Below are 72,089 nucleotides of genomic sequence, written 5' to 3'. Positions count from 1 at the left end.
AATTTTTGACCTCAAAATGTCATAAAAAACGTCATAGTATAGTATGGCGTTTTTTTCGGGCGAAAAAAGTCCAAATTTTTTTTGACCTCAAAATGTCATAAAAAACGTCATAGTATAGTAAGGTGTCAAAATCGGACAAAAAAGTCAATTTTTTTTTGACCTCAATATGTCATAAAAAACGTCATAGTATAGTATGGCGTTTTTTTCGGGCGAAAAAAGTCAAAAACTTTTTAGACCTCAAAATGTCATAAAAAACGTCATAGTATAGTAAGGCGTCAAAATGGGACAAAAAAAGTCAATTTTTTTTTACCTCAAAATGTCATAAAAAACGTCATAGTATAGTAAGGTGTCAAAATCGGACAAAAAAAGTCAAAATTTTTTTTGACCTCAAAATGTCATAAAAAACATCATAGTATAGTAAGGCGTCAAAATCGGACAAAAAAAATCAAAAAAAAATTTGACCTCAAAATGTCATAAAAAACGTCATAGTATAGTAAGGCGTCAAAATCTGACAAAAAAAGTCAAAATTTTTTTTGACCTCAAAATGTCATAAAAAACGTCATAGTATGGCGTTTTTTTCGGACGAAAAAAGTCAAAAAAATTTTTGACCTCAAAATGTCATAAAAAACATCATAGTATAGTATGGCGTTTTTTTCGGGCGAAAAAAGTCAAAAATTTTTTAGACCTCAAAATGTCATAAAAACGTCATAGTATAGTATGGCGTTTTTTTCGGACGAAAAAAGTCAAAAAAATTTTTGACCTCAAAATGTCATAAAAAACGTCATAGTATAGTATGGCGTTTTTTCGGGCGAAAAAAGTCAAAATTTTTTTTGACCTCAAAATGTCATAAAAAACATCATAGTGTTGTATGGCGTTTTTTCGGGCGAAAAAAGTCAAAAATTTTTTAGACCTCAAAATGTCATAAAAAACGTCATAGTATAGTATGGCGTTTTTTTCGGACGAAAAAAGTCAAAAAAATTTTTGACCTCAAAATGTCATAAAAAACGTCATAGTATAGTATGGCGTTTTTTCGGGCGAAAAAAGTCAAAATTTTTTTTGACCTCAAAATGTCATAAAAAACATCATAGTGTTGTATGGCGTTTTTTCGGGCGAAAAAAGTCAAAAAATTTTTAGACCTCAAAATGTCATAAAAAACGTCATAGTATAGTAAGGCGTCAAAATCGGACAAAAAAAGTCAAAATTATTTTGACCTCAAAATGTCAAAATGGGACAAAAAAGTCAAAAATTTTTTAGACCTCAAAATGTCATAAAAAACGTCATAGTATAGTAAGGCGTCAAAATCGGACGAAAAAAATCAAAATTTTTTTTGACCTCAAAATGTCATAAAAAACGTCATAGTATAGTAAGGCGTCAAAATCGGACGAAAAAAATCAAAATTTTTTTTGACCTCAAAATGTCATAAAAAACGTCAAAGTATAGTATGGCGTTTTTTTCGGACGAAAAAAGTCAAAAAAATTTTTGACCTCAAAATGTCATAAAAAACGTCATAGTATAATATGGCGTTTTTTTCGGGCGAAAAAAGTCAAAAACTTTTTAGACCTCAAAATGTCATAAAAAACGTCATAGTATAGTAAGGCGTCAAAATGGGAAAAAAAAGTCAATTTTTTTTTACCTCAAAATGTCATAAAAAACGTCATAGTATAGTAAGGCGTCAAAATCGGACAAAAAAAGTCAAAATTTTTTTTGACCTCAAAATGTCATAAAAAACATCATAGTATAGTAAGGCGTCAAAATCGGACAAAAAAAATCAAAAAAAAATTTGACCTCAAAATGTCATAAAAAACGTCATAGTATAGTAAGGCGTCAAAATCGGACAAAAAAAGTCAAAATTATTTTGACCTCAAAATGTCAAAATGGGACAAAAAAGTCAAAAATTTTTTAGACCTCAAAATGTCATAAAAAACGTCATAGTATAGTAAGGCGTCAAAATCGGACAAAAAAAGTCAAAAAAATTTTTGACCTCAAAATGTCATAAAAAACGTCATAGTATAGTAAGGCGTCAAAATCGGACAAAAAAAATCAAAATTTTTTTTGACCTCAAAATGTCATAAAAAACGTCAAAGTATAGTATGGCGTTTTTTTCGGACGAAAAAAGTCAAAAAAATTTTTGACCTCAAAATGTCATAAAAAACGTCATAGTATAGTATGGCGTTTTTTTCGGGCGAAAAAAGTCAAAAACTTTTTAGACCTCAAAATGTCATAAAAAACGTCATAGTATAGTAAGGCGTCAAAATGGGACAAAAAAGTCAATTTTTTTTTACCTCAAAATGTCATAAAAAACGTCATAGTATAGTAAGGCGTCAAAATCGGACAAAAAAAGTCAAAATTTTTTTTGACCTCAAAATGTCATAAAAAACATCATAGTATAGTAAGGCGTCAAAATCGGACAAAAAAAATCAAAAAAAAATTTGACCTCAAAATGTCATAAAAAACGTCATAGTATAGTAAGGCGTCAAAATCTGACAAAAAAAGTCAAAATTTTTTTTGACCTCAAAATGTCATAAAAAACGTCATAGTATGGCGTTTTTTTTCGGACGAAAAAAGTCAAAAAAATTTTTGACCTCAAAATGTCATAAAAACGTCATAGTATAGTATGGTGTTTTTTTCGGACGAAAAAAGTCAAAAAAATTTTTGACCTCAAAATGTCATAAAAAACGTCATAGTATAGTATGGCGTTTTTTCGGGCGAAAAAAGTCAAAATTTTTTTTGACCTCAAAATGTCATAAAAAACATCATAGTGTTGTATGGCGTTTTTTCGGGCGAAAAAAGTCAAAAATTTTTTAGACCTCAAAATGTCATAAAAAACGTCATAGTATAGTATGGCGTTTTTTTCGGACGAAAAAAGTCAAAAAAATTTTTGACCTCAAAATGTCATAAAAAACGTCATAGTATAGTATGGCGTTTTTTCGGGCGAAAAAAGTCAAAATTTTTTTTGACCTCAAAATGTCATAAAAAACATCATAGTGTTGTATGGCGTTTTTTCGGGCGAAAAAAGTCAAAAATTTTTTTGACCTCAAAATGTCATAAAAAACGTCATAGTATAGTAAGGCGTCAAAATTGGACAAAAAAAGTCAAAAAAATTTTTGACCTCAAAATGTCATAAAAAACGTCATAGTATAGTATGGCGTTTTTTTCGGCCAAAAAAAGTCAAAAAATTTTTTGACCTCAAAATGTCATAAAAAACGTCATAGTATAGTATGGCGTTTTTTTCGGGCGAAAAAAGTCAAAAAATTTTTAGACCTCAAAATGTCATAAAAAACGTCATAGTATATTATGGCGTTTTTTTCGGGCGAAAAAAGTCAAAAAAAATTTTTGACCTCAAAATGTCATAAAAAACGTCATAGTATAGTATGGCGTTTTTTTCGGGCGAAAAAAGTCCAAATTTTTTTTGACCTCAAAATGTCATAAAAAACGTCATAGTATAGTAAGGTGTCAAAATCGGACAAAAAAGTCAATTTTTTTTTGACCTCAAAATGTCATAAAAAACGTCATAGTGTAGTAAGGCGTCAAAATCGGACAAAAAAAATCAAAATTTTTTTTGACCTCAAAATGTCATAAAAAACGTCATAGTATAGTAAGGTGTCAAAATCGGACAAAAAAGTCAATTTTTTTTTGACCTCAAAATGTCATAAAAAACGTCATAGTATAGTAAGGCGTCAAAATCGGACAAAAAAAATCAAAATTTTTTTTGACCTCAAAATGTCATAAAAAACGTCATAGTATAGTAAGGCGTCAAAATCGGACAAAAAAAGTCAAAAAAATTTTTGACCTCAAAATGTCATAAAAAACGTCATAGTATAGTAAGGCGTCAAAATCGGACAAAAAAGTCAAAAAAATTTTTGACCTCAAAATGTCATAAAAAACGTCATAGTATAGTATGGCGTTTTTTTCTGACGAAAAAAGTCAAAAAAATTTTTGACCTCAAAATGTCATAAAAAACATCATAGTATAGTATGGCGTTTTTTTCGGCCAAAAAAAGTCAAAAAAAATTTTGACCTCAAAATGTCATAAAAAACGTCCAAGTATAGTAAGGCGTTTTTTTCGGGCGAAAAAAGTCAAAAAAAATTTTGACCTCAAAATGTAATAAAAAACGTCACAGTATAGTATGGCGTTTTTTTCGGGCGAAAAAAGTCAAAATTGTTTTTTGACCTCAAAATGTAATAAAAAACGTCATAGTATAGTATGGCGTTTTTTTCGGGCAAAAAAAGTCAAAAAATTTTTTGACCTCAAAATGTCATAAAAACGTCATAGTATAGTATGGCGTTTTTTTTCGGGCGAAAAAAGTCAAAAAAATTTTTAGACCTCAAAATGTCATAAAAAACGTCATAGTATATTATGGCGTTTTTTTTTGGGCGAAAAAAGTCAAAAAAATTTTTGACCTCAAAATGTCATAAAAAACGTCATAGTATAGTAAGGCGTCAAAATCGAACAAAAAAAATCAAAATTTTTTTTGACCTCAAAATGTCATAAAAAACGTCATAGTATAGTAAGGCGTCAAAATCGGACAAAAAAAGTCAAAAAAATTTTTGACCTCAAAATGTCATAAAAAACGTCATAGCATAGTATGGCGTTTTTTTCGGACGAAAAAAGTCAAACATTTTTTTGACCTCAAAATGTCATAAAAAACGTCATAGTATAGTATGGCGTTTTTTTCGGGCAAAAAAAGTCAAAAATTTTTTAGACCTCAAAATGTCATAAAAAACATCATAGTATAGTATGGCGTTTTTTTTTTCGGGCGAAAAAAGTCAAAAATTTTTTAGACCTCAAAATGTCATAAAAAACGTCATAGTATAGTAAGGCGTCAGAATCGGACAAAAAAAATCAAAAAAAATTTTGACCTCAAAATGTCATAAAAAACGACATAGTATAGTAAGGCGTCAAAATCGGACAAAAAAAGTCAACATTTTTTTTGACCTCAAAATGTCATAAAAAACGTCATAGTATAGTATGGCGTTTTTTTCGGACAAAAAAAGTCAAAAAATTTTTTCACCTCAAAATGTCATAAAAAACGTCATACTATAGTAAGGTGTCAAAATGGGACAAAAAAGTCAATTTTTTTTTTACCTCAAAATGTCATAAAAAACGTCATAGTATAGTAAGGCGTCAAAATCGGACAAAAAAAGTCAAAAAAATTTTTGACCTCAAAATGTCATAAAAAACGTCATAGTATAGTATGGCGTTTTTTTCGGGCGAAAAAAGTCAAAAAATTTTTTGACCTCAAAATGTCATAAAAAAACGTCATAGTATAGTAAGGTGTCAAAATTGGACAAAAAAGTCAGTTTTTTTTTACCTCAAAATGTCATAAAAAACGTCATAGTATAGTAAGGTGTCAAAATGGGACAACAAAGTAAATTTTTTTTTTACCTCAAAATGTCATAAAAAACGTCATAGTATAGTAAGGCGTCAAAATCGGACAACAAATGTCAAAAAATTTTTCGACCTCAAAATGTCTTAAAAAACGTCATAGTATAGTATGGCGTTTTTTTCGTGCGAAAAAAGTCAAAATTTTTTTTGACCTCAAAATGTCATAAAAAACGTCATAGTATAGTAAGGCGTCAAAATCGGACAAAAAAAGTCAACATTTTTTTTGACCTCAAAATGTCATAAAAAAGGTCATAGTATAGTATGGCGTTTTTTTCGGGCGAAAAAAGTCAAAATTTTTTTTGACCTCAAAATGTCATAAAAAACGTCATAGTATAGGAAGGCGTCAAAATCGGACAAAAAAAATCAAAATTTTTTTTGACCTCAAAATGTCATAAAAAACGTCATAGTATAGTAAGGCGTCAAAATCGGACAAAAAAAGTCAAAAAAAATTTTGACCTCAAAATGTCATAAAAAACGTCATAGTATAGTAAGGCGTCAAAATCGGACAAAAAAGTCAAAAAAATTTTTGACCTCAAAATGTCATAAAAAACGTCATAGTATAGTATGGCGTTTTTTTCGGACGAAAAAAGTCAAAAAAATTTTTGACCTCAAAATGTCATAAAAAACATCATAGTATAGTATGGCGTTTTTTTCGGGCGAAAAAAGTCAAAATTTTTTTTGACCTCAAAATGTCATAAAAAACGTCATAGTATAGTAAGGTGTCAAAATCGGACAAAAAAGTCAATTTTTTTTTTTACCTAAAAATGTCATAAAAAACGTCATAGTATAGTAAGGCGTCAAAATCGGACAAAAAAAATCAAAATTTTTTTTGACCTCAAAATGTCATAAAAAACGTCATAGTATAGTAAGGCGTCAAAATTGGACAAAAAAAGTCAAAAAAATTTTTGACCTCAAAATGTCATAAAAAACGTCATAGTATAGTATGGCGTTTTTTTCGGGCGAAAAAAGTCAAAAAATTTTTAGACCTCAAAATGTCATAAAAAACGTCATAGTATAGTATGCCGTTTTTTTCGGACGAAAAAAGTCAAAAAAAATTCTGACCTCAAAATGTCATAAAAAACGTCATAGTATAGTACGGCGTTTTTTTCGGGCAAAAAAAGTCAACATTTTTTTTTACCTCAAAATGTCGTAAAAAACGTCATAGTATAGTATGGCGTTTTTTTCGGCCAAAAAAAGTCAAAAAATTTTTTGACCTCAAAATGTCATAAAAAACATCATAGTATAGTAAGGTGTCAAAATGGGACAAAAAAGTCAATTTTTTTTTTTACCTCAAAATGTCATAAAAAACGTCATAGTATAGTAAGGCGTCAAAATCGGACAAAAAAAGTCAAAAAAATTTTTGACCTCAAAATGTCATAAAAAACGTCATAGTATAGTATGGCGTTTTTTTCGGGCGAAAAAAGTCAAAAATTTTTTAGACCTCAAAATGTCATAAAAAACGTCATAGTATAGTAAGGCGTCAAAATCGGACAAAAAAAGTCAAAATTTTTTTTGACCTCAAAATGTCATAAAAAACGTCATAGCATAGTATGGCGTTTTTTTCGGGCGAAAAAAGTCAAAAATTTTTTAGACCTCAAAATGTCAGAAAAAACGTCATAGTATAGTATGGCTTTTTTTTTCGGACGAAAAAAGTCAAAAAAATTTTTGACCTCAAAATGTCATAAAAAACGTAAGGCGTCAAAATTGGACAAAAAAAGTCAAAAAAATTTTTGACCTCAAAATGTCATAAAAAACGTCATAGCATAGTATGGCGTTTTTTTCGGGCAAAAAAAGTCAAAAATTTTTTAGACCTCAAAATGTCATAAAAAAACATCATAGTATAGTATGGCGTTTTTTTTCGGGCGAAAAAAGTCAAAAATTTTTTGACCTCAAAATGTCATAAAAAACATCATAGTATAGTAAGGTGTCAAAATGGGACAAAAAAGTCAATTTTTTTTTTTACCTCAAAATGTCATAAAAAACGTCATAGTATAGTAAGACGTCAAAATCGGACAAAAAAAGTCAAAAATTTTTTTGACCTCAAAATGTCATAAAAAACGTCATAGTATAGTAAGGCGTCAAAATCGGACAAAAAAAATCAAAAAAAATTTTGACCTCAAAATGTCATAAAAAACGTCATAGTATAGTAAGGCGTCAAAATCGGACAAAAAAAGTCAAAAATTTTTTTGACCTCAAAATGTCATAAAAAACGTCATAGTATAGTATGGCGTTTTTTTCGGGCGAAAAAAGTCAAAAAATTTTTTGACCTCAAAATGTCATAAAAAAACGTCATAGTATAGTAAGGTGTCAAAATTGGACAAAAAAGTCATTTTTTTTAACCTCAAAATGTCATAAAAAACGTCATAGTATAGTATGGCGTTTTTTTCGGGCGAAAAAAGTCAAAAATTTTTTAGACCTCAAAATGTCATAAAAAACGTCATAGTATAGTAAGGCGTCAAAATGGGACAAAAAAGTCAATTTTTTTTTGACCTCAAAATGTCATAAAAAACGTCATAGTATAGTAAGGCGTCAAAATCGGACAAAAAAAATCAAAAAAAATTTTGACCTCAAAATGTCATAAAAAACGTCATAGTATAGTAAGGTGTCAAAATGGGACAAAAAAAGTCAACATTTTTTTTTACCTCAAAATGTCATAAAAAACGTCATAGTATAGTATGGCGTTTTTTTCGGACAAAAAAAGTCAAAAATTTTTTAGACCTCAAAATGTCATAAAAAACGTCATAGTATAGTATGGCTTTTTTTTCGGACGAAAAAAGTCAAAAAAATTTTTGACCTCAAAATGTCATAAAAAACGTAAGGTGTCAAAATTGGACAAAAAAAGTCAAAAAAATTTTTGACCTCAAAATGTCATAAAAAACGTCATAGTATAGTATGGCGTTTTTTTCGGGCGAAAAAAGTCAAAAATTTTTTAGACCTCAAAATGTCATAAAAAACGTCATAGTATATTATGGCGTTTTTTTCGGGCGAAAAAAGTCAAAAAAAATTTTGACCTCAAAATGTCATAAAAAACGTCATAGTATAGTAAGGCGTCAAAATCGGACAAAAAAAGTCAACATTTTTTTTGACCTCAAAATGTCATCAAAAACGTCATAGTATAGTATGGCGTTTTTTTCGGGCGAAAAAAGCCAAAATTTTTTTTGACCTCAAAATGTCATAAAAAACGTCATAGTATAGTAAGGCGTCAAAATCGGACAAAAAAAATCAAAAAAATTTTTGACCTCAAAATGTCATAAAAAACGTCATAGTATAGTAAGGTGTCAAAATGGGACAAAAAAGTCAATTTTTTTTTTACCTCAAAATGTCATAAAAAACGTCATAGTATAGTAAGGCGTCAAAATCGGACAAAAAAAGTCAAAAAATTTTTTGACCTCAAAATGTCATAAAAAACGTCATAGTATAGTATGGCGTTTTTTTCGGGCAAAAAAAGTCAAAATTTTTTTTGACCTCAAAATGTCATAAAAAACGTCATAGTATAGTATGGCGTTTTTTTTTTCGGGCAAAAAAAGTCAAAATTTTTTTTTAACTCAAAATGTCATAAAAAACGTCATAGTATAGTAAGGCGTAAAAATCGGACAAAAAAAGTCAAAATTTTTTTTGACCTCAAAATGTCATAAAAAACGTCATAGTATAGTAAAGCGTCAAAATCGGACAAAAAAAGTCAAAAAAATTTTTGAACTCAAAATGTCATAAAAAACGTCATAGTATAGTATGGCGTTTTTTTCGGCCAAAAAAAGTCAAAAAATTTTTTGACCTCAAAATGTCATAAAAAACGTCATAGTATAGTAAGGCGTCAAAATCGGACAAAAAAAGTCAAAAAAATTTTTGAACTCAAAATGTCATAAAAAACGTCATAGTATAGTATGCCGTTTTTTTCGGCCAAAAAAAGTCAAAAAAAATTTTGACCTCAGAATGTCATAAAAAACGTCATAGTATAGTATGGCGTTTTTTTCAGGCAAAAAAAGTCAAAAAAATTTTTGACCTCAAAATGTCATAAAAACGTCATAGTATAGTGAGGCGTCAAAATCGGACAAAAAAATCAAAAAAAATTTTGACCTCAAAATGTCATAAAAAACGTCATAGTATAGCAAGGCGTCAAAATCGGACAAAAAAAGTCAAAATTTTTTTGACCTCAAAATGTCATAAAAAACGTCATAGTATAGTAAGGCGTCAAAATCGGACAAAAAAAGTCAAAATTTTTTTTGACCTCAAAATGTCATAAAAAACGTCATAGTATAGTAAGGTGTCAAAATGGGACAAAAAAGTCAATTTTTTTTTTTTACCTCAAAATGTCATAAAAAACGTCATAGTATAGTAAGGCATCAAAATTGGACAAAAAAAGTCAAAATTTTTTTTGACCTCAAAATGTCATAAAAAATGTCATAGTATAGTAAGGCGTCAAAATCGGACAAAAAAAGTCAAAATTTTTTTTGACCTCAAAATGTCATAAAAAACGTCATAGTATAGTAAGGCGTCAAAATCGGACAAAAAAGTCAAAAAATTCTTTGACCTCAAAATGTCATAAAAAACGTCATAGTATAGTAAGGCGTCAAAATCGGACAAAAAAAGTCAAAAAATTTTTTGACCTCAAAATGTCATAAAAAACGTCATAGTATAGTAAGGCGTCAAAATATGACAAAAAAAGTCAAAAAAATTTTTGACCTAAAAATGTCATAAAAAAAGTCAAAATTTTTTTAACCTCAAAATGTCTTAAAAAACGTCATAATATAGTAAGGCGTCAATATCGGCCAAAAAAAAGTCACATTTTTTTTTTACCTCAAAATGTCATAAAAAACGTCATAGTATAGTAAGGCGTCAAAATCGGACAAAAAAAAGTCAAAAAAATTTTTGACCTCAAAATGTCACAAAAATGGTCATTGTATAGTAAGGCGTCAAAATCGGCCAAAAATAGTCATTTTTTAGAACGGCCTCAAAATGTCATAAAACACATCATAGTATACTAAGGCCTCAAAATATGCCGAAAAAAGTGATTTTTTTAGTAAGACCTCAAAATGTCATAAAACACGTCATAGAATACTAAGTTGTCAAAATATGTCAAAAAAAGTGATTTTTTTAGTAAGACCTCAAAATGTCATGAAACACGTCATAGTATACCAAGGCGTCAAAATATGCCAAAAAAGTGATTTTTTAGTAAGACCTCAAAATGTCATAAAACACATTATAGTATACTAAGGTATCAAAATATGCCAAAAAATTAATTTTTTAGTAAGACCTCAAAATGTCATAAAACACGTCATAGTATACTAAGGCGTCAAAATATATCAAAAAAGTGATTTTTTTAGTAGGACCTCAAAATGTCATAAAAAACGTCATAGTATAGTATAATTTCATAAAAGACATCACAGCATAGTAAGGCTTCAAAATCAGCAAAAAAGAAGTCATACTTTAGCAAGGCCTCAAAATGTCATAAAAAAGTCACGGTATAGTAAGGCTTCAAAGTTATGTTTATACTGAGATATGTTTATACTGTCTATTTATTTATTGTACTACTTTTGTTTACTGTAACACTGTGGGCCTGGGGAGCACTGCAATTTCAAAACCTGTGTATGACCTGTACATATGGTTTTGACAATAAAGTTGACTTTGACTTTGAAAAGTCATACTTTAGTATGGCCTCAAAATGTAATAAAAATGGTCATATGTTTGGTAAAGCTTCAAAATCAGCCAAAAAGTCATACTTTAGAACAGCCTCAAAATATGCCAAAAAACGTCATAGTATAGTAAGGCTTCCAAATCGGCCAAGAAAAGTCATACTTCAGAGCAGCGTCAAAATATACCAAAAAATGTCATCGTATAGTAAGGCCAAAAAAAGTCATGGCGTCAAAATGTTAAGTACTTAAGTAGATTAAGTATGTGGGAGAAACACCTGCTAATACATCCATTTCCTGTTTTGGCGAAGGGTCAACTTCATGGTGCCACCCCGCCCACATAATATAATTTTGATGAAAGCTTTTGATAACTTTTACTGATTAATGAAACATGAGACAACATTTCAAATGTATCAGATTATGTCCCTAAGAGGACTTCATTAAAATACGTGTGGAATGTAGAAAATAGGGCTAAAAATAATGCATACAGCCATAGCATATCAATCTGTTCAGAATCACATGATCATCATGCCTGATTTTTTTCATCCACATTGGATGAAGTATGTGGGAGATACAGCCACAATTATATCCATTTTGTGTGTTGGTGAAGGGATCTGTGTACGTATTTTCGTAAGTCTGTAGGTCTTACGGTGAATATTTTCACAGTCTAGGGGGCACTGCAGAGCCATTTGGCCGTGCCCGGTCACACGGACAGTGTCAAACAAGAATTTTCGTCGGGGGACAATTTTGGGCAAAGTTTGGTGACTTTTTGAGCACGTTCAAAGGGGGTCAAATTAGCCAACAAAGGGGCAGAAGTAAAATAAAAGAGAATAATAATAATCCCTTCAGTTACAATATGGCTTTGCACGAATTTTCGCCCTAACTAGTACACAGGTCCCAAGTGAGTGAGTTTGAAGAGAAGTGGGCTGTAAAACACTGAACTGATAGGAAGTGAGTGAATAATGTTTTTGTCATTGGCATAATGCTTGTGAACCTACAGTGGAGAACAGTACAAAATTCTCATTGTGCCTATGCATGTGCAAACTGCTCACCTTTATATTTCTAACATAAAATCGGTAGTCAGTTTAGTGGATGACGAGAAAAATTTTAATTAAAATAAACTGTGAAGTGTGTGCTCACTATATTCAACACTTTGACTACATACCAATTTCAACCATCCACAAAATCGAGCAGAAAACAGTGTTGTTTTTTCAGAATTTTATTCATTAAATTATTTTATAAAATCTCATTTACTATATATATATATATATATATATATATATATATATATATATATATATATATATATATATATACATACACATATATATACATATATATACAACACACATACACACATATATACATACATATATACATACATACATACATACATAAATACATGTATACATGTATATATGTATTCACCAATTAACAATTTTGGCTATTTTCCCTTTCCACCCCCATGTATGCCCACATATTGATCGTAAGGTCCATACCCCTTCACATAGACATTGTGCAATGATCCTCAGTGCCAAGGGGGAAGGGGGAAGAAGGGAGACAATGGGTGAGGGTACATATAGGGTTGAGGGAGAAGAGTCGTGGGTTTGGGCCTTGTACGGAGCATGCCAAGAAAGGGTTTGGGAAACAGGGAATGGTAAAGGGCCTGCCTAAGTACACCACCACTGTTAATATCAGTAAGATAACCACACAAAGAGGTAAAGGGAGTATTGACTTCCACAATGACTTGAGTGTGTCTGGCATGGGTTAAACTAATCATGTTCAAATGGCTCAATGTATTCCATGACACAAAATAAAAATAGCTCTTTTGTTTTTCCAACACCAGTAATTCATCTCCACCAATGAATGTAAAGTAAGCTCCACATTAGAGATTTACCTATGACAAGTCAGTTGTTCATTAAAAGATTAAAACAGTGTCCTCAAACTTAGCAGCAGCCCTGAAGACTGTTTAGCCCTTTGTAGTGACCTATGCAAATTATCAGTTCACTGATCTGAGTCAAATCCACGTCCCATGGTGTGGGGGTAGGTATCTATGTTGATTATTCTCTTTCTAGGCTTCTTAAGAAGGCCCACATCTACACACATAAGGCTAAACTTTAGCAAAACCACAGATTTATCTTACATTAACTGTACATCCAGGTAACCAACAGGATTTTGTTTTCTACTCCAATAAGATATTTGTTCTTCATTTGGCAATATGATCACTCTTGCAACATGGCTCAATACTTCGGAAAGTCATCTTTGTTGCTGGTATGATTTGCAATGAACGGAGTCGAGCAACTAAAATATATCTATGATAAATATTCAAAACAATTTAGAAAGGCTTTGTTAGATGAAAAAAAAAACAATTGCACACCTCCCCTAAGGTCACTCAAGACTTAGTTAGCTAATGTTGATTCAAAGACATCATTCAAAGAACCCTTAAGCTACATCCAAACAGTATAAAAACCCTTCTTTATGTTGTTTAACGTGATAAAGTAGCAAAACACAAAACTTTGTTTTAAAGGGAAGGAATGAACAGAAGTATGAGATCAGACATCACTCCCTGTAACCAACTGTATGTTTGGTAATATCTGTAAGCAAAAGAAAATGTATGTCAAATTTGACTTCCAAGCAAAATATGGTTATTACAGACACTAACCCCTGTAAGCCTATAGTTTATTTACTGGTCTACAATGTGCGAATTTTCTGCATAATTCTGATAATATGTTCAATATGCTCCGTCTTATAAACCCTGTGTGGTGGTTAATCCATACTACAGTGTATTTTTGAATTACTGTGAATTCTTTGCTTAGCTGTGACAGCACAGGCTGTGTATGTAGTTCATCCAGCCTGGCAAAACCATGATAATGCGTAACCTACAGGCTGGTAAAACAGAGCAATGTAAAGTAAAACACAAAAAAATGAAAATACTCCAGGACAGGACAGCTGAGCTGAATGAGCTTAAGGCATTTAGCAGTTATTCCCGACAGAACATAAAGGCTATGGTAGCCAAAAATGTCTGTCAAAATAACCCAGACAGATTTTTTTTTTAATGAAATGTGATTTAAAATTAGCCCTTGGTGGCTATCAACTGCAATATACTGCATTAATTCTCCTCTTTAATGGAGAATCAAAGCCTAAACACTAAAATACCCTCTAAATTTGTGACACTGTATTAAATGTTAGCAAGGTTTGTTCACCTATGATGACCCCTATGATGAGTTAAATTAAATTTTCACAGCAAATAGCAGTGACTTGAGTAAACTCATGCTAACCAAAGTTGCACAAAATTAGCCCCCAATAAAGAGGGGGGGGGGGGGGGGGGGGGGGGTTTGGGGGGTCTTAAAATATGCAAAAGAAAATAAGATGCAAACCTAACAAACTTGGAAATTCAGCACAAAACTTGAAGGCATGCACAACTGATATTGCTGTGTTGTATTGGTGGGTGGATGCAACAATATCAACAACAATCCCTATAAAATATAGTGCAACAGCCATTTGATAAATACTATCTTTGTGAAGCTAAAATGTTCACAGTTTTTTAAACACAATAGCGTTTTTAACTAGAGGCATCAATTCAACTGTCATTTGTGAGCCCATAGTCTCTTCTTGTACTCAACTGCAAGATATTATAAGCTGTTACCGTCATTTTGTCTGTTGAATGAGCAAACGATTTACAGTACTATGCAATCAAGTACACCATCAACACAAAATACAGGCTCAGAAATCACAATAAAACTAAAGCTAAAAACTTTCTGAAGACTCAACCAAATTAAGCTGTTGTATTTCTTAGGCTTTTAGGGCTAGTTTGAAACCACAATGTCAAACTGGGTGTATAAGCTGAAGCTATCTGAGGTAGACAGAAACCATGTCAGAGTTTACACTTTCATAAAGTCTAAAACCAATCAATAGGCTCACACACTATCAAAGAACTGCAATCACTTGATTTGTAGCCCAGTGTGAGACCATCTGTGACCCCACATGAGACTGGCAAGGAGCCACTGATCTGGTAAGGGGGTAGTACAACATCATGGACCATGGAGGCTTGAGGAGTGTAATGAAAAGGGGCAGAGGGCTTGGAACTGACACAACTCAACAGGCAATTTACCAGAAAGAAGTCAACACCACACATCTTCAATGTCTCAAATCAACAGCAGCATTTAAACCTCAGTCATATAACCAGAAATAATTGAGGGTTCATTTACAAGGCATAATCTTTTAAATAGAATATATGGCATCTGACCATTGTCTCAATATGTCCCTTTGAGATATCTCCCACCCCACACCCAGACATATGTTTGTATCACAAAAATCCCAAATGCCAGACCTCATGCCCATTTAACAGTCTCACATTATTCTAAAGATTAAAAATATATACTATTTACTTATTGACTTCCAGTGTGTTTTTCTCTGTTTTCCCTAATATTTTTCAAGTTTAAAAAGAACTCCTTTGTCACAATGCAAGCTCAGAGGTCTTTCCTACACACACACACACACACACACACTATATATTATATATTATATATTTTATATATTAGAGGAATTTTTAGCTGAGAAGTTAGGCAAAGTATATATATATATATATATATATATATATATATATATATATATATATATATATATATATATATATATATGTTCATTTGGACGGAATTCATTCAAGATGAGAAGGAATTAAACTCTCTTTTCTCTAGTTTCCCTTTTGAGGAGGACAAAATTTGGGGAGGAATTTGGGAAGCGCTACAACATCACATGACTACTCAAGAGCAGGTAGCAAGGTAAAAGGAAGAAGAAATAGATAAAAGGCCTGAACTTGTACAAGGCAGAGAGATGGGCACGATATGGCTCTCTGTGGCATGTGCATTCCAGGGCCCTACTGACGGTAAGAGAAAATGTACAAAGTTCAAGAGAGTCATAGAGAGAGCAAAAAGACCATCAGATAAAGGGGAAGATAGTGAACGAGTTGTTGAACTTGAAACAGAGCTAAAGCAATAGTGCAAGACTACGCCGCAGGTTAAGGGAGGGAACGACAAAGGAGAAACAAAATATTTTGTCTGCCTGATTCATCGGTACACCAGGTGAGATATGGTGCCAGATTTGAAGTTGAGCTGATGGTTGGGCACAAAGCTGTGCTGGGGATTCTTTCGCGTGCACACATCCTTTGCATACAAGCCCATGCACGAGTCACATGACACCTTAGAGCAGTTCACACAGGTGTGTGATGCACCTGGCTTGTTGCAAAACCCGCACCGCGATCCCCCCATGCTTATTCGCTCACTGCTGCCTCCCTTTGGCGTTGTCAAGGCAACAGACTTGCTTGGAAACAGCTTAGTGGACATGAGGGGTTTTTCCACCATCTGGGGGTGAGGATGAGGGTGAGAGTGCGAGTGAGTCAGTGTGAGGGGGTGCGGGTGGAGATGGGAGTGGGAGTGAGTATTAGAGTAGACAGAGAGCTTTTCCTTGACAGGCATGTATCCATCAAGGGGTCGTGGGGATTTGGGGTGGTAGTCCTGGAGGCCACAGCAAGGTGAGGGGTCCACATCATGACAGGCAGCGCAGAGAATCATGTCACACCTCTGGCAGGAAGCCATAGTTGAGCAGCCCAGTCCACAACCCTGACACTTCACACTACCATGAGCTTTAAGCAGCCACCCATCCCTTGCCTCCCGAGGCTCTCTGGATGGGGGTCGAGAAGGAGTCTGCCTTCCTCCCGTCCCAGCACCACCCCTCTCGGTGTACAAGTCAATCTCATCCAAAGAGGACAGGTGGTAGGATGTGTAAGCATCAGCCGGGGGAGGTGACTGAATTGGGTGGAAATCTGCAACAGGGCTGTAAGAAGGTGGAGCCACCACAGAGAAGAGAGATGCTGAGGTGCTGGGCCTGATGATCTCATCCTTCATATCTTCCTCTGCATCCACAAACAGAGGCTCCTTCCTCAGACTCAATGAGGCCTTCAAGACAGGCTTGCTAACCGCTGCGTGCCAGTGACCAGCCCCATCTGTAACATCCACAGACTTAGATGGTCGGCTACCTCGCCTCAGGTGGTGGGCATGTGGCCTCTCTATATCCACCGGCCGCACAGACAGCCGAGCCATATCTGCCCCAAGGCTATCGCGTCTGCGGAGCGCCTCAGCACAGCCAGCTGCATCATCTCTGCAACCTCTGCGGAGTTCCAGGGCCTCCAGCTCTGAGGCTGAACCACGGGCCAGAGCCACTACCTCTCCCAGAAGACGACATTCTGCCTGGGCCAGGAAGAGCTCAAACGCTAACTGGCGGAGATGATTTGTGCCTCCTGGGTGCTCCTGCAAATGGAACTGCGAATCATGGTCACAGGCGTAGCCAATGGTGCGCATTAGAGATCGGAGTTCAGCATCAGAAATGGCAGACTGCAGATGGTACACGTATGGGCCAGTGAAGGTCTAAAAGAGAAATAAGCTAATCAGCATTAGTTCCACTTAATTAAAACAGCTTGACATGATAAAGCTAAAATCTACACTAAAACCAGATCTCACATGCTAATCCTCTAATATCACATACTTAAAAGTATAGGTTTGTTTTGCTACAGTGTTTACAAATTTTACAGATGTTTAACTTTTAATAACATTACAAAATATGAACACACATACAGATATTGTCTAAAGGTAAAGCATTAAATAAAATAAGACTAGCTATTTAGGGTAGCAGGTTCGAGTCCTGTGTCAGTTTTGGTGGTCATGTTTCCCTTATTATCATTGCATGGTGTTATGATTAAAAAAGAAATACTCTAACAAACTAAATATTAAACAGGAATTATACAGAGCATTTGTAGATGCTAATTATATTATAGGATGTACATTATTGAAAATACATTGGGTGCAAATATTGTGTAGACTTATATTACTGTATTTTGTATATGTTATTAGGTGCTTGATCAACTTTGCAGACAAAAAGCTGACAGTGCAGCCCACACATCACTGTGAATCTGTAAATATTCTGCACTTCCTTTCTACATTATCACTACAGATCACTGCAGTCTTGGTGACCGGTGGCACAGCTACTTCAATGGAGGTGGTAAACTTAGAAAAGGTGTCGTGAAAAGAATACTCATTTCCATCTTAAGGTTGTGAAAGATCATATCAAAATCGTAATATAAAAATAATATTTTATTTCTTTGCAAACCGCTTTATTTTTCACGTGTTTGTATGGTATGTTCATACAGAGATTAGGAAATGTATAAAAGTGTGATCAATGTACTATCCAACGGAAAGCAAGATTGTAAGCTGATGAAATATCGGTTGATGTCACATTTAAAAACAGCTTTAAGTAAGAATAAAATGACAACCCTGTGAATAAACTCACCTTTATACATCTGAACTCCTTCTTCCAAGGGAAGAGCAAGAGGTTGGTGCAGATAGTTTCCAGGGTGTGGAAGGCTCTCTCCAGGCTCTTTAGGTTGCTCCCTCTCTGGCAACGGAGCGAGTTCTCCACCACCTCATAGAAACGCACCATACGGAAACGTTGTGCCGGATCTGGCTGGTAGGCCCCTAGTAGAGCTGTGGCTGTGGAGAGTAGGGCCTCATTGTCCTTGTGTCTGCTTTTGTCCCCCTCTGGTGCAGTTCCAATCCTTGTGTATTCCCCTCCCTCTTCCAGACGCCTCTCCAGTGCCGTCACATACCTCCGAAACAGGTCCTCTTTTAACTTGGAATCCATTTTGGGCAGCAGACTATCAGTCAGCTGTTATACTTTTCTGAGAGAGCCTCACCCCTTTTAGCATACCCGGCACAAGGATGCTACATTCAAGCACCATTTTTTGTCACCATTATTCACTGTACACACTGGCACACACTGAACGTTAATAACGTTTTGGAGAGGTGGAAGAAGAATGAGACGTTGCGTCCAATCAGCAGGACATCCTCTAAACAAGAGACGTAGTTGTCTGGTGCTTTCAGTTGGCGTAGCTAGGCTGCAGCCTGTGTGGATGCCTTCTTACGGGCATCTCTGGTACTGGCTTAAAGCCTAACTTGTTTCCAGACAAACAGGCCTATGTCGTGCAAGATGAGGTCAGGAGGAGCTTTTGCTTCACACTCTGTTAATCCAGAGTTGTATCTATTCCATTTCTTGGTTTCAGCATGTGAGGAGTTCAAGGTCACTCATCGTGAAGACACAGCCGTGTGATTCTTCTGAGTTGTCTCCAAGCTGTAATGACACAAGAGAGCGTTGAAAAAAACTGAAATTTCTCAGTCTGACGCACACAAAAACAGAAGGAAACTTGGGCCAAATTTCTTTCTACTAATTCAGACAGTGTTAATTAAGTCCAAAACAAAATGAATTTGTAACAACCATTACTAAGAGTGTTTAAAAAAAAACCCTGATGATTCGGATAAGAGGGAGGGTGTCTAAAAGTATCTGTTTTGAGAAACAGTGTCTAAGTGGGATGATGTGGAGATGCATTGTGTAGGCTATATTATGTCGGCCATACAGCTAATAGGACATAATTATCACGATGTACGCCACCAAAAAAACAAAACAAACAAAAAAAATAGGGGGGACTACAGTGTATATAATTAGGATCGTGGTTTACTGTTGACAGATCTAGCTCTAGCTTGTTTTGCGTTCCTGTTTGCGCCAGCGAATATGTGAGCTATCGGTACTACGTGTGACCTGTAGCCTGCACTTAGCATTAGTTAGCTTGAATTAAGAACGCAAAATTAGAAGTATGGATGCGTGTAAGCCTAAAATCCGCAACGAGGCTTAGACCACAGTAGAGGAAGGATTGTGTTTCCCGTCCCCTGGCAATCTGGCCGGCTATTCCAGTTACCTCACACATCAACCTTAGCAAGCATCCGTTTAGCAAGCTAGCAAGCTTTAGCTAACAACATCAGCATGTCTTACAATTGCGCATCAAATGCAACAGAACCAGTCCGCCACGACCAATGCTGCTAAAAAAGGATACAGTGTCAGGACATCTTGTAGGTTAATTCTTCATTTCTTCCAAACCCCACAAAACACGATGCTGTGACTGGCATGGGCCCCTAGCTGAGTATAAGCTAAGCAGTGAACGCCCATTTCTGCGCAGCTGTCTAGCTAACAATTGCTTTAGCTAGCAGGGCGGTCCATCGCTAAACACACATCTTTGGCGATTTCAGAGTTAGTTATTTAAACATATACTGTAATTGCGGTGTGACTCTTTAACGACCAAGTCCAGGTCTGCTTCAGCTGAGAGATCACACCGTTCTGTTAGTAGAAACACCACCACCCGCACATCTTACCTTTAACAAGTGCTAGCCGTGGCTAGCTACGCCTCCTCAACTGTTGGAAATTCCCATGATCTCAACGCGCATGCGCTCAGTTCTGACAGTTCATCAGCATCAAGGGCCCACGTGCTGAGGAGGGATGCAGAGCCCACCAACCATATCACCACCAGTGTTCAATATGTGCAAGTTGCACTATACTATTTATACTATATATATATATATTGTCACTGCTTACACATGAATGCATCAGTATTAAGAAACTATTATGTAATACATAATAATATGCCCGCCATGGGGCATTTTTTTCTGTAGAACAAGTACTTTTGCTTTTTATACTTGAAGTAGCCTAACTTTTACGGATGTACTTTTTGTTGTATTGGTACTAAGTGAGGCACGGAAAAAAAAACGATGCTACAAAAAAAAGTATGTCTTTGGTTTAAGTATTTGTACTTTCATCTTTACCTGTAAAATTTTAGTAGTCTTATCAGTTGTCTTAAATTGCAGTCAAGATTTTTAAAACCGTGATTATTACAGAGAACGTACAGTATATACATGCTCCACGTCAGTAGAAGAAAAAAAATGTAAGGCTGGTGCTTAATTCCAAAGCGCAGGAGCAGATACGTAGGAAGTAAAGTCCATTTTCCTTTAACCTGAACCTAACCTTATCTCTACCCCCAACCAGTTGTATCCTATAATGCAATACCTGGCCCCAGCCTTACCATAACCACTTAACCAGTTATTTTTTCTTGTTTTCAATCAATGGAATCTAATCCTTACAATGAGCAAAAGTGATTAATTTGCCATACATTTAGATATTAGGAGGCTTGTGTTTTAATATCTCTTGCTGTTGTTAATTTCTGTATCATATCTGTGCAATATGCAGCCTTGCAGTTCGTCCCAAGCAGCCCGAGCATTAAGAAAGAAAACAAAATACAACAAAATGTTGAAAGATTGAAAGGATCCTGTTGAATGTCTTCTATAGCTTGACAGATTTATAGGTTGTTTGTTCACGCTCAATCCAATACTTAAAATAAAGGATCTGAATACCTCTCCCACCCCTTGTTTTTATACATAACTGGGAAATGTTATCACGTTGTACTCTGTGAACCATAACTCCGCCCTCGCGCATAAAAAAAACAGACCTAGGAGCCGGTGACGTCGTCACGGGGACGATACGAGGGACTGTCTCAGTGAAGAAAAGAAATGGCGATGCTCGGAGGGTTTAGCGCAGCACAGCACAAGAAAAACGTCTCTGACGGGAACAGCGACGTGTCAGAATTCATTTGTCCGGTGTGTCTCGAAATTTTCGAGAGTCCAGTAAAAACTCAATGCGGCCATACGTGAGTATTTTGCCTTTTTTTCCCCCCGATTGTCCTCCCCTTAACCCACGTCTACCACCAGCGAAGCAATAGTAGGAGGTAAAAATAATAGGGGACAGGGCTTGTTTTTAAACGTGTCGTGTCACCAGACTCGCAAAACATCCGCTCTGAGTGTATCTGCTTTTGTCATGATCTTGTAATTCTGTTTTGCTCGTTTGAATTTTTAGCAAAACCAACGCCAGTTTGCTAAATCAGTTTCAGTTTTGTTTACATCAAAGAGAAGGCCTCACCTGGGAGTTGTAGTTTAGATCGCTACTGCTGGAACTCGTCAAATCGTCCAAAAAGACTACAAGTCCCTGCGCCCTCTTGAGGTGGGGACTTTCCATCTGATTAAGAGAAAGCTCTTGTCAGGAGCTATATATGCATTTCCCAGCAAATGATAGTATCCATGTAGTATTAAATGTTAAATGGTGAGAACGCCTCGCTTTTCCTTCAGGTCACCAGAGGTCAAATTAAAGCAGATCACGTGCTTTACTATCCTGTTACGACGGTTACATGCTGCACATGTAAACACTTCAGTCTGAGTCTCAACCCGGATAAGGTCTTATCCCAGTTTCACACAACCGCGATGTGCTACCTGGAGTACTCCAGTAGTTACCAAGATACTGTAGCATGTAAACACCATATCCAGATTTCTGAACATTTTTTCTTGGTACAGAATATATTGGCTGAAATGGGGAGAAATCGGGCCATAATGGCACACAGATTATCAAAAATGTGGATACTTGTATACAGGGAGACAAAAAACCTGGTTTCTCATCTTTCAGGCGAACATTATATCCCAAATATGATCAAAACCAGGATTAGGCTCAAAATATGGACTCTAGTGCACATGTAAACATGCTCAGTGCTTTGTTTCCCTCACCTTGTTTGTTTTTACATCCTTTCTCCCATCTCTTGCCAGGTTTTGCCATAGTTGTCTGCAGGAGTGTTTGCGTCCACACAAGCCTGTCTGCGCTGTATGTAGGGCTGTGCTTGGCCACTGGACTAAAGCTGCTGATCTAGAGGCCCTCATTCAATCATCTGTGGCAGCCTGCAAAGGATGTGGAACTCAGGTAAGACTGTGTAGAAGCTGACATCTGGATGACCTTTGCCGATTTGTTGTGAATTGGCTGAAGATATTACTACATATGCACAAACTTCATCTTAAATTAAGCCTGAACTTCAGTCTTTATATTCAGACAGCAGCAGAGTTAAAATGACAAACATGAGACAACAACTATATGATGTTGGTCATGCAGTGGCAGTTACTGATTTGTGTTTTCTCACTTTTCAGATTGGACTTTCTCAGATGAGAAGCCACACAGCTAGCTGTTCAAAATACCAGGACTACATTGAAGAGGGAGTGAGGACCACTGCCCAGAACCAGCCTGCCATCATCAGGTGAAGTAGAGGGCAGTAAGAAAAATCATGACATTCAATCTCTATTGACTATTGGCCGGAAAAATAGGTGCAAGCACTCATTCCAGCTTGATTACTTTACAGCATGTATGCTGTATTTCTACTATTCTCCAGAGTTGAAAAATCACCCTGTCTCATGGTATTATAAACTGCTGGCAGTGTTTTAGCATCTGATAAGAGACCTATTACTCAAACAGCACTTCCTGGACTGGTTCATGTCTCACTGATCTCTGAAACTACACACCCACTATGCAGTCACTTGCATTTTTTCTTTTAACATGGCTGTTTTTGGTCTAAATGCCTGCTGATTTATCTATTGAAGATGAAGCATTGTGTTGTGTTTCTTTGGGGGACAGGGTAGAGCTGGATTTTTGAGGCATGTGTATATAGTGTATACATTTTACACTCAGATTGACAGAAAGTAATTACTATATAGTGCGCTAGGTAGTAAATAGGGAGAGACTTATGACACAACCATACTGCTCATCCCTTTGTGAACAAAACAAATCAACCTGCAGGGTTAAGCCATAAGTAAGTATTATTTATTATGTTAAATTGGTTTATTTCCCACAGCCCAGTGCCAAATCGCTACACCTTCACCTGCCCGTACTGCAACTGCCAGAACCTCGATCAGGATGGCCTGGTTGAACATTGCACTTCCCAGCATGCCCGAGACGCACGACAAGTAGTAAGAAAGCCACATTACTTTGTGACTCCATCAGTTCTTCTCCAGTTCCGCACAATTTTTGGATTAACCATGGTTAATAATTTTTTCATAAATATTTTTTACTACTGTTACTACTGTATTTTTTAGGTTTGCCCCATCTGTGCCTCAATGCCTTGGGGGGACCCTAACTACAGGAGCGCTGACTTTTTCCAGCACCTGAAGATCAGGCACACCTTCTCCTATGATACCTTTGTTGTAGGTTAAATCCCTAAACACTATATGGAATTTCTTGTTTATGTTATTGATCAGTTAACTTATTTTGGGTCTGTTTTTATTTTCCACACACCCATGTCTTCGCAGGACTACTCCACAGATGAGCACACAATGATCCAGGAGGCTCTACAGCGCTCCCTATTGGACAACTGAAGTGTGAGGAACAGTTCACCGGAGGATAGATCCAGTGATGTGAAGTCTTGAGAAGACAGAACAACACACTTTATCATCATTCATCTATCATGAGGATGGTGGTACTGTATTACCATGGGTAATCAGTTTCACAGGGAAATGGTATTGTAACTATGAATCTATAGGTTTATTATTCAGATAATAAATCACGCAATATGGTTAAAAAAAAAGCATATTGTACTGTCTGATTTAGGAGTGATACTGTGTTTCTGGTGTGATAATCTTTTATCTTCCCCCAGTTAAGTCTGTAGATTTGATAGTTTGTTGAATATCTACTACACTATGTTTATTAAGCTGTTCGTTCATTGATAACATGGTGTCATAGCCAAAAACTTCCAAAGTTGTAATTAAAATTCCCTGTTGTCAATACTTGATGTTATAAAAGGGTTTGACCACTAGGTGGCTAACTATTGCCAGAAAACCACAAACTTCACTCAGTGAAGTCATCGGTCAAGTAATGTTAACAAAAATATATGATAATCTAACTCAAGAGTGACAATGCATGTTCACTCTCAAAAGAGAAGAGGGGGTTTAGGTTTTTTTGTTTGTTTTTGAGTTAATTAGCAGATAGAAGCTCTGTCTTTTTTTATGCTGTTTCTGGGTGAAGTGTGTATGAGAGAGTATGTGTTCATTCTGTTTTCAGAGATCTACTGGAAAGAATAAATAATACGAGGGTCAAACAAAGCCAGAAATGGCTGTTTGCTTTATTGTAATGTTTCTCCCTTATGTCTTCGTGCCTGCTGGTAGATCTTGTTTCTGACTTCCAAAACTCATAGGGCTAATATTTCATCCAGTGAACCAAAAGATAAAAGTAGGAGACCATCGGCCTGTCATAATTTGTCAGTTTTGTGATTTTCTTCATTTGGTGAGAATTTCTTTGCCTGTTTATGGCCATAGGAGGGCAGTAGAGTTCCACCTTTCTCTGGCCATTCATGAGAGCCCTCACCATCTTTTTGGCTCTGTTGCAAGGCATAATTCAACACAGATTTCATTCTATAAATGTGCTTTACTTAATGTGTTGTTCTCCGGCTTATTTTTTTGTTCAAATGCAGCACACAAAATATCACTGGTCTTTAGAAAGGTTTTGGTGGAGTTACAGAATAAACATAACTTCACTTTTTAGACAGCTGACAATTTGATATGACTTTTATCTGTTACTTACTGCTGTGTGTTTTTTTCATGTCCGGTGTCTTGGATTCTTCTTCACAAAAAAACAACAACTTTGTTTTGCTGGTTTTCATGTTTCTTAACATCACTGCCAACAGTTCTGGAAAAAAGAAATAGTAACATAGTTATTATTTGTATGCTTCCAATTACTGGCAGCATGTGAAGTAACAAGAAGTTTGTTTTACTTTGCTTGATGTTTTTATTTTAATTCTTAAATGTAAATTGTGTCTGTTATTTTACATCTGTGCTGTTTTCCAATGACTTGTAATTGTCACAAATCAACTATATACTGTAGTACCAATCTTCACACACAGTTGCATCGCATTTGTCTTCTAACAACAGGTAAATAAAACTGCACACACCCAGATCAAGTAGCTCTAGAGCGGAACCTTAATGCCTTTTCACTTAGTCTTTGGTGCCACTTAGGCCTAGATGTCTGTTTTTCTCTCCAGTAAAATGTGTAATAATTTTGTATGTGTTTCTCATGTATAATGGCCATTTTTTTCTCAATATATCTCTCATTCTCTTTTGTCAGCCCTACTGTCAGGGGGTGCTAAATCCTGATAAATTAAAGCTCTTTAATTATTTAAACCCTGGCCCCAGAAATCAGGCGCAGTGATTTATACCTGTGTGTATGAGACTTGTGGGGGAAGAAACAACACTCGCTGCTTTGATGGATGACCATTGAGTGTGTGTGTGTGTAAGAGAGAGCAGTTAAAAGGAAGGTAATGTGTAGGGTGTATGAGTCGAAACTCTGGACTTGCTCAACTGCCAGAAAAAGGCAAAGGGCAAAAGGTGTGTGTTAGTGAAAAGAACTAATAGCGTAAAATATTAAATAAGGCAACCTTTCTACAAACCTTTGTTCATGTATTAGAAATCAGGGCAGCGCTATGTCACACAATGATCTAGAAATCAGGGCAGCGCTATGTCACACAATGATCTTCCAGTGTGTTTTTACATGTGCTTGAATCTGTGCTAAGTTTATGATGAAACCTAGGCCCTTCGGTGTACATTGTCCACAGGGAGAGAAAACCCTCTCATCTCTGTTCTTTCCTTTGTGCGCGTCTTGTATCTGTAATTACTGTAGCTAAATGATATTACAGTTTCTCACCTTGCTCTACGGAGAATCTCACCCACCAAACTTCTTGATGTAGTCCTCCCTTTCTTCTCTTTTCTTCTCTTTATCCCCCCCCATCAGGTTTTTGCTCCTGGCAGATAGACGAGAGATGTTAGCTGTGAGAGAACTAACGAGATACTCAAATGCTTCTGGGCAGGAAGGAAGTCGAGCCGAAAAACATGGCAAAGAGAAGTCTTTCTTGTCTGTTTGGTGGCAGAGCTAAAAAAGGGAGAGGGGGGGCAAGGTGGGGAATAGGAAGAAAGAGAGGGAAAAGGGGAAGAGAAGTGAACACATTGAATAAAAATTTCATAAAGTTCAGCGTGTGGTTTCTTTGATGCGAGCAATAGATAGTGTGTGCAGTCTGCAGGCCCTGTGGAGGCAGCAATTAATGCTACATGTGCCCAAAGGCACACTACGAGAGGCGTGGGGACGGTGGCTTGTTTTAGAAGTGTGTCGCACCATCACTCTACCCTAGACACCCCTTCACCAGCCTTTTATTTTAATGTATTGTAAACCCCCTCTTCCACCTAAGTCTCCTGTGATGAAGGCACTCTCATCGAAATCTTGTAACTTGTAAGTTGTATCTCTCTGTAGCTGTTTGAACGGATTACCTCCAAGACATTGGAGATAACAGTCACATAACGTCAGTCAATATTTTTGTAATATTGTTTAAATGACACACTTTTAAGTCGTGAGTCAAGGCCTAGCACCACCCACTCTCACAGACCCCACTCTCTCTGCTTGACTTTTGGCAGCGATCCAAAGATATTTCCTTTTGGACCAGGTCCAGAAAGATGGTCTTCTTCCTGATTTAAGCTATTTCACATCCATCACACAGTATATTCTGCAGTAAGTGAGGCAGGAATTAGAATGACTGACTCACAGCCATCACCTGGTGCTTTCAGTGGAAGAATATCTAACATAAAAAGCAAGATACTGCATCTGTGGTATTAAAAATAGAACATACACCGCCTGTGTGATACACAGAATGGGTGACAAGAGATAGGAACTCCTGAAATGCCTAGAAAGTTCTCTCTCTAGTTTTGCTGAGGCAGGTATCTGTGATGAGGTGTGGGGCGTGTGAGAAGAGCACTGGGAGTTTGTTCACTGTAAAATTCCTCAAAGTCAGGAGAAACAGGAAGAGCGGGAATCCTGCCACCCGGGCGCTGCAGCTCGGCAGGCCAGTCCTCTCAAATGTTTGAACAGAAAGTGCCAGTGGGCTTCCCCGACATCAAGACTGGTTCTACACCAACTCCTCTTCCGCTTTTAAACTCTTAATAACCGACCCCCTACCCTACACACACACACACACACACACACACACACTTCTTGTGTTGTTAGCCTAAGAGCAGCGAGTCTTAACTTTGATTTTATAATGCCTGCAACCAACTTGGCCCTGTATCAGCTGAAGTGAAACTTGCACATCTTGTGTGTGTGTGTGTGTGCATCTGTTTTTGAGCCCTCTAAAATCTGACTCCTGCCAATATTACGCCAGAGGTACTCAGAACTCCAAGGGTAACACAGTTTATGTTTACTCTTGTCTTTAAAAGCATCCTGTGTACGTTCTTATTCTAAATCAAATGCAATATATTAGAGAAGAAGAATCAATATTTGATCTGTTTTGTGTAAATCCAGGCAAGGGACATTGAATTCCTCTTAAAGCAACTGGGTGTGAGTTGCTGAAAATAATTTGGAAATTGAACTCCTCGTACCAGTTTTAGGAGCCTTTCTAAAAGCTTGGAAAGTTCTTAAAATCACTGTTTCTGCAGAAATATTCTCCTGGAAGTGAAAATGAATATGAAACACATTGATATAACTATCAGGAGAATTGCTAATCATTGCGTCCTCATTTATTTATTTATTTATTTGAAATCCGCACAGCCGCTGTACTAATATTTGAAAGTTAAGCCCTCTAAGGTGCAAACGGGGATGGGGGGTGGGAGGCTAAAGTCCCTTGTGTGCGTGTGTGTGTGTATGTAGATTCATTCACTGGTGTGTATGTGCCTGTGTCACAATGGAATAGCAGGCCAAGTGAATAGCAGCCCCCCTGTAGACCAACTAAGATGTGTGTGTGGAAGAGAGCGAGGCCCAAGGCTATTATTCTCCCATTAATTTTTCCATTTGAAATCAAACCTCAGCAGGCGTGCATGAGGGAATCAGAGGAGGAGGAGAGGACTAGAGTGGGCATAACCTATGTGGATGGGGGGGATAAATATTGGTTGTAGCAGCATTTATGTCCAATAGGGGAGGCAATTTCACTTTCAGAGGAATCCTCATTATTTGTCAGACTGTCTCCCACTTCTTCGTTACTTTTCGTTGTCCAGCAAGCCCCTGTAGGAAAACTGCATGCTATTAAGACGCAGTTTGATTGATTTTTTGGGGGTTTTACAGTTGCACAGAGAATGGTTTAGGAAAGAGTCAAACATTTCTGCTTTGACTGGCTGGAGAAAAAAGGTCATCCTGATGTTTTTATCTTTCTATCCAGCTCTCACTAACATACAGATACATAAACAGTGCACTCACATCTGCACAGTGCTGTAAGTGTTCTCATTTCACCTGTCTGTTCTACTTTCCACTGCAAAAACTTTCAGTTCGTACAGGAAATCTTACATTTTTTATATTCCTCAACACACGAACATTAGAGAAGGCCTGTTAACCTTCATTCCTCCACCCTACCTACCCACACAAACACACACCTCTTCTACCTCACACTTCCTTTTCAAGTCTCCTTCAATTCCAATCACTACTCTCCACCCTGTTTTCCCCCGTCTTTCTTTGAAAAAGCGCCAGTGCTTGCTAATCTGTCAATCAGATGTTGTCCTGTTGTGGCGATGATGGGGGTCCGTGATGGTGGGCCATACACCTCCAGCAGCTCGCAGCTCAGAGCAGCTCGATGATTAACCAGGCAGGTAGTGAGTCAAACTGCTGACAGCAGAAACACAGTGACAGCTGATTTGGAAGACAATGGTCCCGCTCCCTCTACTTAACTTGTCACGGCAGTCAAAGCACCTTCTCTATTAACTTCTGACGTATCTGGATAGACGGAGGGAAATACTCATTTACTACATTGCACTCATGGATATCTGGACGTGTTCACATAGGCACAAACACATATTCATACTTATAAAAATTTTGAGTGGTCTTTTTTTTGTGAATAGTCATAAAAATAAAAATGATGAATTGCTAATTAACATTAAAAAAAGAGCAGCACAAAATATAAAAACAAAAAAACAGAAGGCTTGCTCTCAAGGGTTCTGATGTATGGCCTCAGTGTTTCATTCAATCAGAGCTTCTTGAAAGCAAACAATGGGCTATAATTATAATAATAATAATAATAATACGCATTTTCCCAGTGCTGTAAGTTGTTGTTGTGATATTACTGTGAATGGCTTATAGGAAACATCATGAGATCCTGTACTGTATATCCAGAAGTGAAGGCTGTACAGTAAAGTGTCAGAGCAACAACAGTGCACGAAAACAAAACACAACATCGCCTTGTCTCTCAGATTAATAGTCCAACACTTCCCAATTATTAACCGCCCCTGCAGTGTACCATTCATATTCAGAGCTATTTACCTCCCTCCACTTCCTGTGCTTTGTGTCTTGTGTCTTTACAGGAGGGAATGGACAACGCAGGCAGATCTGTCAATCAAAACAGCAGCCCCCAGCCACCAGTAGTTGCCCACAGACAGCCATCCATACACCTCCACCGGCTCTGGACCCTCCTCAGCTCAATGAGTAACTAACCTGCAGGTACTGAATCAAACTGCTGACAAGCATGTGAAGGGGAGTGGATGGGTGGGGAGATGGGGGCTGTGTAGGTGGATAGATAGAATGATAGAAAAGGAGGGGAGGATGGAGATGACAATGGCATCATTTTATAATCCACCTTGGTGACGTAACCTTTAACTTTGCAAGAAAAAAAAAGACGAGTCCCTTTCCTGTCTGTCCAGCCTCACGCACCCCCCGCCCCTCATTTCTCCATCTCACTCTCTAAGTGGCATCCCTTGATGGGCTGTCCCTCTCTCTCATCTTGTCTTCTTAGACAGATGAGTGCTGTCAGTGCTGCCATCACTGCCCAGCTAAACATTAATGACTCTCTTGCCTGACAAGTGTTGGCGGGGCAGAGGAGGTGAAAGGGGGACGCCTCTGGACAAAACCAGGGATGAAAAGGAGAAGTGATGGCTTTATCTGCTTGACAGATTCTCTTTTGTCTCTCTGAACTTGTGTATATGTATGTGTGCCATCAGCAGATTCTTGGCTGGACATGGCGGTTTTATTGCCCTGTTCTTCCTCCCCTCTGAGGAGATGGACCTCTTTGTATCCCCATTTTCCCTCATCCTTCCTACTGGCATTGCTGACATTCCTTCAAGTATCTGTGCATGTGCAAGCGTGTGTGTGTGTGTGTATATATGCATGCCATGTGTGTTTATCTGTGCTGCTACTGTGATGGTGGTGACGGCAGGTCACACGGAAGAGTCCTCCCAGAGGGACGGGGAGTGAGAGGAGAAGAGGATGGAGGGAGGAGGGGGGAGGAGGCAGAGTGAATGGAGGGAAAGGCCTCTTCTGGTAGAAGAGTCTGCGTAGTTTGTGGGTCAGTTTAGATGTTGGGAAAAATACACAACTACATTGTCACATACAGTTTTCCCCAGAGTGATATATTCACGCTCTGGAATATTTCTTTCTTCTTACTATCCTTCCATGGTTCTGCTATACTCTTCCTTCCTACTGTGGCCACTTTTTCCGTAATTTCAGTGGTCTCTGTCTCTGTCTCTGTCTCGCTATCCATGTTGTCACTCAGACCCATGGCCTCTTTACCCTTCTCTCTTTTGAATTATTAACTCCCCAGCTCAGGGGAGTGAATGGGTACTGCTGAGTAGACACAGCTCAGATCCGGCATCACATTGCCCACATTTTGGAAGTCCGTCCATTTAAGGGGATTACATAGCTGGTCACATCAGCCCCCTACTCCATGCACACTCACACACAGATCCAAATGCATGCCTATAAACCTGCACAGAACCTCTTATCAAGAGCAGCTGATTATTGGACTGTGAGATGAACAGACAAGTGGTTATGTCTTCCTGCCAGCATTCCTTTACTGTGGAGCTGCAGGCCCCCTGTGGTGCAGCCGCCCACTCTCCTGGCTTACTTCTCCCCAGGCAGCCTCTATCTCCTCTGGATTCCCGGAGCAATGATTAACCCTGGTTCTGATCAATGCTTCTGCTGACTCTGATACATCACTGGAGCCTTGCAGCTGCCATGTAAAGGAAGCGTCAACTCTGTGCTGCTCATGACAGAGCATACCCACTCCATCACTTACATCAGGGTGTTCGCACAGACACACACAGGCACACACAAGGGGGTGATCAAAATAGCAGGCACACCTGACACTACCATGCACTGCAGTATAATAGTCCTGCTATAAATACAGGACTGAAGTTTAAATTGAGTTGCCCAGTTGCTGTACAGAACCAGGGATTCTGGAAAAATATTATATATTTACTAAAATACATTTTGTGTGTGTGTGTATGTAAGCAGTTTTTGAGGAGAGACATAAAAAGAGGTAAAGAGAATGAAATAAACATAGAAACAAAATGAAAGGAGGAACGAAGCGAAAGATTGGCATCACTCATCACCCGGTGGTGCTTCACCTCGACAGCAGGGGGAAGCCCCGATTTCCTGAAGATGACAGGAAGCACAATAGCAGAGTGTTCTGTCAGCACATCCTACTCACAGAGCCAGGTTAATGATTCTGTAGCCACAGCTGAGATGGAGAGAGGGATGAGCAGAGGGAGGAACAGGGAGGAAAAAGAGGTGGAGGGGGCTGGCATTCAACTACACTAAGGCCGTCATTACAGCTGCATTAGGAATGATGGTGTGTTTTTGTCATTTTAATTACCTTTAATCTGATCTCTTCATACGCGGGCCGTTCGTTAATGGGGCAGAACAAAAACTACATGTCACACGTGTTTAGCATGCATCCACGCTATCAGTCATACAGCTAACATGGCAGGGTATTTACAGTGAGAAAAGCCGTCAACTTAAATAAGAGTTCTGCATATCGGCAGAAAATTATAAAAACAACTTTCTAAGGAACAAGAACAACAGTGGTTTAAAGCATACCAACACACCAGTATAGAAAACACACACGTTTCTTACAGGAGCTAAATTCAAAGCTTAAATTGTGATTTTTGCCATGCAGCACTCCCTTTAAAATTTCTGTTTTATCACACCAGAAAAAGTCCAACTGTTCAATCTTTGTTTGATACCTCTGTACCTGACAAAGAGCCAGTTTGACCTCAAAATATTTTACAAAATAGAAAATGTTTGGCAAGCAAGGCAATTAAATTTAATATTAAAATGTATATACTTATAATATATATAAGTCTGCAAAACGGTTTCATAGAGTTACCTGTCTTCATTTTTCAGTCTTGTAAATGGCAAGTGGCAGCCAAACCTCATGCCAAATATATAGCCCCAGTTTCTCATGATACTGTACAGTACTGTATGTGATAAAGATCACTACTATATATATTTTGTGCTTTCACTAGTTTATATATATTCTGCCACTTACCTGATTTATTGTCTGTCTTTCTCATTAAATTTTGGAATGGTATATTTAGTATCTCTGTATTTTTTATTCTTACTATGTCTTATAATTACTTGATGATTTAGCACCTGATTGGAGTTGTTCATTCCACTGTCAGAGATGATGACAACACAAATAGGAAATTCAAGAAATATCAGGTCAAGCTACTATAAGAATCTGAGGGGGAGGAGGCTGGGAGTACCTCCTCTCTTCGTCTCCATACCAGGACTTGGTTAAAGTATTAACCAACTGCTGCTTAACAATATTGCTGACTGGTGTGTGGAAACAGGAGGGATCAAAGTTATCATGTAGAAGAGAAAGGCGCCTTTCACTGGGCCCATACAGCCTGTCCACTCCATCTTACAAGCCCATTCAGAGCAGCCACACAGAGCAACACTCGAGACACTCCCATCCTCCCACTCCTCACCTCCCTCATTCTACTCTCATTTTTTATTCCTCATCCTTTATTTTAACACTTCCTCATCCTAGTTTTCCACACTCATCCTTTCCTCCAAGTACATAATATTAAATAATTATTTAATTCTACCAGAAAAGTGTCCGCATTTCCCCCCTTTGCAGTCCATCTCTTCTTTAACGACTGTCCATCCATGTCTCCATCTGTCACCTGGCGGAGTAATCACATCCACATTTGATAAGGCTGGTTAGGTGGGTCATAAAAAGTTTATGCTTGTGATGCCAAAGTCTCATTTATTATCCCTGCTAATGTAGCATTTGGGAGTGGGTGGGGGTGGGGGGGTAGGACAGAAAGAGTGTGAGAGGTTGAGAGAGAGAGAGGCCACCACATTAAGGGATCATTACTCCTCCAAAGGCTCTGTCCCTAGCTTTCAAGTCCTCTTCATGCTTTATGGCCTTGATGAAGCTAGTACTCTCTGTATTTAAGTGTTCCATACGTGCTAAGAGTTCAAGATGCTTATGGCACAGGAGGTAGTTACTGTTCTGTAACCACAGAACTATTGGCTTAAGCCCTAATGCCTGTATCTATTTCCCCTACATTTACTTCACCGGTAAATGTGAAAATATTATGGTTTTTAAGTGGTGTTGTTTAGCTCTGTAGGGGCCAAAATTAAACTAATCTTAAATCTGAATCAGAATACTTTGAAAGAAACTGCCACATGAGTGATTAATCACTGATTCCACACAGTGGACAGTACTGTTGTGTGCTGGCCAGCTGTTAACATCAATGCAAACTAGATACTCTGTTTATCTTTAAAGAGGAGTGAAACAAACACAGGGTTTATTTTTTAACATCATGCTCCTATGTTAGAACTGTACATGTAAAACCAGTTTTATTTCCTACATGGCATGGAGTGTATTTTAGGGTAAGTCTGTTGATAGTTAATATTTGTCTTATTGTCAGCAAATCCCATGGAAATGCCAAAAAGCAATGATAAACTGATCTGACTAACAAGTATTGCGTGTGTGTCTAAAGCCTGATGTAGCTCACTCCTCTGTGCCACTGAGTTCTGTTGTTGTCCAAAATTACATCAGTGAGACACACTGTTACTCTGAGTGACATGTTCTTTAATTACAATCAACATGGGCCCTGTAGTTTATTTTGCTTTGATCATACACCTCCCTGCTGCCATAAATACTCACCAGCTCACTAAATCCAAAGCAGATAATCAAATACACAAATTACTCCTGTTTGAGAAACGCTGGTTAAAAACTACAGTGTCCAGCCAATTAAAAAAATTATTTCATAATTTCTCTAAATGAACATTTATTTTGTGCCCTGTTTTTAAATATTAATGTCTTCAGTTCAAACAAATTGACTAGGGTCTGAAAGGGAAGAGAGACGGATTAACACAGTGTTGCTTATGGAATTTAATGGGATTTGTTGAAAAAAGAAAAAAGATTATTTCCTGTCAATAACTTATAGATACATACATACTTTTCATAGATATGTGCCAACAGTGTTCTAACATTCAAATAATATTTATAAAAAGCTATGGTTTTGTTAAAAAAAAAAAAAAAAAAATAATAATAATAATAATAATACAAAACTAAACAAAAAAAGGACCATGAAGGGAGCGTGCAGATGGGAAGGTGAGGGAGTATGGGCATGTATGAGTGTGTTAGTGTTGGGGGGAGGCTACCCAGAGGCACAGATAGTGATAGATTGGCCTGGGAGAACTGTGATGCAGATCCACTCATCAAGATTGATGTTCTGCCATTCTGCTTTAAGTGCAATTAAATTGGCCCCTGTGTTAAAAAGCCCAGCCGATAACATGGCTGAGGCTGAGATTACGCTACATTTCCCTTGCGCTTTCCTCCACCTGCATCCCTGCCACAACCACTCAGAGATTTACTTTACATTCTCTGCCTCAATTGGACGAGAACTTTCCCGGCATCCTGGCCTGTTCATCGGCCCTGATTTACTGCTTTATGTACAGCTCGTGTTTTTTCCACATAGCCCGCAAAGTAGTTTTTAAATCAATGCACCCTAAAAGTTTTTAATCACTTTCTGGTTGTTGCCTTACCACAAAATTGATCACTCGTACATTAGCGCATGTTTAATGTGTAATAATGCACGGTGATTACTGAGAGGAAGGAAGTTTACTGTCTTCATGAACAGTTCCAACATAACTCATCACTGGCTGCCAGGTTGACAAGCTTGTCTATTTAGTTGTGAAGCAATACTCTGAAGTAAGGACAAGGTCATGAGGAGATACATCATTGCTTGTTTTTGCTTTTGCTGCACTGAACAGTAACTGGAAATGGAAACAATTTGCGTGCAAACACTTGTGATCAAACCATTCCCATGAAAATCACTCTCACTTGTCCAGCACCTTGTATACTTCATAATGTACTCAATTTTCTGCTAAATGGAAATATTTGCAATAATTCAAATTGAATGTCGATCACAGTCCAATCCATCTCTCTCTCTGTCTCAGTCTCCATACTGCCGCAGGCCTCGCCCACCTCTGTCAGTGTCAAGTTGTTAACCCCATGTCAACAGTGGCGCAGGGCGTATTTGGACCTGGTTGATGGATGGGTCTTGGTGGACTTGTCCCACGCAAACATATTCTCAGAGTCAGCTGAGAGAGGTGCAGCGCGTGTGTGTGTCAACCCCTCCACCCACACACATGCACATACACACATGTCCACCCGTGATCAAGTCCCCAGACTCGGGCAGTATGGTGCCCCTCTCTGTCATCTACTGACACCCCACGTCTCCAGTTTAGACCCAGATGGGTGGAGCGCTGACCCCACTGTCACAAACGAAGGAAAACAGATTCAAGATTTTTTTTTCTTTCTTTAAATGGTAAACTTGACCCGTGTCCTTCGCATCATTACATTTCCTTGTGAGAATTTGACATCCTGTTCCCTTAACAAACTAGTAAAATTAACTTTGCCAGCTCACCCCTGTGGAAACATGTAATAATCAAGGGGAGGACCATTACAAATTAGCATGCTTTTTATTTCTTTTGTCATCATCTGAGCAGTGTATAATTGACATTTCACTCTTGAGATATTAAAGCCATTATCTGTTTTTTATTTGAGTGTCACAAGTTTGCTTAAAAAGTGGGAGCAACTTTCTATCACCCTGAGATACATTTTGTGTTTAAATGCATATTCTTTAGCTGATGTTTTACTCATTTGTGAGATTTTGCCTGATTTGTGAATTGAAAAAATACTTACCAATAACAAAGCTCTCTTCTGCACTGAGGGCTTCATCAGACCCTGTGAAATTGAAAAAGGCATTTATCTGTAATCATACTGACAAAAAAGTTAACATTATAACATAAGTTGTATGATTGATTATATATTGTGTAAGTTGATTGTATATGTAACCCATAGTACTTTGCCATCTCAAGTTGAAATGTTTTCTTTACTTTCTAAGTCCCCTTAGTAATTTAGCAAATGTTTTTTATTTGTTTATTTTTTTTCCTGAAATCATTTGGGAGCCTTCTATCAGGTTGATGTATCTTTTTCTTACAATCAAGACAGAAAAAACAGAGGCAACATTACAACACCCTGTGCTAGGGAACACATGGTTTGGCGCAGAGATGGCAATAGCATATGACTGATCACTCGTCAATATCACGAGTTCATCCAGCACCATTAGTCATCTGCACTGCGTCCTGTCACTCCACACAGCTGCTCGCCATCTCTCTCCTCCACCTCTCATTTTTCTCTTTCTGCCCAACTTTCTCTGTTCTTTTTATACTCCTCACCAAACGCACCCAGCTTCTAAGGCATTCCTGTCAGGGTTTATGGGGGCTGGGGGTGAAAGTAGGCTGAATAAAAAGGAAAAGAGGAGAGTGCCAGGACTCATATGTAGGCGGGTGAGTTTAGTTACATGCCATGTGTTCTCTTTTTGCTTTTTGGAATTGGGGGGGGGGGGGGGGTGTCATAATGTGTTGCGTTGTCCACTCTGGCTCAGAGGGTCAGATTAACAAGGAGTCAGGGTCCCTCTTTGCAGTGGTCCCCTCACAGGGCACAATGACAGGGGCGATCCATCACTTCTGTCCCTAACAGGGTGGGGGTCAGAGGGGGTGGTGGTTGTGGGACTGGGCCTGGCTCTGGCTGGCTGATGGAAGGCTGCAGAGAACAGGATGGGGTTGGTTAAACTTTAACCAGCTCTCTTCCTACACACTGAAGACCACATTCAGCCACTATTCTCTGCTGTGGGAGATTTTGATGTTTCATCAACCCAAGATCCATGACCCACCGCCCACTGGGACCCCCTCTCGCCCACTCATGGCCCCACGCCCACCTGCTTCCATATGGATCACAACAGCAAAGCGGCAAACTTTTGGCTGTGGCGTGGGAAGAAAGTGACTCTGAGGTCTCCTCTCCATCTGTACATAGAGCGAGTGGCTATATTAACTCAGCCCTCTGCACGCGACATACAGCCCTCTGATATACTAACCATGACAGCATATTCAAAACTGTCTCGCCCCTGTTTGTCTGAGGCACTGTCATATCCACTGTCGACACATTTTCACAGTGGATCAATAGCAATAGTCCTCTTTGTGATTGTAGAGGGGCTAGTCCTGGGGCACTCCATGGTTACGGCATGAAAAATGATGGCTGGCCTTTTGATAGTCATTTAATACACAGTTGCACACTTTGATAGAATTTGGCAAAAGCCTCTCCCCGGTGAGTTAACAATGCGTAGTGAAAATCATATTTCCATGGCGGCCCATTCAATCTTATCCCCCTGTTCCAGGAAAAACTGCAGTGACAAATGGGATGTGAGCACACTTTAGGTGGCTGTGGGTCACATCAGGTGCAGAGCAGGTTGGAGGTGTTAACCCAATGTGTTCCTGTTCACTGGTCCAATCATCTTCATTGATTGAGCCAATGATTGAGTGGGTCCTACCTTTCTTTATGATGCCGGCAGGAGGAGGTGAAGGCTGAAGTAAGGGGATGAACTGTAAAGGAAAATGACAAATAGAGAACAAAAATGCTCAGCAATTTTCTACTGTTTATGTGCATTTTTTTGTACACAAATAACCTATCACAATGCACATGAACAGTCAGTTATAGAATCATATAAAACAAGAAGACATAAAAAGAGTCTTTTAACACTCCATATTTGTGCATCACGCCCATAGAAGTGGAGTCATGTGACAGTCTGATTTAATTAGATTTGATAAGACGACTCGGGCCTCCACACACACTTAATAATGCAGCAATTTCTACCCATTTGACATGGGGAAAGTGAGGGAGTGACACTCTGAGGGGAAAGGGTGAGGGCAAGGAGGGTGTGGGGGGTTAGGCTGAAAAGAAAAAGAGAGCAGGGGGAGAGAGGAATAAGGTGCTGCTAGGTGGAGGGGAAAAGAGGTGAGAGGTTTGAAGTGAGGGGAGTGAGGGGAGTTGGGGACCTGTCCATTTGTACAAACCTAAGAATCTGTCATGTGTCGGGTCGTGTTTTCATCGCTGCAGCGTTGAGGTGGTTTTGACAGCCAGGACTTTCTCTCCTTCATCCATGCTGCAAATGACATTACGGAAATTGTGTTTGTGGCGTTGCCTAGGCCAGGGACTCCTGGGAAACTGGCAGGGTCACGGGGGCCAGGTAGAAAGAGAGAAAGAGTGTGGATGGAGAGATAGAGAGAGAGAGTGGAAGAGAGTAAGAGGAAGAAGCCAACACAGAATAAACAACAGGCTCAGTTTAAAGCCACAGGAAAAGTAACTGAAACATAATGAACCAGCAAACATGTTTAAATAATGGCAACAATGCTTAAAATCAATATAAAACCAATATGTGATAATACTTGCCTAAATACACATTTGCCACAATTCTGGCTGTAATTTGCTTCAGTATCAACAGAGCTCATCTGGGCCAGGATGTACAGGGATTACTTCCAGCATATACACAAGGCTGTGTCTAAGATTTGCTACTTCCAGTCTCTTAGGGCATGCTCAGACTCCTAAATATTTCAGCAGTAGAAATGAACTGCTCTCTCAGGGGGGCAATCCTGTACCTGATTGCCCTGGCCTGACGTTTATAGCCTGGGTAGGCACAGGTAGACCTGGACCAAGCCATGGTCCCCACCATGCAGGTCTATACATCCCTAACCTTCACTAACTATGACCAGGGGATCAGCAGGTCCTCCTCCATAAAGCATAATTACAAACTTAAGGCAGGATTTTGTTCTCTTATATGTGTATGATTTCCCCCTTTACAGCTCACAATCAATCTTTAATGAGCCACTGAATATTAACTGGATTTGTAGGAACTGAGTGTCAACTCCCATGAGTGTAAGCTGGAGGCCTGAGGTTTAGCAGACAGTGAAGATGGAGGAAAGAGGGGTTACACGGAGCCTTTGCAAGGTGGGGGTGGAGTGTTTTACATGGGGTTTATATGCAAAAAGTGGTTACAGTCAATTACAATTACAATCATTCACCATGGGAAGGACAACCGGGGTAATTGTAGTCTCAGTACCCCCCTTGCAGCTACTGCAGTAACTGCATTACAATGGGGCAAACACTGGTGGCAAGAAGGATGAGGACAAAAGTAAGACAATTACACATCTTAGAAGTTGTTTTAGGAGTCTGATAAATCTGTAAAAATTAAATCTCAGACACAGCAATTGTTGATTAACAACACTCACAACAACAGAGCTCCTTGTTTGGCCCCTCACACAGACCTTCACAGGCCTGGAGCACAGCCTAGGCCCTCCAACAGGACTGGAGCAATTCCCTGGACTCTGACCCCCCCTGCCAGGCAATCTCTTTGTCACTGTTCAGATTCTGATTAATGGACGTAGTCTTGTGATCAGAAGGCTCGAATGTGGCTGAGGTCTTGCTCTCTCTGTGTCTAAGAGCTACACTTGGGTCTAGCGGACTGAGACAGATTAGGCCTTGATGCTGACCCCTACGGAGAGGCCTCTGGGGTGGAGGAGCAGACCAGGGGGCCCAGGGATAATGGGACCCCTCTCACACCTTTTAAAAGAGAACATGTTTATGGCTACTTAGAGGAAATTGATTTGATTGTGCCAGAAACGCATGTGTGAACACCCCTGGCACTTTTATTGGCTATTTGTCTTTTAAGTCACAGCTGGAGAAATTTATGCCCACATTGGGGTTCAGGAGAGTGGGTGCCTGGCTGTGCGTGTTTGTGTGTTTAGGAGAGTAAATTTTAATATGCGCGTGTGCATACAGGCATGTGTGCGTGTGTGTGAGGTGCATGAGAGCAGGTCATGATAAGCGATGCACTGTAGGTGCACTTTAACTGGGTGTCAATCATTAAGTATCAGCCCTAATGACTAAAAGCGCATAATGGAGGCACTGGCGGAAATAAAACAACAAGATTTGTTGGGACACATTAATTCTCTGAATTGATGTCAACAGGCAGCTACTTTCCCCCGCTCGTGTTTTCTTGCTCATGCATCTTAACTCTATTAAATGACAAATGTTTGAACATGAATTTCAGCTCACGATTTAATTGGTCAAAAAAAAAAAGAGTATTTCCTTTCTGCCTTTGAGGATTTTTTTTCTGACCATTTTTAGTGCATAGGGTACAAATGCGAGGGAGTGAGGGACTAGGAATTTGAACTGCTGATAATTTGATCCATCTCTGCAGACAAACAGAACCAGAGAAATTAGATGTGGCCATTTTCAAACCATAGCCTACAGGTGCACGTCATTTTAAATACTCCTGTTCTCACCTCATTCTACCTTGTTTCTTTTTGTACTTCACTCTGTCATGATCACTCTACAGCAGTGCTTATCAACGTTTTTCAGCTCATGGTTGCTTGTCGCTGATTGCATATCTCTATGAGATGTGAGCAGAGTGGTGTTCCCTTATTTGATGATTTGAATGATTTTTAGCAGTCAGAAAAGGTAAAGCTATAAAGATTTGAGAAAAGCAAGAAAAACATTTTTTTTCTTCCTTATTAATTTGAATAACATCTCACATCCCTTCAGATTTATCTTATGACCCGTAGGGAGGTCCAAACCCCCAGGTTGGCATCCACTGCTTTACAGTCATAGGAGTATTACCAAGGAACAGTTTGTTTATTGAGCCAATTTGTTGGCTGTAACTTTAATAATCGAGTAACTGAAGTTATTTAACTTTTGTTCTCACTGTAAATCAGTTGGGAAAAGAGCATTTGCTAAAGGCCAGCAGAGGCATATTCATTTGAACTGAATGTACATAATAGACTGATGCTGATCTCTGTCCCCAGAGAACATTATTTTCTCTTGTAAGCAATGTCACATCAAAGTCAGGGAGCTTATATGGTGAAATGGAGGGATGATGGACTGAAAGAGTGAAGGTGAAGAGCATTCCTGCTCTGTTTCAATCAGAAACTACTGAAGGGAGGGGGAGAGCCTCATACTTCTCAAAGGAGTCTGATTTATGCAAATTGAAGAATCTTATCGATTGGTAATTGATTTACCTTGATACATGCATTCACGGCTGTAGTAGTAATGCACTGATGTAGGGCCCCGCCACCTCACAGTTCGTCTGCATTGAGACAAATCAAATTCATCCATCCATCCTTTTTCTCTCTGCAGCCATCCATCAGCTTCATCGCATCTCTGCTGACAAAACAAGCCAGAGTGTGTGCTGGTGGCTGCATGTTTGTGCGAGCGCACGGATGGATTTAATGTGTGCAAATTTGACCTGATCATCTGTAACCTCCACTCATATCTGCATAGGGCACAGATACTGTACGTAAAAAGCATGATGGACACAGACAGAGAGCAACACATGAACACAAATAACCTCAGACGGTGTAACAAACAGACAAAACACAAAGCAGAGACAGCGAGGTTATTCACTAAGTCTTTGTGATCTAATGTCTTTCAGCAACTTTATTATGGATCTATTTAGTTGCCATTTATTTACATGCAGTATTGATTCTATTATCCTGCTGGTAAAAGGGGTTCATAGAAGCCTTGTGTTCATCTTAATGATGGAGTGTGTTCCTGTGTGTCTGTGTACATCTGCGCACTGATACTCAAATCTATTTAGGCCGTAGAGTGTATGTTAATGTGTGCGCGTGTTTGTGTGCGCGAGAGAGAGTTATTTGGCCATCCCCAGGGGGACAGGGCTTCTGCTCCTCTCTCTTAGGTAATGGAAGCAATGTGTCCATAATCCCAGTGAATGACTAATAAAAGAGAGTAGCGCCTTGGGCCTGTTCCCTCAGCAATATTATGGCTAGGTATTAAAGTGAGTGCCTGTGTAATACTGTCAAGTCACTGTTTTCTCAGACACATTCCATGTGCACTTTATTTATTTATTTCTTCTTGCATATATCTGTATTCGCAAATGAAATCAAAAGTGCTCTTTATGAGAGGAGATTGTTCTCATCGGTGTGAAAGCTGTTTATAAAGTCCTGGATGCGTGAATCATCGCATCGCCTGCGTTGGATCCATCGAGACACCTGAGGCGCTCACGAACGCTGCCTTAATGGAAACCAAATGCTGCTTGAATACTAATAAGCCATGACACCATAACCCGCAACCCTCCACCCGATACCCCTGTACTCTCTTTAAATGCTCTTTAATGGCCGTGTTAGTGTTATACAAGACGCTCATTAGACACTTTAATTGGTTTGGCCAGTGTTGATTGGCCGAGACAGACTGTGGAGTTAGCGTGGTGGTTTGTGGGGGTCACTGGTAGGGTGCTGTTGGTGACTAATGTGGTCATGGTGGACACAGGGTCCAGGCTGAGGAGATGATTAGGATGGGCAGCAGGCGGGGGGTCTCCCTGTGGCAACATGAGGTCATACCGTCCTGTTCCTAACTAGTGAAAATGAAAGCCAGGAAGGGTGGGTCAGTTTGTACTAATTAGAGGACAGCTGAGTTTTAAAATGACTGGTCTCCTGTTTTGTATCGATTACATTTTTGTGGGGATGATGTCACTTTGCCTGGCTCTGTAGTCATGGCTGATATTGGCGATCAGAGAGGTGTGGTGTTTCTGCCTTCTGACATCAGTGCAGTCTGTTATAGACCAAGTTAAAAGGTAACTCTAGTTTACACATCAAAGTCTGTTTACAGGTGTTGAAGAGTGCTACTGGGTATGTGAAAAAAGCTCCAGTGTGAGCTCTGAACTTGAGTCAGCATCATGTGGAGATGAAGACTACAAGTTTGAAAATGACAAAAAAATAATTAAATTAAATTAAAAAAGTTTGAAAGAAGTGAGCTTACCAAACCTGTAGGCTGCTCCTCATCTCTGCTTGAGGGTAGCAGCTCAAGGCAAATGCACTATTAACATACACAAATCTTTGACTGAATTGTTGGCAGTTTGAGTTGTATTGTGGGTAATGTAGGCGTAAGGTTTTACAAGGGAGATTTTACAGATCCAAAAAAGCACAGGTGTGAATGATCAAATCAGTGATGACTGAATTCGAACTATGACAAGTCAAAATGTCTGCTGTGAAAAAAGGCCTGCAACAATCTGTATTTCTCTTCAGTGGGCGTCTGATATGCAATCTACTTTTTACTATTCATCTTTGATCAAACTATAAAAGACATGAATGGAGGAGAGGAGTCCAGTCATCCCTCTGTCCACTCACTGCAATGTCCCAGCCTGGCCGTGTGATTGATTTGGGTCTGGGACATATATTGCTTGGTGGGCCTATTCTGACTGTACTTCATCACCAGGCATGGCTAAATGCTTTAAAAGCATTGATTTGCATGAATTACAACATGGCATCAGACCTCTCACCTGTCTGTGGGAGGTTGCGTGTGTGTGTGCTGTGTGAGTTTGAATGTGTGTGAGAGAGAGCAAAGACAGATCTCACCTCCACATATCATAACACTCGGCTCTCCTCTCCCTTTATCCCCGTCATCCGCCACCACTCCCATCGATTTGCCCCATAAAAGGTGTTTAATTCAATCAAGAGGAAAGCGAGTCCCTGTTTTTCTGGGTCCCTGTCGATAGCAGTATAATCAGTTAGAGTGGGCCTACTAGACCTCCCTCTCTCTCTCTCTCTCTCTCTCTCTCTCTCTCTCTCACACACACACACACACACACACACACACACACACACACACACTAGCTCAGTTTATAAAAACCCTTTATGGTCTGTTTCTGTTCAGTCCTAAGACTTCCTACACACTCCATACACACACCAACATGTGTGTTGAGGAGCAACAAAACTTGCTCCTCTTAGCAAAGCATCTCTCACTACTATCCACTCTGAGCTTCCATGGTTCTAATGTTTCCACACATTACGCACACATTTCTATCAGCGTAGTTTGCAACACTGCACATTGTACTTCTATTCACATGGGTACCAGCAGAGCTCTCAACACACTCGAGTGCACAAACATACGACACCTAACCACTAGACAATAAAGGGAATGAAGAAATAAAAGGTCCGATTCATCAAAATCACACTAGACTCTACCACCCAGTAAATTAAACAATATTTCATAATCACTCTGACAATGAGACAAGAGACAGCAATTTGGGCTGAGAGCTTCTTCTCAGCGGAGGAACGCACACAAATACACACACACGCGGACACACATAATTATCAGAGCGGACATGCTCTGGAGACCCCAGACACTCCCCTAGTACCTGCCCAATCAACTGTCCAACAACAGACACCCACCCAGCCTTCATTTATCTTGTCTGTGAGTGTGTGTGTGTGTATCAAGCTAATTACCACCATGAACCATCCCACACACAGACCTAACCCAGACATTGTGGCGCTGTCCAGGGACATGGGAGGTGGGTAATTAGCCTTCCATTATTATAACACACACACATGCACGCACACAACACGTAACACACACATACACACCTAACAGTTAGTGGAAGGGCAGTAGGAGGGCTGGGAGGGAGGGTGTGATTCAGAACTTGTTTTGGGTCTAAGGACACTGTAGGAGGTCAAAGTTAACAATCTGTGTTTAATATTGGTTGCTATTTAAAGCAGCATGTGATTTGGTCATTTTTCTTCACCTTCATTCAACAGACAGCCTGACCAGCGGTGAAATGGAATACCTTTTGAGACCTTCTGAGTGAAATTATTAAGACTTAAAAAAAAAAATCTTTTATCAACCTGACACTGTCTCTTGAAAACAGTAATAATGGCTACTTTTATGTGTATGATATATATTTTTGTGCTTGTTTGCATATTCGCTTTTTTTTTCTTACCTTTTTTGGATTGTTTTTGTATTTGAGTAACAGTGTTCATAAACTTCAGTAGTACTGACCACTGCACCAAATGTGAGAGACACAGTTGATGTTTCTTTTAGATTTCAAGTATCTCACACTATAAGGAGCTGAAGGTCAGAAATTCTCCTTCCCGAAATCTGGATTTCATATCACATTCAGGAAAAAAGTCATTGCAAAATGGATAACTCATTATATCATAAATCAGCGGTGCACATACTCAATAATTTTCTGCATGTCACATACTGTTAGCTCTGGGTTGGTTGCGGCAATAATTGCGTTTATGCTTTAATTGTCATAATTGTCTCCAATTACATGGTTATTGTTCATCTGTCGGAATGGAGAGCAGATAGAGGAGGATGTCAAGAGTGAGACATTAGTCATCTGCAATAAAACAGCCAAAAACAACACAAACACAACTCGGCTCTGCTCTCCAAGAAATTTACACTTTGCCAAATCTATCTCCACATAGGGGCCCTATGTAGTGTACAGGGAAAAGGTGCAGGTGGGTTGAACATGTAAAAAATCTCATAACTGTGCTGGCCCAAAAAGTACTCCATCCCACCGCTGGCCCAGCTGTTGTCTAGGGGTGTGTAATTGTGTCAAAACCTTCCATTCCCCTCCAAGAGTGCCCCCCTAAAGCAGTTAGACGCCACCCCCCCCCACATGGTCCGGGGCATCATCATTTTCCAGCAACCATCCATCTTCGGCCAGCGATTAATTCTCTTCATTTCCGAGCACAGGCCATAAATCCTGGCACACTTAATTAATTTCACAGCCAACACGGGGCTCCTGTAAAGCGGGGATTGTTCTCGCAAAAGCCCATATTAATTATGCTATTTTACAGCCATCTCATTGAAGGCTGTGTTTCATCTTTCATAATTACATTTTCAACAACAACGGGGGCAACAAAAGGAGTCTAATTATGGATTTGGCGGCATGCTCCCTTGTAATAAGTCAATGTTAGCATCGAGCCCACGACGTGGTGCTAAGGCGTTACGACCCACAGCGCAGAGTAGACCCACAGAATCAATGTAAGCCTCCATGTTTTATTATTGTTACAGTAACTATGATTTTAGCTGAGAGGACAATCATAACACAGAACATATTGAAAGCATTTGGTGGCCTGCTGGCATAAATTGCGTTGATGAAGTTAGAGGAGATTATTGTCACATCGAGGCTCTGGTGATCATTACTCTTGTGATGGAGCTCACTGGGTCTCTGTAGTGGAGCTCATCAGCTGCTCTCCTGATGTTCAGGCAGCAGGGTCTCTCCCCTGTCAATGCCTCAACCCATCATGCAACACACAAGTTTCTCTCATGTGTCCTAAATGTGCTTATAGACCACAGAGAAGACTGAACAGATTAAACAGAGATAAAACACAGTGGTAGTTCCATTTGTTTATAACATTGTGCTCACCTTTGTAAACTCTGTGAAGCCTGAAAAAAGATCAGCAGGACGATTTTCATCCCTGGGCCTTGTGTCACGTTACCCCGCTGGTCTGTACCACAGGTCACCACCCAGTCATGATGGGTGACGGAGCCTGTGTTAACAGCCACCTACACACTTCGTCCGGCATCCAGCCTTGCGCCCACACACTCCTGGAACTCAGCAGTAATAACACAGTCAAACACACACGCTCAGCACAAGACCTGCCATAAGTATGCTGTGATGCACGGGCTGTCATGGCTGCCTGGTTGGTGGTCAAGTTGAGGCAGAAGGCATGTGCTTGTTAAGTTATGATGATGGGACATCACCTTTGACGGGTTTTTACTTCTGATCATTACGTGGCCTAATCCTGAAACACAGTCAGTTCATTCTTTGCTCGACTGACAGAAAACTAGAATTTGCATAATCAATTAATTATTTCTCAAGCAAAAAGGCAAAACATTCACTTGTCACAGCTTCTCCAAAGTAAAGATTTGCTGATTTTCTGTTTTATATCTTTGTAAATTTTGTAAACTTTTTTCAATGTTTTTTCCTGCAGTAATTATTCCTCCTTTTTGTTACTGCCCTCCACTGCAGCTCAAAGAAACACAAAGACTGATATTACACTAAAACACTTTGAATTACAACAGATTTGAAAAGCTGTGAACCTATTCTTAAGGTCTGGGCAATTACGATTTCACAGACTAAACAATTATTCAAAAAGTAATAAAGAAATTTTTCATTAATGGTCATAACCATTAGCTGCAGCCCAACATGGCACCTAATCATAGCTGAACAATATGCTGTGGAGACTTGTGAACAAGCCAGACGATCAACATGTACACCAAAAATGATTACAAACAGATTACATACACTGGCAAAACAAAACATTCAGTGGAGCTGCGTTCAGTCTCCTTCTCTTCTTCAAGACAGAGGACACAGCAAGTCAAAGAGATCATTTGTTAGATGTTACCATGTGTTGTGCGCATGATCAGAAGAAAGACAATAACCCTAAAAGTGAATTTGTGATGGTGACTGTGGTAATAATGACCGCCTGGCTGACCCAAGAGTGCAGCTATGTCACCTCTGATCAGTGGTGTTACAGTCCACTGCCGGGTAGTCCTTTCACTTCCTATTAGGCTCCTCACACTGAGAGTCTGTGTGCAGTGGCAAGGGCCATAAGTCCTTTGACAGCGACCTTGAACATATATGTGTATGTGTGTGTGTTTATCCATGTGCAACAACTACTAGCATCTCTGCCTGTCTGTGTTCTTGTCTATGTGTGTGTGTGTGTGTGTGTGTGTGTGTGTGTGTGTGTGTGTGTGTGTGTGTGTGTGTGTGTGTGTGTGTGTGTGTGTGTGTGAGATATCTTTTCCTCTCCCCTCCACTCCTTCCTTGTCAAGGCCATCGGTGATCAGTGGAGGTTAAAAGTTACAAATCACCCCTCCTCCCCCCACTCTGCCCTCCAACCCACCTCCTCCTCCTTCCCCTCCCCTCTCCACCTGTCCTCACGCTCGCCCAGGCGAGGGCCTCCAGGGGCCTGGGTCTCATTCGTATTTGGGGCCATGGCTCCTGTTGAGGGTCTGCTGGGGATCAGAGGCAGCGGAGGGCAATTACTCCTCTGCTTTAATTGGCATTATCATTTTAGAGGGCTGACAAAGATGGATCACCCGGCAGGACCCTGCTACTGTCGGGAGGGTGGGGAGAGGGGAGGAGAGGGAGAAGCTGTTGGCCTAGTGGGCACGATGAGGGAGAGGATAAGAGGAAAGGAAAATGTAAGAGGAAGAGAGGAGAACAAGATGAAGGGCACAAGCGAGAAAATAAATTTGATACTAGCATCAGCTGAACAACTTGAACAAATAACCTCCATTATACAAGAAATGTGTGTGACTGAATTGTGTGGGCCAGTAGCTTTCTTGGTGTGTGAGGATGTGCTAGCCCTCATAAATGTGTGCGTATGGCTGATTTTATGCCTGTGCGTGTACAGGGGGAAAGAGCGGGGGTTGGGGGGGTATTAGTGTAACCCAGTGTGAAGCCATGGTGAGGGCCTAACGAGCAGCATGGCTGTGGCTCCATAACTCAGGTCCTGTAAAGCTGTCAGTGGAATTAAGAGGCACCCATTATAGGTGCCCATACGAGTACCTCAATGCAAAATACCAGTCCTTTCCCTGGGGCCAGCAGCGGAAGATAATTTTAGCTACTTAGTGAATCATCTTCAAAGCTGGAGCTGAGTTTTTTCTGCTCTGTGATTACAGCTTTCTACAGTAAGGACACATATTTAAAGTAAGTTCTGTTCAGCAGCTTTATTTGTGCATTTGTTGAGCTTTCTCTCCTTCGCCTCTTACGTCACAGACTCTCAGGTTTCCCATCTCAGAATACCCCAAGATCCCCAGAATCTCCAGAGGCTGAAACAGACAACATGCCACAGAAACGCAGTGATGGATCGATGAAAAATTATTATGAAGCTGTCCAGTCTGAATTATTGTTCTGTCTGTTGATAATCCCTTATTTGTCTCTTCCTGGCATCCAACAAAATCTCTCAGTCGGACTAAAAAAAGCGAGGGACGGTTGATGGAAGATGATGAAGTGAGTGGAAGGAGGGGATGTGGGGCCCTCGCTTCCCGCCTCTTTTAGGGAAAGAACATACTTGAAGGGAATGCTGTACACTCTCTCTCTTTCTCTTGCTCTCTCCCTGATATGAAAAATGAAAACTATAAGGGATACAATAATAAAAATAGCAGTATGAGTGGACAGGCCGGAGCAGTCCATTACTCACAGCTGCTTTGGGCTGCGTGGTAAAAATGTGCTGCTCGCTGCAAAAGCATGCATCACCGCCGGCCCAAAACAAATGGGCTGTCTCCAACGTATTTACCTCCAATTGTTCAAGCATTTGTGGGGAGAGCTACGGCCTGTCCAGACAACTCAGGCCTGTCCATATCTGAGGGACATGAGAGTGGGTTATTGGGAGACATGATGAGAGACACACCGGATGCACTGAATGACAATAACACAGGGAAGGTAGGATCAAGATAAAGGAAAACTAAGAGGAGGGTAAAGATCTGAAGCTGTAAGAATCTAAAATGTTAAGTTTAAACTGAAAATGAGAGAGATGGTAATCACAAATTCATTTGACAGACTACCAATCAGTCATTTTCAGTATTGTTTGACATTTATCAAGCAAAAATGTACAGTGTTCAACGGTTACAACTTTTCAAATGAGAGTAACAGGAAAAGTTGAAGAATACCAAGCAAGGAGACAAAGCTGAATCTGTGAAAATCAGAAAATGCTGGGTTTAAACTTTGACTGAAAAAGGAAATAATCATGACACTGATTAGTAATTGATGGATTAGTCAATCGAAGGCAAAATAATCATCAACTATTTTCATAATAGATCAACCGTTTGCCATTAATCAAGAAAAACATTTTCTGGTTCCAGCTTGTCAAATGTGGGAATGTGCTGCAATTGTCAGTTTTATGTCATTATATATTTTGGACTGTTGGTGCAAAAACAAAACAAGCAGTTGATGTAGACTTGGATGCACAGGTGACAACAACACAATCAAGTGCTGAGAGGAGGGGAAGATAAGGGAAGAGAATCTGAAAAAGTTATATTAAACAGAGAATGAGAAGGCAATAAGTTATAAAACGTCCATTTGGGATATGTAACAAAGTCTTAAATGCATCTTTACAGATTCCAAATTGGTTATAAAATCTGACTTGTAAAACTTGCACTGTTAAAGTGGTTCATTTAGGTTTATAAGGTGGTAAAGATATTTGTTAATGAGCAGGAATTAGAGAAGGGACATGACACTGAAGATGTCTTAAATTCTGTCTTTCAACAGCAAAAAAGAAGACCTACTTTCAATAGACATTAGTCTGAACAGAAAGTTTATTAATCTGGAAAGACAAGCAAATCCTCCTTTAAGTGTGTGTGTGTGTTTTGTGTGTTAGTGTGTGTTACAGAGGAGTATCATGCATGTGATTAGACATCAATTTGTTTTATCTCTGAAGCCACTGATGATTTTGGAAAGGGAGATGAGGAGAAAAGGGAGTGTTGTGTATAAACAGAGCAGAGGAGACAGAAGGAGTGAGGGAGTGGGATTCACATAAACTAAAAATTCAGCTCACCCCCCCCCCCCCCCCCCCCCCCCCCCCACCATCCTGTTGACTGAAGTTTGAAAGTGTTCCCAGGAGGCTGTGACTCAAGACCTTGAATGGTTTCTAATAATTTAATTTGGCTGGATGTTTCAGGCACTTATCTTTCTATTCTTGATCATTTTGGATTTAAAGGGGCGATGAGTATAACACTGAACCCCTGTGGAGCTCGAGGCTGGGACCTGAGCCGGCTTCACACTGCAGCTTTACAGCTCAACATCTCCCATATCCTGGTGTGATACAGCTGTGCTTAATGACAGAGCCCCACTCTTAAACGGCCCTCCTGATTAAGATGGCTCTCCACATCGCCCCTGTTTATCTCCAGTGCGGTCGTTAGCCAGGATGGGTCTGCTAATGATGAGTAGTTTACAATATGGCACTCTGGCATAATCTGCCTCCTATCATTTTGTGACAGAGACGAACCCGCCCAGCTCCAGCCTGTAGCTCTTTACCCGCCGTCTATCTGAAAGACAGCAGATATAGAGAGCATCACAATGATAAACAGGAATGCGTAAACATATTTTTAGTTATGATGATCTGTCTTTAAGTACATCAAATACCGCCTGATGATGAGTACATCAAATAATATGCTGGAGGCAAAGTGGTAATCAGTGAAAAGCACCTTTATTGTCTCCATCACATTACAGGGAAATTTGCGATTGAGATGTATGTAACAACTGGATTATTATTACTCCTACAACATCAACGCTGGCTGCTGTAGGTTTGATGTGTGCGTGTGTGAAGCGAGGTAACCAATCGAAAATGAATAAAGCTAAAAGGAGTAATGAAAAGGGAATTGTCAAGCATGGAGGCAAAGATGAGAGAAAATGTAAGAAAGAGAAAGAGAGAAAGAGCGAGAAAGAGAAAGAGAAAGCTGGTTATTTAATTTATGTGGGGAGTGGGAGAGAGTGGCAGTGATACATGGGTTTGTTAGTCAATTGATAAAGGAGAGGAAATTTCTAAAAAACATTCATCACCAAGAGATATGGCCACCATACATCACCTATTTGCAAACAACAAGGGCTAATATTTATCCCTGGGAGGGACAGAATGACCCTCACTCTCTTTCTCATGCATGCGCATGCGCACGCACACACACACACACACACACACACACACACACACACACACACACACACACACACACACACACACACACACACACACACACACACACACACACTCATGACTCACCATGACCTAATTAAGCCAAGAGAATAGACCTTAATTGGAAAAAGAAAACTGAATTCTAAAGAAACCAACAAAATAGCAAACATCTCATCCCTTTATTGTAAAACTGAATGCTGTTGCTGTGTGGTAATTTCTTTCTTTAAAAAAAATACAGATACATAATGCCCCACATGTGAGCTTTTAGTGCTGCAGTAGTTGTAGTAATGGAGTGTCTAGGAGGAGAAGCCCAGATAAGGACAGTGAAGAAGAATCTGGTGGGTCTACATAGAAAGCTGAATGTACTTACTACAGCCTATATGTCAGGACAAGACAGTAGAGAAAGAAAGAGAGAGAGAGAGAGAGAGAGAGAGAGAGAGAGAGAGAGAGAGAGAGAGTGAGAGAGTGAGAGAGAGAGAGAGAGAGAGAGAGAGAGAGTGAGAGAGAGTGTGAATCCACATAAGCTAAAAACAGTACATCCCTAAGCTAACACACACACACACAGACACACACACACACAGGCTTTCTCCCTGTAATGTATTAAATGTTGAATCGGCCTGATACATTGCTGCAGGCAGAATCTTTCATCTTTCCCTCTTTTCTCATTCAGTCGGCTTCGTGCAGGGAGACTTTTAAATTGTCAAGGCTGAAATTTAATTATTTAATCCCTCGTGATCGATCATTAGTTAAAATGCTCAATCCACAAACCCCGCACCCCTCCACACCCTTCATCACCACCCCTTCACACCACCCATTAAGACACAGAGTATTTTTCGGGGTGGTGGGGGGGTCATGTTTCATTCACAAAAAAAACCTCAAAACAATAAATTCTCTTTCCAATTGCCCACTAGCAGTTTCCATTTAATTTAACAAACAAACAAACAAATAAATAAATGTGTAAATAAATATGGCTGCTGTGTGGGAGGGGTGTTGGGTGCATGTGTGGACATGTGTGTGTTGGGGTGCGTTGGGGATGTATTGGGGGCGTCTTTGTTGCGACTCATAGTCCAGATGGATGACTTGTACAGGGGAGTGTATTTATTTTGCGGCGAGGCGACATCAGGAGATTTGTTATTCCCTGGCGTTGCCGAGTTTTTCACATTGCTCCACATCCCTGGGACCATATTTCATCTCCACACCCCCAATCCCCAAACAGATTTATTTACAGGCTCTCTTCCTGTACATATACACCCCCTTCCAACACATGCATACATACTACTACAGACACAAATACTCATGCATATATGCTATAAACAGCAGATGTGTTCAAGCACTGACGACCACAAACACACCTCATCTGAAATCAGATGTATGAACACACACACGACACACTTAGGTGCAAATACACACACACACATTTTTTATCTCTGGGTTGCAGTGCACGCTATGATTTCCCAATGAGGATATTCAACAATATTGCCATTTTACCATTCTGTTTAGGTCCACAGTCTCTTCATGATGGGGCTGTAATTGCTCTCATATATTCCACAAAACAAAGACTCCTCTTCAGCCTGGAAATAGACATAATAAGGAACCAAATAAGGGTGCAACTGGGTAAGAATTGCTATAAATACCAAATGATTATTATAAATGTGCCAAAGAAACTGTGCCACAAACTTAAATTGTATTGCTAAATTGTACATTCATAAGCTCTGGTACTTCAAGAGTAACTTCAGGAGTTTCCCCGAGTGGTTGCCTTCTCTAAACTGATCCACTGAACGAGGTGAGAATGGCAGCATTAATTTTGATGTGGAACTATAGTCTACCTACCTGCTATGCTTGTTATTATTAATTATGTTTATTAAACTGTGCCTCTGACTTGGGTTCATGGGTTCATGGGTAGAATTTAGAGCTCAAGGAAGCAGAGGCCTTTTTTCCATCATCACCTTCGGTCTTGCGAAACAAGTAGTCGTCAGGGGGTGGACAGTTTCCCTAGAAAGAAAGAGAGAAAAGGAGAGAGCAAGACCAAGAGAGAGGGAGAAAGAGATGGAAATGAAAGATTAAGAGAAATGACGAGAAAACAGGCAAAGAGGAAGGGTGCAAACAAAGAGTATAAGGCCCAATCGAATCCCATCCCTCACTCCCTCTCTCCAAGAGGGAACACAGACCTTCAGACTCTTAATAAAGGGGGGTGGATGTGCTGAAATGCCAGGCACTCTGCTTAGAAATGAATAACCTGGGGATATGTGTGTATGTGTATGTGCATGTGCGTGTGTGTGTGTGTGCGTGTGCAGGAAGGAGGAGGATGTTAGGGGTTCCTCGGCCCTGGGTCTCTCCCTATCTGTGTGAGTAATGATTCAGACTGCCAGTGTGGTGGTGTCGCCCCATCTATAACCATTTACACACAGCCACACACACACACACACACACACACACACACACACACACACACACACACACACACACACACACACACACACACACACACACACACACACACACAAAGAAGATTAATCAGACAGGAAACAGGGCAGGTGGATGGACACGACAGCAGGCTAGGTTAATCCGTTCAGTTCTAAAACAGACACGTAAACACACACGGAGACTTTTAGGTGAAAGCAGATGCTGACCAACCAGCCGACTCTAGTGACAGCTTCACTAACACAGTGGAAGAATATCATATTTTCACATATACACAAATACTGTTTCTTTCACTGTTGCCCCACATGTTTCACCACAGAGGAACATTAGAGAGATGAAACAGATCCTGTAAGAAAGTAACAATAATATCAATAAGAGAGTCGACTATGAAATAGCTACAGTATATATCCTCATGTTAAATACAAAGCAAAGGTTCATGTATTTCAAAGCCAAGACTGATATTTTTATAATAACAATATCAAATGACACTGAGAAAACAATGTGACAATATGCAAGGGGTGTCACTTATAGTGATGAACCTTCTGGGAATAATTAACTGAATTTGATTCTCCTCTCAGCTTTAAGGCACTTTAAAGTGAACTTCAGCTCAAGGTTTAGCTGCAACTTTGCTGTTATCTCAACAGCAGGCATCTCAAGCAGGCTTTTAGTGAAAAGCCCTAAAAACCCACTGTACACTATCTGCTCAGCACCAAACAGAAGACAGACATGGTTAGCGACTAACTGGTGAACCCAGTGGAGCATTTAGCGGCTGAAAAGCAGGATGTTTCCATGTTTCCCTCAGGATTTGCTACACACCTAAAAACAAAGCTGAAAGAGTGTGAGTATGGGACTTTTAAATTCACCAGGTGGTCAGAAACATGGGTCCAAATGAATGATAATGTTGATCTGTTACTGTTGGATGTGTAAATAAGCAGCTGTTTCTTAACAAGTACCAACATATCAAAAGGTGAGGATATGTCAATGTAGCGTTCACATCTTGTTTCTACTGCCCCTAGATGGCCAAAAAAGTGCCAGGTACAAAATGAGTGGACAAGGTAATGAGAGAAGGGACAGAGGACGTGTATTCTAATACAGAAGTTTTTCAATAACAAAATCATTGATTTTACAAAATAATATTTAACTTTAAGTATGTTTAAAATCTCTAGCTATACTTATTTCACCATAAAAAAGTGTTATATTTTAGAATAAAGAGAATAAGAGAAAAAATATTACTTTTTTTTTTTTAGAAAATAAAAAATAAGTAAATGTGTCAGCATGAGGTTATGTTTCTGGAAAAAAAAAAACAGCTAGTAAATAAAACAGCCATTACATTAGATGATGTAAGTGAACATGAGTCCTTCGTAAATAGTGCTTGTCCTGTGGGTTTAGAGTAGGTCGGGGTGTGGTCCAGTGGTCAGGGAAATGGCCGGATGACCTGAACTGTGCTGAGTCATGTCCCAGGTGAGGGATAGAGCTGCCTCCACTGGGCTCCGGGACGTGCACTTAACCTGCAGTAATTACTGGAAACAACACTGAGAACATGGCAACATGGAAGTCGCTCAAACATTTCAAATTACTCTGAGCCTCCTGAGGCACGCTGCGGGAAAGCCAGGATTGTAATGGGGATGCTTGAGTTAGTTTCTGAACATCCTCTGGATTCATCAGACAGGAGCCTATCTCTCAAAAACAACTTAAAACATATTTTCCAACTGCAGTTTATCCTGTGTATCGTAAAATCTCTAATACAGAGACAATTATTGGATAAATATGCGACTACCATTAGTGGCAATCACCTTACAAAGTGAAGACACAAATGGTCAACATTGATTGGGGTAGCAGTGAAAGAGAGGTGGAGAGGAGTAAACCAGAGAGCGAAAAGCGAAAAGAAATCAGAAGGTAGAGGGAGAGTAGTAGAAGAAATAGGTTAAAGAAAAAAAGAGGACAGACTGAGTGGAGAAGAGAGGAAAAGGGGCAAAGAGAGAGAAAGAGAGAAGGACCCTGCGAATGAGACCCAAATGGCTGCTAAAAATCATTAATCTTGTGGGGATCTGTGTCAGCGAACGGCGGCAACACAAAGAGCTCTCGGAGCAGCAAGGAGAGCAGCTCAGTGACCCGAACCCAATTGGCTGAGAAAGGCCCACCAGGCTTTAATAGACTTTTGCTGATCCGACACTTGTTTGCTGGGAGCCACAAAGAGCCGATTGCAGGGGCTGACAGGGGCCTGCAGGCCCGGGGGCTCCCCTCCTGGCCCATGATAAATGACCCAGGGTGGGCAGGGCCAGGGCCAGGGCCAGAGGAGAGGGGTGAGAGAGCCGAGAGGCAAGGAGGTCACTCAGTGAGGGACGATAGACAGAGGAGGAGAGAGGAGGAAAACAGGAGTTATGGATAAGTGGAGGGTAGAGATGTTTGATAAAAGCATCATCTTCAGATCCAAGGTGAATGACAAACCCAGAGATTATGACACAAAGGGAAAGTGGTGGATCAGAGCATCCCCATCATTGGGTGGAGGAGTGGAGGAAAAAACAAAGAGAGAAGGAAAAAGCAAAGAGAGAAAAAACAAGAATAGGTGAAAGGAGGCATAAGGAGTGAATAAGAGAAGAGGAGAGGAGAGGAGAGGAGAGAACAGACAATATCCAAGTAGAAAAAAAAAATGCCGGTTCGGCTCTTATCCCTAAAAATGCCCCATGCAGCATCCACCCACCTCCAGATCAATCATGCCCACACACTCACACGCCGCAATAAACTGACCTGGGGTCTGCTAGCTCATATGGACAGCTTTTTTTCTTGTATTTGCAAATGGGCAGTGAGAACAAACTAACTACGACCATAAACATTTATACTTTACGCACTTGACAGGAAAATAAAAAGTCTTCTCAGATATTACACAGAGCCATTTGAGACCTGTTAGGACCCTTTCTTTTCTCTTAGCATAATAACACACTAGTGCTGTATGTACCCTACTGTAGATGATGTATATTTTCCAGAATATTATATGAAGTGGAAATTTAATATAAGCCAGAGTTATGGTCTGACAACTCCATATGCAGGCAATTAGAGACGACCACGATCAACAGAGGATGCTCCTCAACACTGACATGTTAATGCGAGACAGTATTAATTATATATCAGTTTTATGGACAACAGAAGTGTGTGTCAGTTATTTTTAAAAGAAGCAGGTGCTGCTCATTAGTAGAAATTATAATTATGCATTCAGTGCATCAAAGGAATTTAGTTACTTGTAGGTTTCTTTAGAATTACAGTAGCCAGTTATTGGCTCACAAAATACAGATGTAAATTGTGGTTACAACCAGAGAATACCAGGCTTTAATTATGTTATGCCTGCACTCTGATATTTGGTTCTTGTGGCGTTGCCTGCATTCTGTGGTCACACAGTCCCAGTTTATGATAAAAACCAATGTTATGCATAAGCCTCAGCAAAGAGCCAGCTGGAGGGAAGCCAAATTATTGTACATAGCATTGCAATTTACATTAATGAAATGACCACAGCAAAAGGCAGATTTATTGTTCTTTTTCTTCTGAGATTAAGCAAGTACAGTGCACACTGACATTTATTTGTTGTTATATTTACAACATGTCAATCAGAGACATCTAATCTCAGAAAAGGCCTACAATTATGCCTTGGCCCCCGCCATCATATTTTTATATCCTCTCTGACTCTCTGTCATTTCAAGAAAAAAAAAAGATTAAATAACTTCAGTTCTGAAGTGGGAGCTGTCTGCAAGGGGTTAGTGCCCAAAAAAAAAAAAAAAAGACTGCATGTCACTGATGATACACATCAAACTATTAGCAATAAGTAAATGCGCCACCAGAGGCGCCATGTCACAAGAAATAAGCCCTAATTTTCCCTGCAAACACAACTACCTTCTCAAAGGGTAAACGGTGAGAGTGAAACTGCTGTGATAATACTGAGAAAGAATTATGACTGTCAAAAGTAGGCGTGTGCATGCGGAAGAGGGCGTGCAGAGAGGATTTCTGAAGATAAACATTTGGTTTTCACTGTTAAATCGATACTTTTTCATATTAATGAGATTGCCAGAATTTGGACTTATCTCACCTCTTGTTGTTTTCCCGAAAGACTCCTCATCCTCCTGATAAGTATGTTGGCTTTGTTCAGAGACCGGCCTCTGCCTGTTTACCCAGACGACACGTCTTAATAATACATGTTTTCACAGAGATAATCGATCAGTCTGGAGTAAACAAGAATGCCTGAGTAACTGCACGTTGTAAACGGAGGATGTTAGATCAGTGATGCAAAAGGAGGGCCACTGTACGAATAATCAAAGCGAAAATTTGTAGACAAATGTAGGGGCTCAGTTTTTTGTTTTTTTTTAAGTGCTATTATTATTTTATGCCAGGAAAAGGAGTACCTTAATTACTGGAAACACCTGTTCACACACTGTGATTGAGCATGAGGAAATGGATTATACAGCTGTGGTGATAAAAATGCATTCTGAGTATGCTGTAAATGTGAAGTTTCAGTGCATAACTGGACGATTAACAGTTCATTAATAACATCAGAACAAATGGGGAAAATGGCAAATTGACAACGCATCTTTTTCGACATATTCTGGTAGTTATGTTCTATAACAGCGCTCACATTCAGCTAAATTATAAACCCCTATGGCACATTTACGTTTATTACTTTTCCAAGTGAAAAGTGACTTGTAACACGTTTAAAATCAGTAGTTGCTGTATAACGAAAGCGGTTACGCCTAAAACTTTCTGAGGGTTGAAGTCGGGGCTGCATGAGCTCTGCGAGTCTCTTTCCTCCCTCCTGCGTCAAATACCATCAAAGCAGCACTTCCGAAAGCGCCGTCTCTCCATCTCCATCCCTCACTCTCCCTCTCACGGGCCTTCCAACTCGGCTACCTCCCGTTTTGTTCTGCAGCGTTTCCAGGAATGGTCTGGGGGACCATTAGAGTTAATCATTACGCACGCCAAATGGCCAAAAGACCACCAAATAAAACCGCTGGTTTACCTCAGAGTGAGACAGAAAGTCTTATTCTGACTCTAAAAGAGAGAAGAAAAAAAAAGTAAGTATTCCTCACAGTCACTGCATCTTCCCATACAGACGGAGTTTGAGCTCACACGGATCCAAGAGGTCTTGGCAGTGCAAACGGGCCTCCGGACATCAGGTGCACATGCATGGACAGGTCCTGGAGCTGAATAGAAATCCACATTTGTGAGGGGAATCGTGTCTCTTCCTATAGACACACCATGGGCCTCCTGTGTGAAACCAGCGGGCCTGTTGCAGGTGTGAGATGTGAGCTGTGGGAAGCTCTGCAGCCACTGCAGCCTCCATGCCTCAACTGTTAAATGTAACATTTTAAAGGTGATTTTATTTCTGTTATTCATTCCTAAAATCCGTAGGATGGGACTCTCATTAGGGGGCGAATAAGCAAGCATCAACACTTTTTTTCGCTGTCCATAAGCACACGGATCACTTAATAGATCATTAACCACCGATATGCTGCTGACATGGACGCTTTTTTACATCTCGTCTCTCCATTACAGCCCGTTATTACCGAGGGGGGAGAGCCGGCGGCAGGCCTGCCTGGATCTATTAGACGGTGGACTCGGGCTATATTAGAAAGCATTACGACCTAATGGGGCTGCTCGCCTGCAGGTTCACGGAATAAAAATAGGACGACTTTGTAACTTGAACGCTACCTGCACTTTTCTGATTGTGGGCTACACCAAAAAAAAAAAAAAAAAAAAAAAAAAAAAAAAAAAAAAAAAAAAAAACTTGGCTTGAATTTGTATTTGAGTGCATCAGTACAGGGTGATATCCAGGCGCTCCGAGGATGAAAAAGAAAAAAAGTACTGAGTGTCTAAATAGGTTTAAGATGCTAGAAAGGTTCAGGATAAATGACCACTTTCTGTCGATAAATTAAAAAATATATATATGAGGAGTAAACCTGACTGTCCCAGACTGGCTTTAAAATGCACTTTAATTCCCCTCGCATCAAAACACTATCATAATGTAAGTTTGGTTCAAAATAATGTAGGCGTAAAATCTTATAATAATAGACTAATAATACTAATATTAATATGACTACTACTAATACAAATGGTTCGCAGTGAGAAATAGGTAAGTGATGTCATAAACCATTCTGCTGTTTCTGTAAAGTTCTCTGCTGTTTTATGCCTTATTAAGCTATTAACATTCTTTGTAAAATGTTTATTGATAGTGTTTAATTTTGTGTGTAACAATTCAGGTTAAATTTACAGCTAAACGCACAAAAATGCTTAAATTATCAAAAAAATATGACTTAAAAGTGTAAACCAGGATATTACGATATCAGGCTTGGTGAGTTATATGGGCATTGATTCCTGACATGAATTGGAATCTGAGTTCATCTATTGATACACTGCTGCACAACTCAAACTGATTAAGAATTTACACTAAACAAATAAGCCCTTCATTATCGGATCTCATCTTTGGCAGCCTCCTCTTACACCCAGCCTGATCAATAGGCTCTGGTCGCGGCCGTACTCAACCGTGGATATGAGGTGGAAACGAAATGATAATCAAATCGATCTCTCAAATTGACTAATTTACAAGCAGTTTCTTTTTGCAGGGAAGCGAGACATTTGCTCACACCAGTGCTCTTTTTTTTAGCCTCTTTGGGACAATTAAAATACAGATCAGATCAATGATATACAAAAACACACATCCTGCAGGATCTGATCCTATTTTGGCCAAACTACCTGTTAGGCATTGTCAGTGAGGTGATTAAACATGTGACGCTGTGTGTTTATGAGACTCAAATGACAGAGATTAATTGTTGTCAGTCATAACTGCAGGATGTGACCTTTAAAACGAGCAATAAGCGCGGAGAAAAAAAAATCCAAGTGGCATATAAAAGGAAATATATAAAAGCAGCATCTCACCAGCTTCACCGGTTCCCGTGTTGCCCACGCAGGGGCAGCCTTGAGCCTGTTTTCTGGCGAATCCCCTGTTGTGATGCTCCACGGTGTAAAACAAACTGTCCGAGCCAAGAGGAGCCCTGTGTGGGAACTTGGGAGTAATTACTCTCACCAGAATCACACTTAACCCGTAATGATAATTATAACACAAGGTTACATAAATACACTCAGGAGTAGTGCGATTGTATCATGTCAAAATCATATTTTAAAAAAATCAAGTTCAGCACAACAAGATCACCATAAAGTCACCACTGAGGATCACAAATATATAAGTCATGCCAATAATTAGGACTTTATTATTATGATTGTTGATTATGTGGGTATAATATTAAAACCTCAAAATCTGACTGCAAGCTATGTGTATCTGTGCCTGCAACATTAACAGCGGGATAACACAAGGTTGTGTGTCCTTGTTTTGGAGAAAGGTCAAGATTCAACTTTTGAACATTGTCAAAAATTGATAAACTGTGTTACAACTTTGTTGTGGACCTTTTGTTGCTGGCAAATCCAGGCTGACTGGTGATTGGTTATCTTATCTTAAGTTTTAAGTAGACATAGAAGCACAGTGTTAGTTGAAAAAAAAAATCATTTATGGAGAAAAATAAGTTCGTTTATTTTATTATAAATTAAATGCCAAAATAATTTGGGAAGACCAGTTTGTCCCCAGAGCAGATCAATTTGTGTCAAGCACTTTGATGGAGAAAAATGCTGTTGCAAAATAAAGTGAATGATGTCCCCTGTCTTTATTTCTACTATAGTTATACACTTTTCTGGAAAATGATACAAAGTGCATTTGGAAACAACTGGAACAGCTGTTATTAGCAGAATTTTCCAGACTGTCCTTTTTGTGTAAACTGAGGTTTTAATATTGAAAATTTGGTTAAACGATAAAGGTTTCTGAGGGAGTTCTGTGTATTGAAGGTCCTCTTGGAGAATTTTCATTGAGCTTACAGCACTGAAGCCTAAAACTCACTCACTTTACTCTCATTCAGGTCTGAAAGTGCCGCGAAAGAGCCGCGGGTAGTGTCCATGAAGCGAAGGCATTTCTCTCTCTCTCTCCCTCTCCTCCACTTTTCTCCCACCTTCTGCTTTTAGGGAAGTCGGTCAGCTGACTGTCTGAAGCTGTCAAGACTGTATTGTGAGCCCTCCTCTCCTCCGTCCTCCTCCTCTTCCTCTCTTTCAACGCAGAGTCCCGCTCCCATTGGAGAGCTGAGCGCTACGGATCCAGCCTTTCAGCTCGACGTCACGGTGCGCTATAAGGATAAAGCGCTGGCTGGCTCCAAGCGCAGTCTGCTGGATACCAGAGAGTGGGAGAGAGTGAGAGAGGCGAGCCTTTAAATCTCTGCGGTGCAGAGCTGGAAAAGCTGCTTCTCAGCGAAAAATCAGACGCCCTATTTACTCTGCTTATTTGCTCCTATTATTTTCCTGGAGAAAAAAAAGGGACTTACAACCAAGAAGTTGCAACGAGGACTGGTGCCCGTCTCAGCGAACAAACGTGGTATTTCTTTTTATTATTATTATTTATGTTGATTTTTTTTGTGTGTGAATACACTTCTACTGAAGGGACTGAGGTTACATTTTTTCTTTTTTTTTTTTTTTGCACTGAGGCGCATTGCTTTCTACCTCCTGCCTGGTCTCTCTGCCAGATTATCCCAGCAGAAGTAGGCTATATGACGCAAATCGTGTGCTGAGCATTAGCCTGAAAGTTTTCCTCCACTACTTTTTTTCGTTTTCCTTTTTTTTTTTTTCCACCAATCACACGGTGTTTCATGCTACAGCAAGTCAGTGCACAGCGGTGGAGGAGCCAAAAGAACTATTGCATGAAACAAGAAAGGAGAGAAGAGACGCTGATTAATAAGTCAGTTTTTGCGACGCTTGCAAGTACCTTTGCATATCTGCAAAAGAGTCGTGACAGCAACATGAGTACAGAGCTGAGCATGGGTCCGGAGCTACCCAGCAGCCCTCTGGCTCTGGAATATGTCAATGATTTTGACCTGATGAAGTTTGACGTGAAGAAGGAAGGCCTGGCCGGGCTGGAGCGCAACGGGGTGCGCCAATGTAACCGCCTTCAACCCCAAGGCTCTGTATCCTCCACCCCCATCAGTACACCCTGCAGCTCGGTGCCCTCTTCACCCAGCTTCAGCCCCACAGAGCAGAAAAACCACCTAGAGGAGTTGTACTGGATGCCGAACGGCGGGTACCATCAGCAAATAGACCCGCAGACGCTAAGCCTGACCCCAGAGGACGCAGTGGAGGCCCTGATTGGAGCCACAGCTCACGGCCACCCTCCGCCTCCGCATGTCCAACAGCAGCTGCAGCAGCAAGGCGCTTTCGAGGGCTACAGGGGCCCGCATCACCACCACAGCCACCACGGCCACGGTCAGCAGCACCATCACCCATATGCAGGGGGCATCCCGCACCACGGCGAGGAACTGTCCGGGCACCCGGGTGCACACAGCCACCCACACAGCCAGCATCACCATCACCACAGCCAGGACCCCGACAGCCCGTCCCCGGTGTCCCCAGACTCCCACCAGCCGCTCCATCACCACCGCCACCATCATCACCACCATCCGCACGGCCACCTAAGCCAGTCAGGGGCGCACCACGGCTCCGGGGGCGGACTCAACGTGGAGGACCGCTTCTCCGACGAGCAGCTGGTGTCCATGTCGGTGAGGGAGCTCAACAGACACCTACGGGGCTTCACCAAGGACGAGGTCATCCGCCTCAAGCAGAAGAGGAGGACCCTGAAGAACCGGGGCTACGCGCAGTCCTGCCGGTTCAAGCGGGTGCAACAGAAGCACGTGCTTGAGAACGAGAAGACGCAGCTGATGAACCAAGTGGAGCAGCTGAAGGCGGAGATCGGCCGCCTGGCGAGGGAGAGGGACGCCTACAAACTCAAGTGTGAGAAACTGACGGGGTCAGGGGCCAATAACGGGTTCCGCGAGGCTGGCTCTACCAGTGACAACCCTTCATCACCAGAGTTTTTCATGTGAGTTGTCATAGCCTTTTCTTGTGAACCCCTCCACCTCACAACAAACTTTTCCCCCTCCACCCCCTCCACCTTTCCTTTCTCCACAAATGACTGACTGGCTGATGAACAAACGATAATAATCCACACCTCCCATACTGTTTATGATTATACGAATAACGGTAACAATTATATTCATATTAGAAGAATAATCCATCAAATTGTATTCTCATATGTAATCATCTCTCCATCCACGTGTCAACTGAGATACAAAGAGCAATGTAGAGTGTCTGATCAGTCGCAGCATCTTTGTAGATTAGTTGCTTGTAGTGAAGAGACTTTTTTTTTCCTTCTTCAAAGAAGAGGATCGGCTGATGAACTTTTTCTTTTCTCCTTTGAGGCTACAGCTTTTAAATAATCTGTAAGTAGTGTGGGATGGCGTCGAGGCAGTTGTCTTGTAATTTTGTTCTCTAAAACGATGACGTTGTTATCAAACAACAAGTAGGCCTGCAACTCATGAGACTCACATTCGACAAGTGGGCCCGTAATTTGAGAAAATCTCCAAAAGCAAGACTCCACTTTATGCAAATTTAACTTCTGTCTACTAACCCGTCACGGGAGGGGGGGAGGGGGCGACATTTTATGCAACATCTCATTGATTTATTGCCTGCTTGGTTATATTCGAATATATATTGAAACAAAAAAATCTGCATTAAATATTAATCCTGCATGCTGGACATGTACGGTAATAATTTCTATTTTGTACTTTCATCTTCTCGTGTATATTAAGAGCATGTTGTTGATCTGCGCTTCTCCATAGTTTTGGGGGGTTAGAGAAATTGCAGCGGGGACAGAACAGCAGGACTGCCGGTGCAGTATCAAACGGTGTGGGTTTCTTTGGGCTTGTAAATATTATGCAACCGCAAAACTGCACAACAAGATTGAGGAGGCTGGTTTGAACTTCTTTCTTTCTTTGTGTTGTGTTTTTATTTCATTTATTTTTTATGATTTTTTTTCATCATTTGGGGTATTGATTGAGAGAGGAGTGCATTTTTTTCAGTTGCATTTAAATACAACAAACTTTGTGTGTCAAGTGCACTTTTGGATAATGATTTGCAAGTTTTCATTTTGAATTTTGTGCAGACCTCCCTCCAGGAAGACATACTATGATGCTATATTGTAATAATATTCAAGACAGGGCTAAGTGCTGAGTTTTAGAGCAATATCTGGACACATGTGAGAGGCTGAGGAGACAAACATGTGGGCACGATATTACAAGATCAGGACTGCACAGAATAGGCTACTGCGCACCGAGGCCAGGTTACAAGTTCTCTACCTAGTGTTTAACACACACAGTGTGGGTTAGTGCTCTGTCATTTTAATTCAACGTGGCTTTTGGTGCCGCTAATTCAGAAAAGTGTTGTCTGCCTTTCTATCAACTCTTTAACAAACCACATCAAACCCAAACAAAACCCTATCCTCTCATTCCAAATTGGCGGCCACCTGTAGCATATTTTCACTGGGCCTAATATTAAGGATTTATATTTTTAACAATATTGAGAAAAAGTGCAACAACTTACTTGTCAGGGGTTTATGTAGAGTTCATATTTAGATATCACAAGCGTTTTAATACAAAGTTTGACTATTAATGCTCTATGTTTTCCTGATTTTTTTCCTGCCGGTCAGTAAAAAAGGGGATTCAGGTTGTGCAAATTCTCAAAATGAAAACAATATGTACGTTATGTAATATGTTTGTTTTTTGTTTGTTTGTTTGTTTTATTATTATTTGATGATTCTGGTTCTGCTGGCCAGATGCATAGTTAAAGTTTTTATTTTAATGATTTAAATTAACAAACTGTCAGATCATATCGAATAAGCATGGTGCTTGCAATTGAAAACTATTGTTGAAAAGTCACGCATTTAACAATCTTTGGTTTGTTAATGATTCAACTGTGTTGAAATCGAACTGAAACTGCAGCAGCGGGTTGTTGTTACGTTTTCGCCGATTCCATGTACTTTGCGATGATGGGGATCAATTTTCAATCCTGTTTATATAAATAATAGTTAAACACTTAAATTTTAACTGTTCCATTCAGGCTGGTTTCTGTTTTGTCTTATTTTGGTTGTTTTTGGAAGAAATTGTTTCCTATTTTGCTTATTAAAGTCATTGAAATGGCAATAATTACTTCTCAGACTTTTTTTTCCCGCCGCCATAGGAAAGATCTGTGATATGATGACAAAATCAGGCGCAGACTGAGTCACATTAACAACACATTACCAGTAATTATTAATCTCACACACCACAGTGACAGTAGCGCCAAGGCACACCGACTTACTGCCAAAAATAAAAAAAAATAGAGAAGACTGTTGATTGTAGCCTCAGCACTCACAGTTAAACAGGAAGATTTTAGTCCAGAGATTTAGGAAAATTATTTTCTCCTTTAAGAACTAATTTGCGCCGACCTTTTAAGTGTTTGTATTTCATTCACCCTTGGCGTTTATTTTATTTTCAGTCTTAAGAATGACGTGGAAACTTTGATCAAAGCCTGCTGGCCTACTCTGATTAGATCACAGGGTCTGGCCGTTTATGAGGCGCTGCAGGGAGATTCCTGTACATGCTGCTGGCCTCTGCTGGCGTGCTGACTTCTGCAGAAACCCCACCGTCACAGGAGCGCACGGTAAAAGGAGATCTTTGACCTTGCAACATACCGGGGAAGAGATGAAAATCTCAGATTTACATTAAGTGTAAAATAGTCTTTTTTTTCTCTCTTCAATGCGCAAGGATCTGAAAGCGCTTAAAGACTCAATCCGGCTGGTTGTTACACAATTTGAGTCTTAAAAAAAAAAACGTCTGACCCTGTCGCCTAATGCACCGAGACAGACTTCAGCTTCAAAACAACCCCCTGTCCGCACCTGCGGGCGTGATATATTTATGTTAACGTTAATGGAATTTATGACCGGCATGTGTCAACGCACTGTTAAAATCTCAGAAGTATCTCAGAAGTGTTAATATCTCAGTATTCCCTCTAATCATCGCTGCATGCACATATGCGCATCAAATATCAGCTTAAGGGGTTTTTGTTTAAATTTATGGATTTACAAATAACCGTGCAGGGTTAAGAATAATAAAAAAAACACCTCAGTGATTTCCATGCCCCAAAAAATGTCAACAAATACTATCGTTCTTTACTGCATGTCCGGATAGTATGGCAACAGAAGCAGAGAAGTAGAAGAAGAAGGGAGTAAGTGTTGATCTGGTCCCGGTCTAGAGTTTCTGGTGTCAGAACATTATCTGCCCCGTGTCTGCACATTCTCAAGGACAAAACCGCTAGGCAGAGAATCAACCAATGAGACCCAAGGAAGGCGAGTCTAGTTTACATTCTCCCTCTCTCTCCCTCCCTCCCTCTCTCTGGACAGCCACTGCAGCCTGGGGGCATGAGTGCAGGTGGGGTGAACCAGGAGAAAGAGGCCTATGTATTTACAGTTATGATAATAACCCCCAAAATAACAAAAACACGTGTTTAGCTGTCTGTAGGGGTTCATTTTCACCTTCTTCTTCAGATTTTATATATAAACTGCTGTGTGAGTGAGTGAATCAGACACACAGAAAAGGAAACTGCCTTTGTGCATTATGTGCACTTTCATATGGTTTATTGTGACTTCGGAACTCAACACACATGCTGACGCCTCAGCTGGACGCTTAGAAATGATAGGGAAAGAGCCTGAAAGCGATCACCGAGGTCTCATAGAGAAACAAATAACTATACAATCAGTTCAGTTAAATGTCTTAAAAAGCTACCAACAATTTCTGAAAGCAATAAATTAATAGTTTACCATTTACAAAAAGTGAATCGTAATAATGTTTTGACAATGTGATTTATAATTTAATACACACAATTGGACCCACTGAAGTGCATCTATATTAGTGCAATATTTTGCCATCACTGGCTTGTCAGTTAGCCTAAAAGTCCACTTTGTGTCAGATTCCTACCTGCAGGATCTCTTTAAAAGTTTGCAAAAAAGCTGAGCATGTTTTTGTTGAGAACCAGTGATGAGAGAGTATTTCGCAGAGAAATGTATAGTGGAAAATTGTGAAAGGAAAAGGAAAGCGAAAGTAGAGGAGAAAAAGGCAGATGGGGAAAGTGGAGGAAAGCATCAGCCTCAGCTCAGCGGAAGAGCCAAGGACACAGTGACCAGGCGTACTGTAATGATTTTAGTCTCCGATCACACATTCATGCCCCCCCACAGAGATCCTATCTGCATTCAGCCTGCTCTGCCAGCCTCCACCTCCAGCTCCTACTATCAGCAGCAGCAGCAGCAGCAGCAAGAGCAGCCGCACTGAAGGGCCCAGGGACGACAGCCCCAAACTTGGCCAGCTTCTGTTCATCGCCCGGACCTCAAAACATTTTTAAGCTCAAGTCAGCTACAGCAGGCCAGCGGCTTTTAGAAATTCTCCAAGCATTAGTCTCAGCCCTGCTGCAGGTATTTCAAAGCCTCTGAAGTGAGTGTGCACATTTCTGCCTGTTCTATACATTCAGACCTGAAACACCATCAACTCATTTGCATCTTGCATAATTTGTAAAGGGAGAGTGAGGTCATCTTTTCTCTAATTTTACCATATTTGCTCCATTCCACAGTTATTTTAATTACCAGCTTCTATATGGTTTGAACTCCTTCTGTGCTATAATGTTGATTTAATTACTTTTAGATAAAATTCCATTTAGCTGTACTACATGCACACACATACACACACACTCACACCTACACACACAAGCGGCCCAGTCCACTGACACACCAGCGGTCCATTGACTTTCATTGGAAGTGACTTCCCTGCTACTCTAAATCACAATGATTTCCTGGGGAATTAAAGCAGGCTTTCCCCAAGAGACAGACACTAGAGAGCATTAACCAGTTACAGAGAGGGTTTTTCAGAGTGTGTATTTGGGTGTGTGTTAGTGTTCACCTACCAATACAAACATAGTGAGAATAGGGGATGAAAGAATGTTGTCCTAATTAGTTTTTGTCTATTTGTGGTTTAATTTATACTGCTGAGTGTTGTCAGACCCCTCTTGGCATGGAAAATGTTCGTGTACGTGTTTTCCAAGTATTCACCATATCTCATAAGTGTGTGTGTGCAAGTGTCGGTGTGTTTCAGACTAGCTGGTGGAATCTCACAGTTTTCAGTGCACTGGACTGGAGTCAGTGGCGATCAATCTTCACCGTCATCTTCTCCTCATCTATCCCTCATCCCGCTCTCCATCCTTCCCTTCGTCTTCTCTCCTTCAATCCTCAGCTCAGCCCGGTCCTGTCTGGAGTTCAGATCATAACAGCATCACCACGTCTGTTATTTATCTTCAGCCACTTACACAAATGCAAAAACACACACATAGATTCACACTCTGAAATAATTACACATAAATAATCACATAATTCTTTAGACTGAGGACACACAGAATTGAACAAACAGGTGGATATAAATCTATTTTCTTACAGTATGTGTCCATCACATGTTGATGTATACTCAAACATGTGCATATAAACAAAAACCTATGTAACATATCTGGTTATTTGGTGTCTTTTATAGTACAATTTGATGACAGGAAATATCATTTTCCACATGTGCATGCCCAATGCATGACAGTAACTGTACTACTTTTAATAACTGTGCTCATGTTTTACTGTAATTACATCAACATAAGTGATAACATCACAAACCTCTCCATTTCCTCATAGTCGCAGATGAGAAGTCGTCATTCCTTCCACTGACCTCATCCACCGCAGCCTTTCTTTGTGATGAATTTGTACCTTCACGGTCACAACCAGTCAATGGTTTGTATGATGGATACCTGTGGCCATGGCCGCAGTGAGTCAATGAAAGTGACCCATGTGTACATCTCTGCTTCCGGGATATGAAACCCAATTCCGGGTGGGATTGATCCATGTCTGGCCACTGCGGGGATAAGGCCAGAGGGACAAGATAAGAGCAGACACCGAGCGGTCAATGATACGTTTGAACCATCAACCTCTACTGCAAACAGGACACTATAGTGACTTTTAAAGGTATACAAACCATTTTTCATCAGAGACATGTGATAGGCGCTTGCTGCTGTTTAAGCACTGCTGACTTTCACTGAAAATCACTGACGAAGGGAGTGTTCAGATCCTTTACTTAAGAAAAAGACGCAATTGCCATAAAAAAAAGCACTCAGTTACAACTTTCTCTGACAATGTCACTTAAGTTGCTTCCAGGTGAACAAAAATTAGGATATGGAGCATTTGTCTTTTTTATATCATAGGTAGTTGAATATCTTTAAGATCTGGACAAATGTTTGAACAAAACAGACAATTTGAAGACGTCATCTTGGGCTCTGGGAAACTGACGCACCTTTTCACTAATCTCTGACAATTCAGTTTCTGGCATTTAATAGATAAAATTATTGATTGAAAAATGAATTCCTTGATCAAATCAACAAATTTCAAAGTCAATTATTTTGGCTAAAATGTCTCTAAGCATTATTTGCTGTCAACTGGTACAATGTAGCTAAATTACCAGTCAATTAGCTCTTCTATACCTGGACTGTCTAACATGAGCACTGTCTGTGTGCTCTGTCCATGTGTTCTGTATCATCTCCACCCTGTGTACTGTGCTCTGGCCTTTTGTCGCCATAAGATGTGAGGTAAATAATTGAATGGATCCATTAATAAATAAAGTGCATTGGGAGAGAGGGAGAGGAGAGATGGGAGAGACAGGTCACTCATCTTTACAATCACTGTGCAAGGAGTGGCATGACTGCAAACACACTGCCACTTCTCCCTCGCTCTGTGCTCCTTTTCTCTCTCGGAGGTGTCTGGACATAATAAGCATTAGCTGTAGTGAACTCCAACTCTGAGCTCAGAGCAGGATGTGGCATTTCAACACATTTCCTCTCTGATCCTCTGGGACAAGGCTACTTCCTGTAAAACAGGTGGAGGGAGGTAACATGGAGCTACCACCACTGCGCCAGGCCAAGTCTAACTTCGACCCAGCCAAACTGTTTTCCAGTAGGTAATTTACAACTGGCAAGTGTTATTCCTATATACTACAGTTGGTATTTAATATAAAAACTTGCCCAGGGAGCCGTAAGTGGAAAGGCGAATATGAGGCTGTGGTTTTGAACCCTATACATTTTTTTTCTAATTTCTTTATTGGTTTTTGGTTTTTCTGTGGTCATCTATTGAAAACCCCGCTCCAGTCCACTCACACCCATTCTCATGAACCCCATTCTGACCTACACCAGTACTTGGTCCCTTCCCTTCTCAGAGGCCAGTTTTTCCCTGCCTCAACCGTGTACCATGGAGTTTCATTCACACTCATGGGGGAGGGGGTTGAGCTCAGTTATTATTGGTTGTTTTTGTCGTTGATAACCAGGGTGTTA

At 40.0% G+C, this 72,089-nt stretch overlaps 3 protein-coding genes across 4 annotated transcripts; 2 read left to right on the top strand and 1 right to left on the bottom strand.

The window, feature by feature from the left end:
• Positions 1 to 12,337: 12,337 nt before the first annotated feature.
• Positions 12,338 to 20,333, bottom strand: spata2 (spermatogenesis associated 2). Of its 2 annotated transcripts, none has more exons than XM_041056906.1 (3): positions 20,264 to 20,333; positions 18,354 to 19,190; positions 12,338 to 17,434 (listed from the first exon to the last, which is right to left on the bottom strand). In XM_041056906.1, exons 2-3 carry the CDS (start codon positions 18,702 to 18,704, stop codon positions 16,079 to 16,081), a joined length of 1,707 nt encoding a protein of 568 aa, XP_040912840.1. In that variant the 5' UTR covers positions 18,705 to 19,190; positions 20,264 to 20,333; the 3' UTR covers positions 12,338 to 16,078. The 2 variants fall into 2 exon arrangements, with proteins under 2 accessions (XP_040912840.1, XP_040912848.1); XM_041056914.1 differs by lacking the exon at positions 20,264 to 20,333 and adding an exon at positions 19,887 to 20,239.
• A 1,088-nt stretch (positions 20,334 to 21,421) lies between these two features.
• rnf114 (ring finger protein 114) lies at positions 21,422 to 25,923 on the top strand. The gene is made up of 6 exons (XM_041061815.1): positions 21,422 to 21,588; positions 22,532 to 22,682; positions 22,904 to 23,010; positions 23,602 to 23,716; positions 23,843 to 23,950; positions 24,056 to 25,923. Exons 1-6 carry the CDS (start codon positions 21,452 to 21,454, stop codon positions 24,119 to 24,121), a joined length of 684 nt encoding a protein of 227 aa, XP_040917749.1. The 5' UTR covers positions 21,422 to 21,451; the 3' UTR covers positions 24,122 to 25,923.
• A 37,055-nt stretch (positions 25,924 to 62,978) lies between these two features.
• On the top strand, positions 62,979 to 66,853 carry mafba (v-maf avian musculoaponeurotic fibrosarcoma oncogene homolog Ba). Its single transcript, XM_041055105.1, has one exon. It carries the CDS (start codon positions 63,473 to 63,475, stop codon positions 64,697 to 64,699), a length of 1,227 nt encoding a protein of 408 aa, XP_040911039.1. The 5' UTR covers positions 62,979 to 63,472; the 3' UTR covers positions 64,700 to 66,853.
• The last annotated feature ends 5,236 nt before the right edge of the window (positions 66,854 to 72,089 follow it).

This window comes from Toxotes jaculatrix, chromosome 2 (assembly GCF_017976425.1).
Source record: "Toxotes jaculatrix isolate fToxJac2 chromosome 2, fToxJac2.pri, whole genome shotgun sequence".
NCBI lineage: Eukaryota > Metazoa > Chordata > Actinopteri > Toxotidae > Toxotes > Toxotes jaculatrix.
This window is presented reverse-complemented; position numbering and strand designations above follow the sequence as displayed.

Coding starts and splice junctions, on each gene's coding strand:
- mafba (XM_041055105.1), top strand. CDS start 63,473: ATGCTACAGCAAGTCAGTGCACAGCGGTGGAGGAGCCAAAAGAACTAT.
- spata2 (XM_041056906.1), bottom strand. CDS start 18,704: ATGGATTCCAAGTTAAAAGAGGACCTGTTTCGGAGGTATGTGACGGCA. Junction 17,435..18,353: donor AGGAGTTCAGATGTATAAAG/GTGAGTTTATTC, acceptor TTTCTCTTTTAG/ACCTTCACTGGCCCATACGT.
- rnf114 (XM_041061815.1), top strand. CDS start 21,452: ATGGCGATGCTCGGAGGGTTTAGCGCAGCACAGCACAAGAAAAACGTC. Junction 22,683..22,903: donor GCAAAGGATGTGGAACTCAG/GTAAGACTGTGT, acceptor CTCACTTTTCAG/ATTGGACTTTCTCAGATGAG. Junction 23,951..24,055: donor TCTCCTATGATACCTTTGTT/GTAGGTTAAATC, acceptor ATGTCTTCGCAG/GACTACTCCACAGATGAGCA.